The sequence below is a fragment of the Somniosus microcephalus genome, unplaced genomic scaffold, assembly GCF_052327205.1.
Source record: "Somniosus microcephalus isolate GS21.2 unplaced genomic scaffold, FLI_Smic_1.0 unresolved_chr1, whole genome shotgun sequence".
Classification (NCBI taxonomy): domain Eukaryota; kingdom Metazoa; phylum Chordata; class Chondrichthyes; order Squaliformes; family Somniosidae; genus Somniosus; species Somniosus microcephalus.
The window spans coordinates 89,633,266-89,705,354 of NW_028225179.1; the positions used below are offsets into that span (position 1 = coordinate 89,633,266).

At 47.1% G+C, this 72,089-nt stretch overlaps 1 pseudogene; it reads left to right on the forward strand.

Moving 5' to 3' along the window:
* The first annotated feature begins 4,279 nt into the window (after positions 1-4,279).
* On the forward strand, positions 4,280-39,444 carry LOC147095581 (class I histocompatibility antigen, F10 alpha chain-like; annotated as a pseudogene).
* Positions 39,445-72,089: the final 32,645 nt, after the last annotated feature.

Here is a 72,089-nt window from a genome sequence, read left to right on the forward strand (position 1 = left end):
GTTCATAGATGTGTGCATGCTTGTAGTAGCTTTAATCTGTGCTTATGACATGTATTTTATAATGCTGCAAACTGTTTAATAAAAGCATCCATTTCATGCTATTCAACCTGATCTATTGAGTTTTCTCTGTACTACAGTTCCCTGCACCTAAGTCCAAGGTCTAGAACCGTAGGGAAGAGTGGGTCGAACCACTCAAGGGTAATTATTGCAAGAAGCCTGGCAGGAGATCAGAGCAAGCAAGAGAAAGCCCCTACACTCAGGTTTGCTGCTTTTTCTGGCCAATTTATATGTCCTCTCCTTGGATCTTAAGCTATCCCTAATCTCCCTTGTTAGCCACGGTTGAGTCACCGTTTTTGTTTTATTTTTATGCCATACTGGGATGAATAACTTCTGTAGTCCATCCATGCATTCTTTGAATGCTTGCCATTGCCTATCCACCGTCAATCCTTTGAGTGACATTCCCCAATCAATCCTACCCAACTCGTGCCTCAGACCATCATAGTTTCCTTTATTTAAATTCATGTCCCTAGTCTCTGAGGCAACTACTTCATTCTCCATCTTAATTAAGAATTCTATCATATTATGATCGCTCCGACCCAAGGGGCCTCATACAACAAGATTGCTAATTAGTTATTTCTCATTACAAGATGGCCTGATCTCTGGTTGGTTCCTTGACATATTGGTCCAGGAAACCATTCCATAAACACTCCAGGAATTCCTCCTCCACAGTATTTTTACTAATTTGGTTAACCCAATCTATATGTAGATTAAAGTCACTCATGATGACTGCTGTGCCCTTATTGCACACTTCTCTAATTTCCTTTTTAATGCCATCCCCAACCTCTGCATTACTGTTTGGAGGTCTATATACCACTCCCACTAACTGCCCCTTGGTATTTCTCAGTTCTACCCATACAGATTCCACATAATCAGAGCTAATATCCTTCCTTACAATTGTGTTAATCCCTTCTTTAATCAGCAATGCTACCCCACCTCCCTTTCCTTTTTGCCTATCTTTCCTGAATATTGAATACCCCTGGATGTTGAGTTCCCAGCCTTGGCCACCCTGGAGCCATGTTTCAGTAATCCCAATCAAATCATATTCGTTTGACCTATTAGAATTATTATTTACTGTTGCCATGTTTGATTTAAACCGTTGATTTCTCTGACTGCCACTTTTGTTTTTCTCCTTCCTATCTTTTGCTTTTATCTTTGTTTCCCTTTCCTCTGTCCCCCTGTTAAGGTTCCCAACCCCCCTGCCATTTCAGTTTAAACCCTCCCTCACAGCACTAGTAAACACTCCACCTAGGACATCGGTCCCAGCCCCGCCCAGGTGCAAACCATCCGGTTTGAACTGGTCCCACCTCCCCCAGAACCGGTTCCAATGTCTCAGGAATTTGAATCCCTCCCCCCTGCTCCATTCCTCTAGGCACGTATTCATCTGAAATATCCTTCTATTTCTACTCTGACTAGCACGTGGCACTGGTAGCAATCCTGAGATTACTACCTTTGAGGTCCTATTTTGTAATTTACTTCCTAACTCCCTATATTCAGCTTTTAGGACCTCATCCCGTTTTTTACCTATATCGATAGTGCCTATATGCACCACGACAACTGGCTGTTCACCCTCCCCTTCCAAAATGTTCTGCAGCTGCTCTGAGACATCCTTGTCCCTTGCACCAGGGAGGCAACACATCATCCTGGAGTCTCATTTGCAGCCACAGAAACGCCTATCTATTCCCCTTACAATAGAATCCCCTATTACTATAGCTCTCCTGCTCTTTTTCCTCCCGTCCTGTGCAGCAGAGCCATCCCTGGTGCCAGGAAGTTGGCTTCTGCTGCCTTCCTCTGATAAGCCATCCCCCCATCAGTATCCAAAGCGGTATATCTGTTTGAGAGGGGGATGTCCACAGGGGTCCCCTGCGCTACCTGCCTGTGCCTACTACTCTGTCTGTTGGTCACCACTTCCCTTTCTGCCTGTCCAACCTTTGCCTGCAGTGTGACCAACTGCCCAAATGTGTTATCCACGAATTTCTCAGCATCGCGTATGGTCCAGTATGAATCCAATTGCAGCTCCAGCGCCGCAATGCGGTCTGCCAGTAGCTGCAGCTGGATACACTTCCCACACACATGGTTGTCAGGGACGCAGGAAGTGTCCCTGAGTTCCCACATAGCGCAGGAGGGGCATGCCACGATTTGATGATGTCCATTACTGTCCGGACAGCCTGACATTACCGCTCAGTTACTGTGACAGCTTCTATGTTCGCTCTAATAAGCAGGAGGGGGACGGGCAGTGTGTTCCCACTAAGCGGCTTGCGGGTACGGAAGTGTCAGTATAACTGTGAGCCCAGTCCCGGCCTGACCCCCGAGTGACCCAGAGCCCAGCGGCGAGACTCCTGCAGGAAAGCGGCTCAGTCGGTTCGGGTTCACACCTGTTTCAGTGTAACTCCAGCCGGCGGGAAGCTGCATTTTAAAAGCTTCATTCTACCTCCTGGGAACTTGGAAAACCTTTTAAACCTCCCAATAAATAGGACAAATCATTAAAAATACAGAGGGAAGGTTCACTTTTATCGCAGGGGGAAACGGGTTCCAGCGACCCGGGAACATCTTTTACACTTTCCGATTCGCTTTAGAATGAAGCTTTGAGGCGATCCATGCAGGTTCGGGTGAAGATTGAGCTCCCAGAGTTAACCTCTCCGTCTCTTTCACACTGACCTGCTGCATATTTGCAACATTTGCTGTTTGTAGCGGATTCCCACCATGTGCGTGTCCATTCGGGCTCATGTTGACTCTGTGCGATGGTGTAAAGAGGGCGAGAGCGAGTCGGCCGCCCGTTTCCCATCTTTCTCCCTGTTTCCCCCTTCTATTGAGTTCAATGGCAGTAAAAATCTGGAGAGCTGTAAAAGGGGCGGCCGACTGGCTATCGCCCGTTTTACTATCGCAGAAAGTCAGGATCGAGCCCACTGACTGCTGGAATTGATCGGCGCCTGCTGCTCACAGCCTGGAGCTGTTCGGGTGAACACCAGAGGCAGCTTCCGGCACCTGTTACAGCTGCTGTGGAAGAAAGAGAGAAAGAAAGACCCGCATTTCTACCGCGCCTTTCACCACCTCAGGACATCAGGTGGAAGCCGATTTAACAGTAACTTTGAAAATGGAATTGGACAAATAGTTAAAGGGAAAACAAAAATACAGGGCTATGGGGAAAGGACAGGTGGGACTAATTGATTCGTTCTACCAAAGAGCCGGCACAGGCACAATGGGCCGAATGGCCTCCTTCTGTGCTGTATCATTCCATGATTGGATGGAGTTAAAAAACAGATCAGCCATGGTCTAAATGAATGGCGGAAAAAGGCTCGAGGGGATGAATGACCTCCTCCTGTTCCTAAATTAATGTTGGAGATATTGGAGGTGAAATGCTGAATATGTTGGTATAACTTTTCAAATAAAGCTGTTGGACTATAACCTGGTGTTGTGTGACTTCTTACATTTGTCCACCCCAGTCCAACTCTGGCATCTCCACACCATAACTTTTCTTTGCCTCTTTTTTTAATGGTACAGCCTATTTAAAACAAGTGTTACAGCAGTGGACAATAACATGTCTCACTAATATTGCCAAAAGTAATTTTAGGGTGAAAATGTACAGTGGTATAGCGAGTAATAACAGTCAATGAACAAGGGTATTTGCAGCTTGGTCTGAAATTCCTCTTTTCTCTATTTTAGCAGAGCCTCAATCTGTTCACAGCAGATAGATTTACGCCGCCATTGAAAGGGAGGAGGGTTGAATTTTCAGATTGTGTAGCTTGTAAACTTTCTAGCACCCAGCAGAAACAGTGAAAGTGACCAGGCTGTGATTGGCCTTTCATTGACCTTAACAAGGCGAGGCTGTATTTGCCAGTGAGGTTTGCCCCTGTTCTGAGAAGGGGAAAACACAGGATTGGAGATTGCTGCTGCTTTTAACAGCCAGCTCTATAATCACTACCGATCAGGTTCAGTGGGAAATATTCTCGCCGGTGCTTTCAATTTGTGTCCCAGCCTTCTTCCAGTTTCAAGTCTTTGTCATTGACCAGTGTGTTCTCTTCTAATCCAATTCTGCCCGCAGTTCCTAATTCTGGGAATAGAGCCAGAGGTCCCCTCCCCAGTGACGGGAGGTGATTTATTTCCCAATGGATAGAATAGGTTTGACTGAACGAGATAAGCAGAATAATGTGGGAGGGGTTCGGATAACAACAAAACCTTCCCGTCTCGCTGTGCAGGGTTTAACTGAGCGACTCCCTGAAACATGTTCCTCTTTGCTTTACTGAGCCTTTACTTTTTTCAACGGGTGGTTCCTGGTAAGTCAAATGACTGGACTTGTGCGGCTATATTCATTATTGCACGACATGAATGCCATCGTGAGCAACGTATTTGACCCGGGTATCATCCGGGTTAAACTGGCTGCCCCCGTATTAGTCCGGGATACACCGACTGCCCCCGTATTAGTCCTGGAAACACCGACTGCCCTCTGCTTTAGACTGGGTTACACTGACAACTCTCTTGTTTAGTCCGGGTTTCACTGACTGCCCTCTTGTTTAGTCCAGTTTACTCTGAATGATTCCGTGTTTAGTCCGGGTTACACTGACTGCCTCGGACCTTGTGAATACCCTGGGGGAGCTCATGTGTTGGTTGAAGTGGCGAGGTGCCGATAGGGAACAAAGGTACCGGAGAGTTACTGCAGGACTGAAGTAATGTCCTTCAATTGTAGATGGGGACTTTTGCGGTGATTCAGAGCGACCTGTTGGCAACGTTGGTTGGACTCGTTCCAGGAGCTTTCATCACATGACCTCCAGCCCAGTCAACCCGCCTTTTGTCCCCAGCTCCAATACTGTTATAATTGTGATTGTTCTGTTGTTGTTACCTTTCTTGTAGTTTCTTGCAGCGGTGCCCAGGAGATTAATCTTTCATTCCTGGAGACTCCGGGATAGTTCTGAAGGGTTGGTAAACCTATGCTCCACCCGTCCGAGAGAAAAAGTTGGCGGGGACAGTATAAATTTCATGATCCGGCTTCATTTACATGAAATAAGTGCCATGGCTTTTTTATTAAAGGGCAGCCTACAGTCCCTGATGCATTAACAAGGGTGGTTAATGCAGAGCGACTTACTGGAGCATCAGGTTGCATGACATGGTCAGTTATACTCCGATTCTCTGGGCAGCGGTGGAAGCGCTTGTAGAGCAAGTAAGCACCGGTACTGTGGTCCTCGTCTCCACTAATAGGTAACGATAGGCCCATCAAATTGGCCAGCTGTAATGGCGATAGGTGGATGAGCAAGCCAATGCCAGCAACAATGGCTATAAAGTGGACAGTACCCAAAAGCGGCTGATTGCAATCGACAACTTGTTTTGGCCTATCGCCCAATTTTCTTTTCCAATGACTTCAATCAAATAGAATTTCAGGTGGCGGGCAAAGCTGACTGCTGATTGGCTATTGCCCATTCCGCGCTGCCGCCCAAGACAAATTTATATTCCATTTCCCCAAAGATCTGGCTGCATTGCAGGAAGAAATGTAATAACCTCACCAGGACTGCCAAGGTCAGACTCGGCATGACATCTCTCTTTCCAGGTGAAACAGCGATTTACTTGTACTTCTCGCAATTTAATATACTGTATTCGCTGCTCACGATGTGGTCTCCTCTACATTGGGGAGCCCAAACGCAGATTGGGTGTCCGCTTTGTGGAACACCTCCGTTCAGTCCATAAGGATGACCCCGAGCTTCCGGTCGCCTGTCACTTTAATTCACCACCCCATTCCCACTCGGACCTCACTGTACTCGTGCTCTTGCATTGTTCCACGGAAGCTCAGCGTAAGCTCGAGGAACAGCATCTCATCTTCCGATTAGGCATTTTACAGCCTTCCGGATTCAATATCGAGTTCAACAATTTCAGATCATAACCTCGGCCCCCATTACATTTTTAATTATTTTTTATCCACACCTTTGTTTTGGTCCTTCCCTCCCTTTTTTTCTCTCCCACATGGCAGCTGCCTCCCATTCTGCCAGCGCATTTCACACCTAATCTAGAGCTGTCTTTTGTCTCCACTAGTCCTATCACCATCTTGTCTCATTTTGAATACATCTTAATGTCTCTTCACTTCTCTTTTGTTCTCTCCCAGCCTGGCCTTTTAATCTATTTCTTTTCCTAAGCTTTTCCAGTCTTGACAAAGGGTTTGCCCCAAAACGTTGACTCTATTTTCTCTCCACGGATGTTGCCTGGCCTGCTGAGCTTTTCCAGCATTTTCTGTTGTTATTTATGACATCTCTCTTACTGTCTGCACAGCCTCACACTACTGGAAGTTAGCCGCTGCACTAATAATCCTGTCCTCCCCACTTCCCATGGCTCTCCTCCAATCACAGCAGACTCTTCACGACATTCCAGAGTGCAATTACCAGAAACCCATTAACAGTTCAAAATATTCAGCAGCCAGTACAAGCATTTTAAATGGATTAAGTAGTGAAATCCCACAACATAATAGAAGAAAAATGTCTCCCATATATTCCAGCATTTTATTTGAGACCTGTAAAGTATGTACCTTTAAGGGGGGAACTACTTTTTACAGCTCATGTATACTGTAGTACCGGCAGTGACCACACCTGTATATAACGCTGAGTAGTAATCTGTTGTTTCAGTTGCAGTTAGAAACACGTCGAGTAAACACCTGTTGTACCGTTCTCTGCAGTCCTTTTCTTATTATTACAAGGACGTAACAGTGGCGACGAACAAGTTCGAACCAACCTGCAACTCTGCATCACCTCCCAGGGATTCGCTCCTGGAGAACAGTGGAAGAAGGTCGAATCCAGAAGCACGGGCGTCGACCACGGGCAACCGCCCAGTCATCCAGCGGAGATTTGAGCATCGCAGGGGAGGCTGTTGAGAGCCAGGCTTGGCTTTCCAGTCATGGTGGTCCAGCGAAACGGGCTGGCAACAGGTACTGCACAGACCCTTCCCGGACAGCGAAGGGCTAGAGTCCGACCGAGCGGCACAGATAAAGGCCAAGCAGCATCAACGGGGGAGAGAGAGAGGGCAGAGTGCACAGGGCGCAGCCGGTGTTCAGGACTGAGCGGCGTCAATGGGGGAGAGAGGTGAGACAGAGCAGAGCACAGCCGGTGGTCAAGGGCCGAGCAGCGTCAACGGGGGAGAGAGGCGAGAGAGAGCAGAGTGCAGCCGGTAGCGTGGGAGACGCCATTTTAAGCCACAGCAGGGAAGAAAGGAAAGCGCGGGAGATGCCATTTTAAGCCAGTCTAACCACACACAAAAATGCCGAAGAGTGGCAGTATCACAGCGTTCGACAATGAAGTCGAAGATTGGACGACATATGTCGAATGCACAGAAGTATACTGCAAGGCGAATGAACTGCCAGATGAAAAGAAAGCTCTGGTATTGTTGAATTCAATGGGTGCAAAAACGTATGGCTTACTATGAAACCTAGTAACCCCAGAGAAGCCAGTAGAAAAGGATTTTGAAAACATAGTGTCAATCCTACAGGACCACTTAAACCCCACACCGCTGCTGATAGCAGAAAGATTTAAGTTTCACAAAAGGAACCAGCATAAAGATGAAAGTAATGCTGAGTATTTAACGGAACTGCGCAAGCTATCGAAACACTGCCAGTTTGGAACGGGACTAGCAGATACTTTAAGGGACAAGTTTGTGTGTGGGCTTCAAAGTGAAGGAACCCAGAAGCGGCTTCCATCAGAAAAGGAACTTACGCTGGACAAGGCTTTCAGCATTGCAGTATCACACGAAGCAGCAGCACGGGGCGCGGCAGAGGTACAACAGAGATCGCAAGAATATGGCACAAATGAAATGTCATACGGAACAGTGAAGTGCTATCGCTGCAGCAGAACAACACACGACCATAATGATTGCTGGTTCAAGGACAAAGTGTGCAGACAGTGTGGAAAAGTAGGACACATAGCAAGAGTCTGCAGGTCGGGAAAGAAAACCAGCAGCAAGAAATCTCCACAGGAGAAGTACAAGAAGGTACATAAGGTGACGGAGAGTAGTTCAGACGAACAGAAGAGTGATACAGACTCCGGAAGCAAGGAGCTGGGTTGTCTGAAGCTACATAATGTGGTCAAAATGGAGGATCACCAAACTATCTGGGTCACGCTCAAGATAGCAGGAGTCCAAGTGAAAATGGAATTGGACACAGGATCAGCCCTAACAGTCATAAACCGAAGGGACTACAAGCGGCTATTCTCACATATACCCTTAAGCGATACAAAGATTGTCATGAAGACGTACACGGGGCAAAAAAGTCTACCCCAAAGGAAAAATAAGGGTGAACGTTATATATAACGGCAAGGAAACACTAAAAATGGACCTATATGTATTGCCAGATGGAGGACCACCACTACTAGGATGTGAATGGATCTGGAAGATACAGCTAGATTGGCATTCCATACAAGCACTGACTGTAGATGCCAAAAAGGATGACGACGTCACACCTGGACGACTGTCAAAAATGCTAACTGACACACAAGAAGTGTTCCAGCAGGGGCTCGGAATACTAAAAGCCATAACAGCGACGATCAAAATAGAGGAAAATGCAAGCCCAAAGATTTTTAAGGCCAGACCGGTACCTTATGCGATCCGCCCAGCCGTCGAAGCAGAGCTGGAAGGTTTGGAGTGTTCAGGAGTACTGTCCAAAGTGGACTGGAGCGAGTGGGCTACACCCATCGTTCCTGTAATGAAGAGGTCGTTGAGTAAGATGCCTGGGGAACCAAAGAAGGTTCGCATCTGTGGGGACTTTAAGGTGACAGTGAACCCAGTCCTTCACACTGTACAGTATCCGCTTCCGCAGATTGAAGATATATTCTCCTCGCTATCTGGGGGGAAATGCTTCACTAAGGTTGATCTGGCCCAGGCGTACCTGCAAATGGAGGTAGAAGAAGCCTCGAAACAGTACCTCACGATCAACACTCATAAAGGTCTCTACCAATGCAACTGGCTGCTGTTCAGGGTAGCATCAGCTCCGGCTATTTGGAAAAGGGCAATGGAACAAGTCCTGCAAGGGATTCCAGGGACCCAGTGTTATTTGGACGACATCCTGCTCATGGGCGAAAATGACAGTGATCACCTCGCCAACCTGGAGCAGGTGCTCACTAGATTGAAGGAATATGGGCTCCGAGCTAATCACCACAAATGTGAGTTTTTCCAGAAGCAGATCTCGTATTGTGGCCACGTTATTGATAAAGAGGGGTTACATAAGTTCCCTGAAAAGATTGCTGCAGTAGTCAAGGCTCCAGCACCGGAAAATGTGTCACAACTGAGGTCGTTCCTCGGGCTGGCGAACTACTACAATAAGTTCTTGCCGAATTTGTCTACCATACTACACCCACTGAACACCCTACTGCAAACGGGGGTACCATGGAAGTGGAGTGACGAATGTAAACGAGCTTTCCAGAAGAGCAAAGCATTGATCACATCAAAAGAGGTGTTGGCTCATTTCAACCCAGCACAACCAATTCGGTTGGCGTGTGATGCATCACCCTATGGCATTGGAGCGGTGCTGTCACACAAATTCCCTGACGGCTCGGAGAGGCCAGTAGCCTTTGCGTCTCAGTCACTAACCTCAGCCGAGCGTAACTATGCCCAGATTGACAGGGAGGCCCTCAGCCTAGTGTGGGGAGTGAAAAAGTTCAATCACTATCTGCACGGGCAGTTCACCTTGCTGACTGACCACCAACCACTTGTCTCCAACTTTAATCCAAAGAAGAGCGTTCCGGTGATGATTGCGCAACGGCTACAAAGATGGTCCCTTTTTCGAGGGGCGCACCAATATGAAATCGAGTATAAGGGCACGAAACAGCATGGAAACGCTGATGGGCTATCACGCCTGCTACTGCCTACTGCGGAGGAAGCACCAGCAGTGGATCCTGTCGAAATATTTCATTCGACTATAATTGAATGCTTGCCAGTAACTAACGCTGGTATAGAGAAGGAGACCCGAAATGACCCGACACTGTCTCGGGTATATGATTTGACAGTGAAGGGATGGCCAGCACATGGTGACTCACTGTTGCCAGCATTCTCATCCAGAAGAGAACAGCTGTCAGTATGCCAGGGGACCTTGATGTGTGGATCCCGAGCGGTAATTCCACCCAAGTTAAGGGAGAGAGTGCTCAATGAGCTTCACGAAGGTCATCTGGGAGGGGTGAAAATGAAAAGCCTTGCTAGGGCTTATGTGTGGTGGCCAGGGATCGATCAGCAAATCGAGGACCTGACAAAGAGCTGCTCAGGATGCCAGAAGGTCCAAAATGCACCACCACATGCCCCTCTACACCCATGGGAGTAGCACTCATCTCCATGGCAACGGGTGCATATTGATTTTGCTGGTCCATTCATGGACTCAATGTTTTTAATAGCCATGGATGCGCACTCGAAATGGCCTGAGGTGATCAAAATGCCCTCCACCACCACGGGGAAAACTATTGCAGTCCTACGGACCATTTTTGCCAGGAACGGCTTGCCAGAGCAGATTTGCTCTGATAACGGACCACAGTTTGTGTCCGAAGAGTTTCGAAGATTTATGAAAAGGAATGGGGTAAGGCATTACACATCCGCCCCGTATCATCCAGCCACAAATGGATTGGCTGAAAGGTTCGTACAAATCTTTAAAAAAGCAGTAAAGGCCATGTGCGATGACGACATTCCACTGCAGCATAAGGTGGACAATTTCCTGTTAGCCTACAGAAATGCAACACATGCAGTCACCAACCAGGCCCCGGCCATGATGTTCTTTAACCGAAGGTTGAGATCTCGTCTGGATTTGCTCAGTCCAAATGTACAAAGAGATGTTGAGAGTAAGCAATTCCAGCACATCAATGAGAAGCCGACAAGGAGCTTCAATGTAGGGCAACCAGTCTTGGCCCGCGACTACCAAACAGAGAAATGGCAACCAGGAACGATATGCACACGGCAGGGGCCACTAATGTACACAGTGGACGTTGGGGAGAGCATCGTGAGATGCCATGCTGACCAGATCCTAGAGTCACAGGAACGAGTCAACCCCATGCCTCGCCCATATGTACCTGGTGATGAACCTGACGTACAGGTGGCATCTACCCCAGAAACTGTAGCATCGGAAGCTGATGAACCAACCGACGCTAGGGGGCCAGAATCGCCTCCGCAACAAGAGCAAGACACCGGGAAAGGCGCTATCCAGAAAGGATAAGGAAGCCTCCCCAAAGACTGAATTTATAAATAGACTATTTTCAGCTAATGTTGCATGTTAAAAGTGTTAATTGTAATTAGTTTGATATTTAATTGTTCAATGAATGTTATGGTACTGTTAATCTAAAAGGGGAGGAATTGTAATGTATGTACCTTTTAGGGGGAGAACTGCTTTTTACAGCTCCTGTATCCTGTAGTACCAGCAGTGACCACACCTGAATATAAACCCTGAGTAGTGATCTGTACAGTCAGTTGCAGTTTGAACCATGTTCAGTAAACACCTGTTGTACCGTCTCTGCAGTTCTTTTCTTATTAATACACAGACGTAACAGTGGCGACGAGCAGATTCGAACCTACCTGCAACTCTGCATCACCTCCCAGGGATTCGCTCCTGGAGAACAGTGGAAGAAGGTCGAGTCCAGAAGCACAGGCATCGACCACGGGCAACCGCCCAGTTATCCAGCAGAGATTTGAGCATCGCAGGGGAGGCTGTTGAGAGCCAGGCTTGGCTTTCCAGTCATGATGGTCCAGCAAAACGGGCTGGCAACAGGTACTGCGCAGACCCTTCCCGGACAGCGAAGGGCTAGAGCCCGACCGAGCGGCACAGAAAAAGGCCGAGCAGCGTCGACGGGGGACAGAGAGAGGGCAGAGCGCACAGGGTGCAGCCGGTGTTCAGGACCGAGCTGCGTCAACGGGGGAGAGAGGCGAGAGAGAGCAGAGCGCAGCCGGTGGTCAAGGGCCGAGCAGCGTCAACGGGGGAGAGAGTCGCGCAGGAATACGCGAGACACTGCCATTGTAACGAGGACCACCGAGAGCGGCGTTGGCAGCAGCGCGGGAGACGCCATTTTAAGCCACAGCGGGGAAGAAAGGAAAGCGCGGGAGACGCCATTTTAAGCCAGTCAAACCACACCAAAAAATGCCGAAGAGTGGCAGTATCACAGCGTTCGACAATGAAGTCGAAGTTTGGACGACATATGTCGAACGCACAGAAGTATACTGCAAGGCGAATGAAGTGCCAGATGACAAGAAAGCTCTGGTATTGTTGAATTCAATGGGTGCAAAAACGTATGGCTTACTACGAAACCTAGTAACCCCAGAGAAGCCAGTAGAAAAGGATTTTGAAAACATAGTGTCAATCCTACAGGACCACTTAAACCCCACACCGCTGCTGATAGCAGAAAGATTTAAGTTTCACAAAAGGAACCAGCATAAAGCTGAAAATGATGCTGAGTATTTAACGGAACTGCGCAAGCTATCGAAACACTGCCAGATTGGAACGGGACTAGCAGATACTTTAAGGGACATGTTTGTGTGTGGGCTTCGAAGTGAAGGAACCCAGAAATGGCTTCTATCAGAAAAGGATCTTACGCTGGACAAGGCTTTCAGCATTGCAGTATCACACGAAGCAGCAGCACGGGGCGTGGCAGAGATACAACGGAGACCGCAAGAATATGGCACAAATGAAATGTCATACGGAACAGTGAAGTGCTATCGCTGCGGCAGAACAACACACGACCATAATGATTGCTGGTTCAAGGACAAAGTGTGCAGACAGTGTGGAAAAGTAGGACACAAAGCAAGAGTCTGCAGGTCGGGAAAGAAAACCAGCAGCAAGAAATCTCCACAGGAGAAGTACAAGAAGGTACATAAGGTGACGGAGAGTAGTTCAGACGAACAGAAGAGTGATACAGACTCCGGAAGCAAGGAGCTGAGTTGTCTGAAACTACATAATGTGATCAAAATGGAGGATCACCAAACTATCTGGGTCACGCTCAAGATAGCAGGAGTCCAAGTGAAACTGGAATTGGACACAGAATCAGCCCTAACAGTCATAAACCGAAGGGACTACAAGCGGATATTCTCACATATGCCCTTGAGAGATACAAAGATTGTCTTGAAGACGTACACGGGCCAAAAATCTACCCCAAAGAAAAAATAAGGGTGAACGTTATATATAACGGCAAGGAACCACCAAAAATTGACTTATATGTATTGCCAGATGGAGGACCACCACTACTAGGATCTGAATGGATCCGGAAAATACAGCTAGATTGGCATTCCATACAAGCACTGACTCTAGATGCCAAAAAGGATGACGACATCACACCTGGACGACTGTCAAAAATGCTAACTGACGCACAAGAAGTGTTCCAGCAGGGACTCGGAACACTAAAAGGCATAACAGCGACGATCAAAATAGAGGAAAATGCAAGCCCAAAGTTTTTTAAGGCCAGACCGGTACCTAATGCGATCCGCCCAGTCGTCAAAGCAGAGCTGGAGGGTTTGGAACGCTCAGGAGTACTGTCCAAAGTGGACTGGAGCGAGTGGGCTACACCCATCGTTCCTGTAATGAAGAGGTCATTGAGTAATATGTCTGGGGAACCAAAGAATGTTCGCATCTGTGGGGACTTTAAGGTGACAGTGAACCCAGTCCTTCACACTGTACAATATCCACTTCCGCGGATTGAAGATATTTTCGCCTCGCTATCTGGAGGGAAATGCTTCACTAAGATTGATCTGGCCCAGGCGTACCTGCAAATGGAGGTAGAAGAAGCCTCGAAACAGTACCTCACGTTCAACACTTATAAAGGTCTCTACCAATACAACTGGCTGGTGTTCGGGGTAGCATCAGCTCCGGCTATTTGGCAAAGGGCAATGGAACTAGTCCTGCAAGGGATTCCAGGGACCCAGTGTTATTTGGACGACATCCTACTCACGGGCGAAAATGACAGTGATCACCTCGCCAACCTGGAGCAGGTGCTCACTAGATTGAAGGAATATGGGCTCCGAGCTAATCGCCACAAATGCGAGTTTTTCCAGAAGCAGATCTTGTATTGTGGCCTCGTTATTGATAAAGAGGGGTTACATAAGTCCCCTGAAAAGATTGAGGCAGTTGTCAAGGCTCCAGCACCGGAAAATGTGTCACAACTGAGGTCGTTCCTCGGGCTGGTGAACTACTACCATAAGCTCTTGCCGAATTTGTCTGCCGTACTACACCCACTGAACACCCTACTGCAAACGGGGGTACCATGGAAGTGCAGTGGCGAATGTAAATGAGCTTTCCAGAAGAGCAAAGCATTGATCACATCAAAAGAGGTGTTGGCTCATTTCATCCCAGCACTACCAATTCGGTTGGCATGTGATGCATCACCCTATGGCATTGGAGCGGTGCTGTCGCACAAATTCCCGGACGGCTCGGAGAGGCCAGTAGCCTTTGCGTCTCGGTCACTAACCTCAGCCGAGCGTAACTATGCCCAAATTGACAGGGAGGCCCTCAGCCTAGTGTGGGGAGTGAAAAAGTTCAATCACTATCTGCACGGGCAGAAGTTCACCTTGCTGACTGACCACCAACCACTTGCCTCCATCTTTAGTCCAAAGAAGGGCGTTCCGGTGATGACTGCGCAACGGCTACAAAGATGGTCCCTTTTTCTAGGGGCGCACCAATATGAAACCGAGTATAAGGGCACGAAACAGCATGGAAACGCTGATGGGCTATCACGCCTGCCACTGCCTACTGTGGAGGAAGCACCAGCAGTGGATCCTGTCAAAATATTTCATTCGACTATAATTGAATGCTTGCCAGTAACTAACGCTGGTATAGAGAAGGAGACCCGAAATGACCCGACACTGTCTCGGGTATATGATTTGACGGTGAAGGGATGGCCAGCACATGGCGACTCACTGTTGTCAGCATTCTCATCCAGAAGAGAACAGCTGTCAGTATGCCAGGGGACCTTGATGTGTGGATCCCGAGTGGTAATTCCACCCATGTTAAGGGAGGGAGTGCTCAATGAGCTTCATGAAGGTCATCTGGGAGGGGTGAAAATGAAAAGCCTTGCTAGGGCTTATGTGTGGTGGCCGGGGATCGATCAGCAAATCGAGGACCTGACAAAGAGCTGCTCAGGATGCCAGAAGGTCCAAAGTGCACCACCACATGCCCCTCTACACCCATGGGAGTGGCCCGCATCTCCATGGCAACGGGTGCATATTGATTTTGCTGGTCCATTCATGGACTCAATGTTTTTAATAGTCGTGGATGCGCACTCGAAATGGCCTGAGGTGATCAAAATGTCCTCCACCACCACGGAGAAAACTATTGCAGTCCTATGGACCATTTTTGCCAGGAGCGGCTTGCCAGAGCAGATTTGCTCTGATAACGGACCACAGTTTGTGTCCGAAGAGTTTCGAAGATTTATGAAAAGGAATGGGGTAAGGCATTACACATCCGCCCCGTATCATCCAGCCACAAATGGATTGGCTGAGAGGTTCGGACAAACCTTTAAAAAAGCAGTAAAGGCCATGTGCGATGACGACATTCCACTGCAGCATAAGGTGGACAATTTCCTGTTAGCCTACAGAAATGCGACACATGCAGTCACCAACCAGGCCCCGGCCATGATGTTCTTTAACCGAAGGTTGAGATCTCGTCTGGATTTGCTCAGACCAAATGTACGAAGAGATGTTGAGAGTAAGCAATTCCAGCACATCAATGAGAAGCCGACAAGGAGCTTCAATGTAGGGCAACCAGTCTTGGCCCACGACTACCGAACAGAGAAATGGCAACCAGGAACGATATGCACAAGCAGGGGCCACTAATGTACACAGTGGACGTTGGGGAGAGCATCGTGAGACGCCATGCTGACCAGATCCTAGAGTCACAGGAACGAGTCAACCCCATGCCTCGCCCATATGTACCTGGTGATGATCCCGACGTACAGGTAGCATCTACCCCAGAAACAGTAGCATCGGAAGCTGATGAACCAACCGACGATAGGGGGCCAGAATCGCCTCCGCACCAAGAGCAAGACACCGGGAAAGGCGTTATCCAGAAAGGATCAGGAAGCCTCCCCAAAGACTGAATTTATATATAGTCTATTTGCAGCTAATGTTGCATGTTAAAAGTGTTAATTGTAATTAGTTTGATATTTAATTGTGAAATGCGTGTTATGGTACTGTTAATCTAAAAGGGGAGGAATTGTAATGTATGTACCTTTAAGGGGGGAACTACGTTCTACAGCTCGTGTATACTGTAGTACCGGCAGTGACCACACCTGTATTTCACGCTGAGTAGTAATCTGTTGTTTCAGTTGCAGTTTGAACCACGTTGAGTAAACACCTGTTGTACCGTTCTCCTGCAGTCCTTTTCTTATTATTACACGGATGTAACAAGACCAACTGTGGAACCCTTTAATATCTGCCTCCCGAGTAGTCCCAATGTGTGGGCCGGATCAGGAACTAGTGGTAACAATGTGGGCAGAGAGGGAAATGTTGTTGAGGGCCTTGATAATGTCCTTTAACCCCAATTTGCATATATTCAAGATGCTTTTACCGCTCTTTGGCTCACCAAATCTGAGGCCAATTTTAATGTCGCTGCAAGCAGCAGGCTGGGAACAGATCACTGCGCACACACCGGGGATGGATTCTGCTCGGCTTAGTACCATAATTCTGGGTGCACTTCCTCACTAATTCACCAAAGAATACCCAGGTCAGACGTGGGACTAAAATCTTAAAGTTACGTTTTAAAAATGAGATGAGATGATGTAACTTATTCGAACCTTCACATTTTTCATTTATTTCGAAAATGAGAATATACTTGTAATGGATAATATTTAATATTAATGCTCATTTTGCCTTCTCTGCAATGGTTTAACACGTGACCAATGGCAAAATATCCAGTGATCTCGCATTTCTCTGAATAAATTATTTTTTCCCAAGTTGTTCAGCAAACTGACATTTCTAATATTTGATATTCCAATGATTTTTTTATTATGTCCTAGATTCTCACTCTCTGCTATATTACTACACCCTGAACCATGGGAGCGCTGATCTGCCGGAGTATAGTGTTATAGGGCTTTTGGATGGCTGCAAGATAGGCTATTACGACAAAAATATGAAAATAACTGCAATGGATAGCGGAAGCATTGAGCAAGAGTTGCTGGGACAAATACACAATCACTCACGCTGGTTTCCACGGACTCATCAAGGGACAGGTTGATAGATGGTTGCAGCAGCAAAACCAAACATCAAGTGAGTGTAATCATTTGAATCAATGCAGCGAACCACAGGGGTGATTTTCACTTGGGGGGTAGTGTAGCATCAGGGATATCGAACAGACTGCCCATTATACACCCTGCCTGGTTTCATAGAAACATAGAAACATAGAAGATAGGAGCAGGAGTAGGCCATTCGGCCCTTCAAGCCTGCTCCACCATTCAATGAGATCATGGCTGATCATCCAAATTCAGTACCCTGTCCTTGCCTTCTCCCCAGATCCCTTGATCCCTTTAGCCTTAAGAAATATATCCAACTCTATCTTGAATATATTTAATGAACTGGCCTCCACCGCCCTCTGTGACAGAGAATTCCACAGGTTCACCACTCTCTGGGTGAAGAAATTCCTCCTCATTTCAGTCCTAAATGGCTTACCCCTTATCCTTAGACTATAACCCCTGGTTCTGGACTCCCCAGCCATCAGAAACATCCTTCCTGCATCTAGTCTGTCCAGGCCTGACAGAATTTTATAGGTTTCGATGAGATCCCCTCTCAATCTTCTAAGCTCCAGTGAGTATAAGCCCAATCGACACAATCTCTCCTCATACGTCATTCCTGCCATCCCAGGTTTCAGCCTGGTGAATCTACGCTGCACTCCTTCCATGGCAAGAACATCCTTCCTCAGATAAGGTGACCAAAACTGCACACAATACTCAAGGTGCGGTCTCACCAAGGCCCTGTACAACTGTAGCAAGACATCCTTGTTCCTGTACTCGAACCCTCTTGCTACGAAGGCCAACATACCATTTGCCTTCTTAACCGCCTGCTGCACCTGCATGCTTACCTTCAGCGACTGGTGCAAAAGAACACCCAGGTCTCTTTGCACTTCCCCTTCTCCCTATCTATTGCCATTCAAATAATAATCTGCCTTCCTGCTTTGGCCACCAAAGTGGATAACCTCACATTTATCCACATTATAGTGCATTTGCCATGTTTCTGCCCAATCACCCAACCTGTCCAAATCGTACTGGAGTTTCACGACATCCTCCTCACAGCTTACCCTCCCACCCAGCTTTGTGTCGTCTGCAAATTTGGAGATATTACATCCAATTCCCTCGTCCAGATCATTAATATATATTGTGAACAGCTGGGGTCCTAGGACCGATCCTTGCGGTACCCCACTAGTCACTACCTGCCACTCGGAAAATGACCCGTTTATTCCAACTCTTTGCTTTCTGTCCGCCTTCCATTGCCTTCAGCAGAAGGGAACGTCAGGCGAGGTGTATAATGGGCATCACCCATTTTACACCATCTCTGGAAGGTAACATTAACCCCAATGAATGATATTGGTGGTACTGCGGGGGTGGGGGGGGGGTGAAATTCAATGTTGGTGGGTGTCAAATGGGCAGTAGCAGCAAGGCTGCCTGAAGTACCTTTCCATTCCTTTAACTGTAAAATGGGCCGGGGTGTATAACAGGCGGCTTTTCCGCTACCGCCTGTTTAGCAAACCCGCTGAAGTTGAATTTCACTCTCATCGCCAGGTAAAACACGGGCACCTGTGAATCAGCTGTTGTTTTACACCTCAATCGATTTTCTGAAAATGGGACATGGTGTAATGTGGGCGGCCGGTTCACCATTGGCCACATATCACCTGGTGATAAAAAAATTTAAAAATCCCCCACCCAAACCATCAGTGTTTATTGAATGACATTTGTAATATTACATTTAATTAATGATATTCACAATATTGTATTTATTGAATGATTTTGCTGGCTATTTTACATGTAACTAATCATGTATATTTATTGAAGTAATTTTTAACTCTTCAGGCAAAAATGTAAAACTGTCAATATCAGACCGGCCGCCCGTTCTACACCTCGCTTGGATTCCTTTTCCATTGGGCAAGGTTTATAACAGGAAACTGACCCGATATTGCCCGCTTTACACTATGGCCACAATTTAAAATTACCCACCCGCTTGATGGTAATATTACTTTTAGTGAATGATATTAGTAAAACATTTATTGAATGACATTGGAAATATCACATTTATTGAATCAACTTGGAAATATTGTGTTTATTCAATTATATTGTCAATATTCAATTTAAGGGTTTGTATTCATATCATTGCATTTGCTCAGTGATATTGGTGAGCACATATATAATATGTAATGTAGATGTTGACGTTTCAGGCTCCAATGCCGTCTTATATCCAGCAACTGGTTTATAAGAAAGGGTTACTAACCAGCCTGCAGTTTTCTATTGATTAGGATGTGGCAGAGCCACGAAGGGACTCGGATCAACTGTATATAATTCCCTTTAACAATGTGTTAGCTACAGCCTGAATCTGTATCTTTGTATAAATTGTTTGCATGTACAGAGCACGGTCCCTTTAAGAGCGCGGGCAAACGCGATGACGTCACGCCGTTCATCACGTGCTCCCCCAACGGCGGGAAAAACGTGATGACATCATGACGCTGGCCACGGGACTGCCCAAGCAGTCCTCGTGGAGCCTCCGAACTGACTAGACCTGTATTCGTAGTTCTCGTGCTTTTGTTTGTTAAACTCAGTTAGTTTTACATTAAACATCTTTTGATTGATCGCCTGAGTCGACCTCAGTCTTTTGATAGGAATTAGACATTCCTACATTGGTGACCCCGACTTTTGCGAATGGTTTTCGCAGAAGGAACAAAGCATGGAAACAAACGCCGTTACATTGTAGCTACCGCAATTCTGGGAGCAACAAGTGACCTCGTGGTTCATCCAGGTTGAAGCCCATTTTGCACTCCGAAACATCATTGCGGATCAGACCCGTTACTTCTACGTGGTCTCCGCACTCGGCAGCTCCACCGCCTCGCAGATCATCAGCCTGCTTGAGAAACCCCCGGACGACCGCAAGTATGAAACACTCAAGGCGCGATTGTTACAGGTCTTCGGGCTCATGAAGTCGGAGCGCGCCCGCCGACTGCTCGCTATGCCCGGCCTCAGGGATTCCAAGCCGTCTGAGCTAATGAGCCAAATGCTGATGCTCCTTGGCTCTGAACCGGAATGCTTCCTCTTTAGGGAGCTATTCCTCAGTCAGTTACCGGAGCAAGTACAAGCTGCCCTGGCCAGGTCCGAAGTCACAGACTGCGCAGCGCTTGCTGCCGAAGCGGACAAGATTATCGCGGTGATGCAACAGTACTGCACTGCCACGAGGCGCCCATCCCCCACAGACGCTGCCCCGGCTCCTCAACCCGCGGGGCTGTGCTTCTACCACGCCCGTTTTGATGCAAAAGCAAGATGCTGCCACCCTCCCTGCAGCTCCTCGCCCAAAACAAAATAACAACAACAGCAACTCTGCCAAAAGAGGAACGGGTCTAACGGGTGCCCCGCGGCTACGATGGCAATCGGAAATTCAGGCAAGCTCCTGTTTATCACCGACTCCCTCTCCGGTCGGCGATTCCTATGTGACTCCGGGGCGTAGTGTAGCATCCTACCCGCGTCAGCTCTGGATGTACAGGATGGGAGGCACGGCCTCTCCCTCGAGGCAGCTAATGGAGGGCTATTCGGACCTTCGGCAAACGGCGGGTCCAGGTGTGCTTCGGCGGCCAGCGATTTGTTTGGGAATTTGTTATGGCCAAGTTTTCACAAGCCATTCTCGGTGCAGATTTCCTGTGCACCAGCGGCCTCCTGGTCGATGTGCGGAACCGACGGTTAATCAATGTGGCCACATTTCACTCTATCCCTTGCCACTGCAGTAATGCCATATCGCGCACCGTCTTGTGTGCTTTCCCGACTCCGGATGAGTTCACTCGCCTGCTAGTCGAATTCCCAGACCTGACCAGACCCACCTTCCCCTCCACGGCCACGAAACATGGAGTCGAACACCACATCACCACTACTGGCCCCCCGGTCTACGCACGGGCCCGGCGCCTCGCACCTTGCAAGCTCGCAGCTGCGAAAGCAGAGTTTGCCACAATGGAACGCTTAGGGATTATTCGCCGGCCGAATAGTCCCTGGTCTTCACCTCTCCAAATTGTCCCGAAGCCTGGCGGTGGATGGCGGCCATGCGGCGGCTACCGACGCCTAAATGATGCCACTACTCCTGATCGGTACCCAAGCCCTCATATCCAGGATTTCTCTGCCCATTTGGCAGGAAATACCATTTTTTCCAAAGTTGACCTTGTCCGTGGCTACCACCAGGTCCCGGTGCACCCACAAGACATCCCGAAAACTGCAGTCATCACCCCGTTCGGAATTTTTGAATTTCTGCGGATGCCGTTTGGACTGAAGAATGCTGCACAGGCTTTCCAGCGCCTGATGGACTCCGTACTTCGGGACCTTCAGTTCATATTCATCTACTTGGACAATATTCTCATTGCCAGCCCTAACAAGGAGCAGCACATCTATCATTTACGCACCCTTTTCCGGTGCCTCAGCCAACACGGCCTGATCATCAACCCGGCCAAGTGCCAGTTCGGCCTGCAACGAATTGATTTCCTGGGGCATCGCATCACCTCGGAAGGAACAGTTCCTTTGCAAACGAAGGTGGAGGCAGTAACATCTTTTCCACGCCCACAGAATATTAAGGCCCTGCAAGAATTCCTCAGAATGGTAAACTTTTACCACCGTTTTGTGCCTAAGGCAGCACTGCTCATGCAACCCCTATACGAGGCCCTCAAGGGCAAGTCTGGCAAGGATCCGGTAAGCTGGATGGTCGACATGGACCGTGCTTTCGCTGACACCAAAAGTGCCTTGGCCAATGCGACCATGCTGGCGCGCACACTGCCAGGAGCCACCATTGCCCTCACCACCGACGCGTCAGACTACGCCATCGGTGCAGTACAGGAACAGTGGGTGAACGGAACGTGGCAATCGCTGGTGTTTTTCAGCCATCAACTATGGCAGAACGAGCGAGCGTACAGTCCCTTCGACAGGGAGTTGCTAGCGCTTTTTCTGGCCATCCGCCATATCCGGTTTTTGTTGGAAGGACGTCCTTTCACTGCTTTTGTGGACCATAAGCCACTAACTTTCGCTATGGCCAAGACCGCCGAACCGTGGTCAGCCCGACAACAATGTCAGCTAACGTTTATCTCTGAATTCACTACAGATATTCAGCACGTGGCCGGTAAAGACAACCTGGTGGCAGATTGCCTCTCCCGCACGACCGTTCATGTGGTCCAGCTTGGCATCGACTATGCCCTCATGGCCGCAGATCAAGCCTCGTATCCGGAGGTGCAGACATACCATACCAGCCCCTCTAGCCTCCAAGGGGCCGACATCAAATTCCATGCCGCAGGCACCACGCTACTTTGTGACGTCTCCGTAGGAGATCCTTGCCCTATCGTGCCGGTCGCCTGGAGCCGCAAAGTGTTTGACGCCATACATGGGTTGTCACACCCTGGAATGAAGGCCTCGCAAAGGCTGATGTCGTCCATGTTCGTTTGGCGGGGCATGCATATGGATGTCCACGACTGGGCCAACACCTGCGTGGTCTGCCAAAAGGCCAAGGTGCAGTGCCACGTCAAAGCTCCATTGGCCAACTTTGCAGTTCCAGAACGATGGTTCGACCACATGCATGTGGACCTGGTGGGGCCACTTCCACCTTCCCATGGGTTTACACATATCCTAACGATGGTAGACCGCACCCCTAGATGGCCAGAGGCAGTTCCCTTGTCATCCACCACTTCGGCAGACGTAGCCAGGGCGTTCATCTCCTCTTGGGTCACCCATTTCGGGGTACCCGTGGACATCTCTTCTGACCATGGACCGCAGTTTACCTCTGAGCTCTGGAATGCAGTGGCTCAGGGGCTCGGCATCAAGCTACATCGCACCACAGCCTACCATCCACAGGCGAATGGCCTGTGTGAACGATTTCACAGGTCGCTAAAAGCCGCACTGAGGGCCCACCTCCAAGGCGCTGGATGGGCAGACAAGCTACCATGGGTCCTGTTGGGTCTTCGCACGGCACCCAAGGAAGATCTTCGCTCGTCCTCTGCAGAGCTAGTCTATGGTCAGCCGCTGCGAGTGCCAGGGGACTTTCTTCCAACACCAACAGAACCATGGTCCGCATCCGACCAACTCCTCAGCCACCAGGAGTCAGCCGGGTGTTTTGCACCAGTACCAACATCGCATCACGGCATTCAGAGCTCCCACGTCCCAGCAGAGCTGAAAAACACCAAATATGTGTTCATCCGCCACGACGCTCATCGGGATCCGCTCAAGGCCCTTTACACTGGTCATTTCCGCGTGCTAGAGCCGGGAGACAAAATTTTCTCGGTGGATATCGGAGGTAAACTGGACCACATTTCGGTTGACCGGTTGAAGCCGACACACTTGGACCTTAACCGCCCTGTCGAGACCGCACAGCCGCCAAAATGTGGTCAACCACCCACAGTCGCCGTGCCAGATCAAGCGCAACCACCCGCCAGCCCGCCCGCCATCCAGCAGCTTCCACTTCAGGTGTACAGAAGTAGCTCTGACAAGCTTGTCAGGCCTCCTCGCCGTTTGACTTTTTCTGTTAAAGACAATTCTGGGGGGGCACATGTGGCAGAGCCACTAAGGGACTCGGATCAACTGTATATAATTCCCTTTAACAATGTGTTAGCTACAGCCTGAATCTGTATCTTGTATATACTGTTTGCATGTACAGAGCGTGGTCCCTTTAAGAGCGTGGGCAAACGCGATGATGTCACGCCGTTCATCACGTGATCCCCCAACGGTGGGAAAAACGTGATGACGTCATGACGCCGGCCACGGGACCGCCCAAGCAGTCCTCGTGGAACCTCCGAACTGACTAGACCTGTATTCGTAGTTCTCGTGCTTTTGTTTGTTTAACTCAGTTAGTTTACATTAAACATCTTTTGATTGATCGCCTGAGTTGACCTCAGTCTTTTGATAGGAATTAGACATTCCTACAAGGAGTAAATTTGATCCTTGGGCAATAGTGAAAAATGAGCGATATCAAATTGACTGCCCAATATAGACCTTGCCGGATATTCCCTTCCATTGACCTCAATGGACATGAAAATCAGGCTGGGTGTGTAATGGGCGGCCGGCCCAAAATCGCCCATTTTACACTCTCACCCAGAGTCAAAATTACCCGCATGGAGTCAAATGCATTGTAACAAGGGTGGAGGACAGTGAATTTGAGCCCACACCATGGCAACATTTTTCAGGCCCCAATTTATACTAAAATAAAAACAGAAAATGCTGGAAATACTCAGCAGCTCAGGCAGCATCTGTGGAGAGAGAAACAGAGTTAACGTTTCAGGTCGATGACCCATCGTCAGAACCAGAGTCGTTTTATATATCGGAGTTTTCCAGAAATACAGGCTGAAGATTTGGGCAATTTAAACTGAGGCATTACAGCACCACCACCGGAGGGAGGATGCAATTACAGGTCATCGACCTGAAACGTTAACTCTGTTTCTCTCTCCACAGATGCTGCCTGACCTGCTGAGTATTTCCAGCATTTTCTGTTTTTATTTCAGATTTCCAGCGCTCACAGTATTTTGCTTTTGCCCCAGTTTATACTTTCTGGCATGGTATGTTATTTATAGCTAAGTAGCAAAGTTGATAGAAAAATTGTGGAGATGCAAAGTAGAGTTCTTTTACACATCGTTGTTTTCAAGATGGACAGGCTGAGGAGTTGGGCAATTTAAGCTGAGGCATTACAGCGCCGCCACTGGTGGGAGGGTGCAATTACAGCCTGCTAACTTTACATCGGCAACTGCCATTTTAAATGTTGGCAAATAGAATCATAAAATTATACAGCACAGAAAGAGGCCATTCGGCACATCGTGCCTGTGCCAGGTCTTTCAAAGAGCTATCCAATTAGACCCACTCCCCACTCCCCTGCCCTTTCCTCACAGCCCTACACATTTTCCCCAATTTATCCAATTCCTTTTTGAAATTTATTGTTGAATCTGCTTCCAGCGCCCTTTCAGGCAGCGCATTCCAGATCACAACAACTTGTTGCATAAAAAAAAATCTCCTCATATCTACTCTGGTTTATTTTTCAAATTGCTTTAACTCTTTGTCCTCTGGTTACCGACCTCTCTTCCACTGGAAACAATTGCTCCTTATTCACTCTATCCAAGCCCTTCGTAATTTTGAATATAAATTCACGTAGGATTACAGATGATATACAGAAAGAAACAGGTCATTCGGCCCAACCAGTCCATGCCAGCATTTATGCTCCACTCGAGCCTCCTCCAGTCTTTCCTCATCTAAATCTACCAGTGGAACCCTCTATTCCTTTCTCCCTCATATGTTTGTCCAGCCTCCCCTTAATGCATCTATACTATTCGCTTCAACCACTCCCTGTGGCAGGGAGTTCCACATTCTCACCACTCTTTGGGTAAAGAGGTTTCTTCTGTATTCACTATAGGATTTCTTGATGACTATCTTATATTAATGGCCAATAGCTGTGCTTTTCCCCACAAGTGGAAACATTGTCTCTGTATCCACTCAATCAAAATCTTTCATAAATTTAAAGAATTCTGTTAGGTCACCCCTCAGCCTTCTTTTTTCAAGAGAAAAGAGACCCAGCCTGTTCATCCTCTCCTGATATGTATACCCTCGCATTTCTGGTATCATCCTTGTAAATCGTCTCTCACCCTCTCCAGTGCCTCCATATCCTTTTTATAACATGGCGACCAGAACTGCACGCAGTACTGTAAGTTTGGTCTAACCAGGGTTCGATACAGGTTTAGCATAACTTCACTACTTTTCAATTCTATCCCTCGAGAAATAACCCCCAATGCTTAGAAGGGCCTAGAAAGTAACTGAAATTCTCAGACATTGTGTGAATAGATGCGATAACTATGTTGCTATTGATCGATTGAATTACAGTTCTAGGTACTCACTACATTCAAGGACTGTTTGGCTGTGAGCTGAATGATGCCAATCCTAGTGTAGGGGTTTTGAAGTTGGCTCATGATGGAATATGCGCGATTAGTTTTGATAAAGACAAATTGGTTTGGACTGTCCATGATCCAGTAGTTCAGACCTTCAAAGTGAAATGGGATAAGGAAACAAAGATGTGTGGCGGAGCCACCAAAGGACTCAGATCGTTTGTAAATAATTCCTTTAACAACATGTTAGCTGCAGTCTGAGTCTGTATCTTTATTTATGCTGTTTAACTGTACAGAGTGTGGTTGCTTTAACAGCGCGGCTAAAATGTGATGATGTCACACCGTTCATCACGTGATCCCCCACTGGCGGGAAAATGTGATGCAGGGGCAGTCCTCGTGGAGCCTCCAGAGAGAGCAGACCTACATTCGATGTTATCCTGCAGTTTCTTGTTGAAGCCTGTTTGTTTCATTAAAGTTCGGTTTGTTTCATCGCCTGAGTAGAACTCAGTCTTTTAGGTAGGAACCCACGTTCCTACATTGGTGACCCTGACTTTCGTGAACAGTTTTCACGGAAGATCTTCAGCATGGACACAAACGCCGGGACTCTGAAACTGCCACAGTTCTGGGAGCATCAACCAGCCGCGTGGTTTATCCAGGCTGAAGCCCAGTTCGCCATCAGGAACATCGTCGCGGATCAGACCCCTTATTACTACGTGGTCTCAGCCCTCGATAGTGCAACTACCTCGCGGATCGTCAGCCTCCTCAGTAGTCCTCCTACTGACAGCAAGTATGATGCGTTAAAGGCGCGGTTGCTACAGGTCTTCGGGCTCTCGAAGTCAGAACGTGCTCACCGGTTCCTCGCTATGCCTGGCCTCGGGGACTCCAAACCGTCTGAGCTCATGAGTCAAATGCTCATGCTCTTGGGTGCCGAACCGGAATGCTTCCTCTTCCGGGAGCTATTCCTTTGCCAACTGCCGGAGCAGGTGCAGGCTGCCCTAGCCAGGTCCGAGATTACAGACTGCGCCGAGCTTGCTGCCGAAGTAGATAAGATTTTCACAGTAACCCAGCAGTGCTGCGCGGCCACGAGGTGCCCATCCCCCACAGACGCGGCTCCAGCTCCTCCTGCAGCGGGCTGGTGCTCCTACCACGTCCGTTTTGGCGCGAAAGCACGACGCTGCCGCTCTCCCTGCAGTTTTTCACCCAAAAAGAAAACAAAGCTCCTGCGGCGTTCCTGGCGAAGGAGGACCAGGTCTAACGGGCGCTCCGCGGTTGCGATGGCCGTCGGATCTACGGGGAAACTTCTTTACATCACCGATTCTCTATCGGGTCGACGTTTCCTTTGTGACACCGGGGCGCAGTGTAGCATCCTACCTGCGTCGAATCTCGATATGCAAGCTGGGAACCACAGCTTTTCCCTCGTGGCGCCTAATAGCGCAGCAATTCGAACTTTCCAAAAGCAGCGGGCCCAAGTCTGTTTCGGTGGTCAGCGCTTCCATTGGGAATTCGTCATGGCCACAGTCTCGCAGGCCATCCTAGGGGCAGATTTTCTGTGTGCCAACGGCCTCTTCGTCGATGTCCGGCACCGCCGGTTGATCAACGCGGCCACCTTCCACTCAATTCCGTGCCACCACGGTACCACCATGGCGCGCTGTATCACCTGCACTTTCCCTTCTTCGGATGACTTCACTCGGCTCCTCGGAGAGTTCCCGGAGCTGACAAGGCCCACTTTCTCCTCCTCGACCACGAAGCATGGTGTTGAACATCATATCACCACTACTGGCGCCCCGGTTTATGCACGGGCTAGAAGGCTCGAACCCAGCAAGCTCACAGCTGCGAAAGTGGAGTTCAACACGATGGAGCGGCTGGGGATTATTCGCCGGTCGAATAGTCCCTGGTCTTCGCCTCTCCACATTGTTCCGAAACCGGGTGGCGGCTGGCGGCCATGTGGTGACTACTGACACCTGAATGATGCCACTACTCTTGATTGGTACCTGATCCCGCATATTCAGGATTTCTCGGCATATTTGGTGGGAAATTCTATCTTTTCTAAAGTCGACCTCGTCCGGGGGTATCACCAGGTTCCCGTGCACCCGCAAGATGTCCCGAAAACTGCAGTCATCACCCCTTTTGGCCTCTTTGAGTTCCTGTGGATGCTGTTTGGCTTGAAGAACGCAGCACAGGCTTTCCAGTGCTTAATGGACTCCGTGCTCCGAGACCTAAACTTCATCTTTGTCTACCTTGACGACATTCTCATCGCCAGCGCTAGCAAGGAAGAGCACATCTCCCATTTGCGTACCCCCTTTACACGCCTCAGCCAGCACAGTTTAATCATCAACCCGGCCAAGTGCCAGTTCAGCCTGCAGCGGATCGATTTCTTGGGACACCGCATAACATCAGACGGCGCTGTCCCCTTACTGACGAAGGTGGAAGATGTTACCTCTTTCCCGCATCCGTCAACCGTCAAGGCCCTGCAAGGGTTCCTGGGGATGGTCAACTTCTATCACCGATTTGTCCCTAAGGCGGCTCAGCTAATGCAGCCTTTGTACGAGGCCCTCAAGGGCAAGTCTGGTAAGGATCCAATCAGCTGGACGGCTGAGATAGACCAGGCATTCGCCAACACCAAGAGAACTTTGGCCAATGCAACCATGCTGGTGCACCCACTTCCAGGTGCCACCTTTGCCCTTACCACAGATGCGTCAGACTACGCCACCGGTGCAGTGCAGGAGCAGTGGGTGAATGGCACGTGGCAGCCGCTGGCGTTTTTCAGCCGTCAACTACGGAAAAATGAAAAAAAACACAGCACCTTCGATCGGGAGTTACTGGCCCTTTTCCTAGCCATTCGCCATTTCCGGTTCTTATTTGAAGGACGTCCCTTCACGGCTTTTGTCGACCACAAGCCTCTAACGTTCGCCATGGCCAAGACCGCCAAACCGTGGTCCGCTCGTCAACAATGTCACCTGACATTTATTTCTGAATTTACCACGGACATTCAACATGTGTCTGGTAAGGACAACCTGGTGGCGGATTGCCTCTCCCGTGCGACGGTCCATGCGGTTCACCTGGGGATTGACTACACCCTGATGGCTGCGGATCAGGACTCGGACCCAGAGGTCCAATCATACAGAACCGTCCCCTCTAGTTTCCAAGCGACCAATGTCAGTTTCCAGGCCACAGGCGCCACGCTCCTTTGCGACGTCTCCATGGGCGTTCCCCGACCTATCGTGCCAGTCGCATGGAGCCAGAAGGTTTTTGATGCCATACACGGGTTGTCGCACCCTGGTATGAAGGCTTCACAATGGCTAATGTTGGCGAAGTTCGTCTGGAAGGGTATGCACCTCGATGTCCGTGACTGGGCCAACACCTGCATGGTCTGCCAGAAGGCCAAGGTCCAGCATCATGTTAAAGCTCCAGTGGCTACGTTCGCTGTTCCGGAGTGTCGTTTCGACCACGTTCATGTGTACCTTGTGGGGCCACTTCCGCCTTCTCATGGATATACGCATCTCCTCACTATGGTGGACCGCACCACTAGGTGGCCAGAGGCAATTCCTTTGGTTTCCACTACTTCGGCAGACGTCGCTAGAGCTTTCATCTCCTGTTGGGCTGCCCGTTTCGGGGTACCGGCGGACATCTCTTCCGACTGTGGGCCACAATATTCCTTGGAGCTCTGGAACGCTGTAGCTCAGGGGCTCGGCACCAAACTTCATCGCACCACTGCCTATCATCCACAGGCAAATGGCCTTTGCGAGCGATTCCACAGGTCGCTTAAAGCCGCTCTACGGGTCAGTCTTCAAGGTGCAGGATGGGTGGACAGGCTCCCATGGGTCCCTTTGGGTCTTCGTACGGCACCCAAAGAAGACCTGCAATCGTCCTCAGCTGAAGTCGTTTATGGCCAGCCTCTCCGAGTACATGGGGATTTCCTCCCTTCTCCCACAGAGCCATGGTCTTCCTCCCAGCAACTCGTCAGCCACCAGGAAGCGGCCAGATGCTTCGCTCCGGTGCCTACATCAAATCACGACTTACAGAGCTCCCACGTGCCAGCGGAGCTGAAGAATGCCGAGTACGTATTTATCTGCCACGACGCTCACCGGGATCCGCTCAAGCCCCCTTACACTGGTCCTTTCTGTGTCATCAAATCAGGAGACAAATCCTTTTTGGTCGACATCGGAGGAAAGCCGGTTCACATTTTGGTGGACCGGTTGTAGCCGGCTCACTTGGACTTGGACCGCCCAGTCGTCGTCGCTCAACCGCCGAAACGTGGCCGACCACCCGCTGCCGCCGTGCCAGATCAACCACAGCCGCCCGCCAACTCGACCACACTCGCCACGCCAGCTCAACCACAACCGCCCGCCAGCTCGACCACCGTCCATCAGCTTCCTCTGCAAGGTTATCGAAGTCGCTCGGACAGACTTGTCAGGCCTCCTCGACGTCTCACTTTTGCTGTTAAAGACAATTCTGGGGGGGCGCATGTGGCGGAGCCACGAAAGGACTCAGATCGTTTGTACATAATTCCTTTAATAACATGTTAGCTACAGTCTGAGTCTGTATCTTTATTTATGCTGTTTAACTGTACAGAGTGTGGTTGCTTTAACAGCACGGCTAAAACATGATGACGTCACGCCGTTCATCACGTGATCCCCCACTGGTGGGAAAACGTGATGACGTCATGACGTCAGCCACAGGACTGCAGGGGCAGTCCTCGTGGAGCCTCCAGAGAGAGCAGACCTACATTCGATGTTATCCTGCAGTTTCTTGTTAAAGCCTGTTTGTTTCATTAAAGTTCATTTTGTTTGATCACCTGAGTAGAACTCAGTCTTTTAGTTAGGAACCCACGTTCCTACAGATGAACCTTTATTTCAAGAGCATGTTAGAGAAGGACTGTGTGAATTTATGGAGGACATACTATTGAATTGGAAACGCATCATTAACCAGAAAAGGTAAGTTCAGAACAACCTGGGGGTAATTTTAAAGTTTGGCGACAGTGTAGATCTGGTGATATTGGATCAGCTTCCGTTATACACTCTCCCCATTCGCCTTTAACAGGCGGCTGATCCGATATCACCTGTTTTACACTAGTGGCAAAAGTTAAAATGACTTCATTCATTCTATTGTGAAATGTGTGATTTTTATTGAAGTTGAGAATAACTGTCGTTCTATCATGTAGTTTCCCCTGAGGTCTCAGTTATTGCCAGGGCTGCTGATCGTTGGTTTCTCCACTGCATTGTGACTGGATTTTATGCGCAGTCCATCAGCGTGACCTGTTTGAAGAATGGAGAACATGCCCCCGAGACCAAATCTACTGGGTTATTACCCAATGAAGATGGGACGTATCAACTGGCGACAACCCTTGAATTTGATCCGTATGATGGGAAACAATACTCCTGTCATATTGAGCACAGCAGCTTGCCGGGTGGGAAGACTGTTTCCTGGGGTAAGAACATAAGCAGCGATACTGAACAATCCATCAATAATAGCAGCACTCACCCATACAGAGATAGAGAGCAGAAAGAGGTCAATGAATGAATGACTGAACCAAATTGTACATTACCACCCTGCTTTTCTATTCTATTCCTCTATAACTGAACTGGATATTCTGTCTCCCAGTGATGTTTATTTGTTACTATTGGGCCTTCTGTGTTGTTACTGCCGGACAAGAACAGGAACATTGAAATTTTCCACTCCCAGTAACTGTCTATTCTTGTCCATCACTTTTCTCTGTCTTGCTCTTTCTCTCTGTTACTTTATACATCAGACAACACTTTTGTTATCTCTGTACTTCAGACTGTCTGTGACTGTTCCTCATTCTTTCTCTCACTTTTAGTCCATTTCTATTATCTTCTGACTCTTCCATATTCTTCACCCCCAGCCCTTGTGCGCTTCTCACACACTTGCTTTCTCTAAATATCTTTCCCATTGCTTCTTGCTGTCTATTTCCACTCTGTACCCACACCCCCCACACACCGCATGGTCTCAGAGTTAGATAACAAATTAATCTCTGTTCACAGTCTATCTGGGTTAGAGGCTGTATTAATCTACATTCACCACCCACTCTCAGACATCAGACTCTTTATTTGCCCGACTTGCTGTTGCTTCACACTTTGTTTCTGATTTCTCATTCTTGTTCCCTTTCACTGTGGTGATGGAGCTGCTCGGTTTCTGAGCTTGAACTTTTGCTCTGTGCTGAGCTATTTCCCTCTCAGCTTCAGTGTGGTTTTGCTTCTCTTGTCTCTTTGCTCTGGTGGGGAGTGAGGGGACGGGTCATTTTGGGATATTAGAGGAGGAGAGGGGAAGTGTTGTGAGGAAAGGTCATTAAAATGTAGGGCAGTGGGGGGAGGGGGGATAAAATAATGCGGCCCGGCGGTAAGGGTGAGTCCGAGGCTGGGCTTCTGAGGCGGAGATTGGCCGAAGGGCACTGGGAGCTGCAGGCAGGGAAGGTGGGGGTGGTGGGCTTTGCCCAGAAAGCAAGAATCTGCAGCATGAATGGAGGTTGGGACAGCTGGAGGCGAACCCCAGGAAATCAGCCTAGAAATTGCTGTTGGTGATTAACAGGGTCACCAAACGTGTTCAGGGGAACCTCCTGCTATTGGTTTAGACACAGCGGGGTAGATTTCCAACCTGCCGCCCGGGTGTAAAACCGGAGTTGCCTCCAATGGGAATGAAAGCGGGCAGTTTCTGTGACAGGCGGCTGATCCACAGTGGCAATTTCACACCAGAGCGGCACGGTGAAAATCTACCACAAATTGTTTAATAGATAACGTTGCTGCTAATTCAGGTCTCTCTATGTAAAGGTGCCTCCCTCAGGGGAACAGGTCAGATGATCCTTATGATCTGGAAATGTATTTTTGGTCAGTTGCTGCGCTGATCCTCTGCTGAGGGCAATTTCCAGATGCTGTGGCCCAGCCTGTGCAGGCCTCAGTTGTTTAATACAATCCCTTCAATTAGACCATCGGTCCATTAAAGGTCAGTTTTATAAGCTGCATATACACAGCTTCATATAATCATCACTCTCTCTCTCTCTCTGTCTCTCTGTCTGTCTTTCTCTCTGTCTGTCGCTCTGTCTGTCTCTCTGTCTGTCTGTCTCTCTGCTTGTCTCTCTGTCTCTATCTCTCTCTGTCTCGCCCTCTCTCTGTCTCTCTCGCTCTCTGTTTCTCTGTCTCTCTCTCTCTGTCTCTCCCTCTGTCTCTCTGTCTCTCTCCGTCTCTCTCCCTGTCCCTCCTCTCTGTCTGTCTCTCTCCTTGTCTGTCTGTCTATCTCTCTGTCTGTCTGTCTCTCTGTCTCTCTGTGTGTCTGTCTCTATCTCTGTCTCTCTGTCTGACTGTCTCTCTCTGTCTGTCTCTCTGTCTGTCTGTCTGTCTCTCTGTCTGTCTGTCTAGCTCTGTCTCTTTCTGTCTCTCTCTCTGTCTCTCTCTCTAACTCTATCTCTGACTCTCTCTCTCACTCTCTCTCTCTGTCTCTGTCTCTGTCTCTCTCTAACTCTATCTCTGACTCTCTCTCTCTCTCTGGCTCTCTCTCTCTTTCTCTCTTTCTCTCTGTCTCTCCCTATCTCTCTCTCTCTGTCTCTCTATCTGCCTCTCTCACTGTCACTCTCTCTTTCTCTGTCTCTTTGTCTCTCTCTGTCTCTCTATCTGGATTTCTATCTCTCTGTCTGGATTTCTATCTGTCTATTTTGAAAATGGTGAGTGTGGTCAGGATTCCAAAGCTACTGCCGCAATTTAACATTACATTAGGTGACAGATTGAAATTGATATGGTGCCGCCTATTGCTAAACGATACTACAAAGCTGAGCTTGCAGTATACTGAGAATTCACATTGAAAATGGAGTCTGTATGCAGTTACAGACTCTGACCACTGAGTGTCACTGTGGAGCAGTCTGGGTTTTGGAGACAGCAGCCATGTTGCTGTAGATAAGTAAAAGAAGGTAAACATTTAACTTTTGTGAATTAAATGCAAACCTTGCACCTTGAGCCTGCTCCCATCAGACGGAGCTGTGGGGATGGTCAGAAGCTCGATCCCACAGCCCTGGGAGCTGGCATACTGACATCATCTATTCAACTGCCATTCCTTACCCCTCATTGCCCCTTTCTCCAGGCCCGCAGGCACAGGCCTCTGCCACTTTCCTACCTGGCTCCCCTCACCCAGTGATCCTTGGGGGATTGTGGGGGAGGGGAGAGCTAGCTTTCCGCCTGCCTCGCTGGGCACCACGACCACAACCCTTTTCCATTGTCCTTCCAGCAGCACATTCTGATCGCTGGCCCAGCCCAGATCAGTCTAGAAACCGTGCTTCACTCTTCACAGCCATTGCTTCTTCCCCCCACCACCCCCCAGTCACCTTTACAGCCTGACCACCTCTCGTTGACCAGAAACTGTGCTTATTCACAAGAAGTGAACATTGTGGTTTTAAAGAAACCTGGCTCCACCTTAGTGAAATAATACATGGTGCACGATATGGTGTGGGGACACTGTCCATATAAAACAGCGCATCATCCTACTTACCATAGGTTTCCACTGATTATATATAAAACTGTCAATCCGCACATATAATTATACAACCCTTGCTAAACTTTTTCAGAAGGAAACGTAGACAAAGACAAGCATGTGGGGCTGATTGTCGTGTGTGAACTGGTATCGCTGGCTATCGTTTTAGTGTTAATCTATATGTGGAGTAGAAAATGGAGAGGTAAGGCGAGGGGAAAATGTTACACTCTTGTTTGTAAAAGTATTACACAGCGGCTTTGCAGAACATCCTTTGTCCTGCAGCAGGTTTATATTTGAATTTTAAATATCTGTTATAAAGAAAGAAAAATAAATACTTGCGCTTATATCGCGCCTTTCACGATCTCAGGACATCCCAAAGTGCTTTACTGCCAATGAAGTACTTTCTTTTTAAGTGTAGTCACTGTTGTAATGTAGGAAACGCGGCAGCCAATTTGCACACAGCAAGTTCCCACAAAGGATGGTGTGATAATGATTAGATAATCTGTTTCTAATGATGTTCAATGAGCGATAAATATTGGCCAGGAAACCGGAGAGATCTCCCCTGCTCTTCTTGGAGACAGTGCCATGGGATATTTTACATCCACTTGAGAGGGCAGATGGGGCCTAGATTTAATGTCTCCTCTGAAAGACGCCACCTTCGACAGTGTGGCACTCCTTAGTACTGCACTGGAGTGTTAGTCTAGATTTGTGTGCTCAAGTCTCTGGAGTGGGATTAAATTGGTTAATTTATTAACTTGTGTAAGAACAATTGGAATTTTATTGAGGGAAAGTTTAGTAATGGTATGCGAGGTTTAGAACCTAACAGCCAATTAGTAACGATGAGCCTCTATAAAACCTTAATAAGACCTGGGTTAGAGCATTGTGTGCAGTATTGAATTTATTGCAATATGGGGGATCTTTAGCTTTCGGGAAGCTACAAGGTGGATTAATTGGATGCTGCCCGAAAGGGAAACACAAATGCAAGGAAAGACTTGGAAAATTCTCATTCTTATTGACATAGAAACATAGAAGATAGGAGCAGGAGTAGGCCATTCGGCCCTTCGAGCCTGCTCCGCCATTCAATGAGATCATGGCTGACCATCCAAATTCAGTACCTTCTCCCCATATCCCTTGATCCCTTTAGCCTTAAGAAATATATCCAACTCTTTCTTGAATATATTTAATGAACTGGCCTCCAGCGCCTCCTGTGGCAGAGAATTCCACAGGTTCACCACTCTCTGGGTGAAGAAATTCCTCCTCATTTCAGTCCTAAATGTCCTACCCCTTATCCTTAGACTATGACCCCTGGTTCTGGACTCCCCGGCCATCAGGAACATACTTCCTGCATCTAGTCTGTCCAGGCCTGACAGAATTTTATAGGTTTCGATGAGATCCTCTCTCAATCTTCTAAACTCCAGTGAATATAAGCCCAATCGATACAATCTCTCCTCATACGTCATTCCTGCCATCCCAGGTATCAGCCTGGTGAATTTTCGCTGCACTCCCTCCATGGCAAGAACATCCTTCCTCAGGTAAGGCGACCAAAACTGCACACAATACTCAAGGTGCGGTCTCACCAAGGCCCTGTACAACTGTAGCAAGACATCCTTGTTCCTGTACTCGAACCCTCTTGCTACGAAGGCCAACATACCATTTGCCTTCTTAACCGCCTGCTGCACCTGCATGCTTACCTTCAGCGACTGGTGAACAAGAACGCCCAGGTCTCTTTGCACTTCCCCTTCTCCCAATCTATTGCCATTCAAATAATAATCTGCCTTCCTGTTTTTGCCACCAAAGTGGATAACCTCACATTTATCCACATTATAGTGCATTTGCCATGTTTCTGCCCAATCACCCAACCTGTCCAAATCGTACTGGAGTTTCACGACATCCTCCTCACAGCTTACCCTCCCACCCAGCTTTGTGTCGTCTGCAAATTTGGAGATATTACATCCAATTCCCTTGTCCAGATCATTAATATATATTGTGAACAGCTGGGGTCCTAGGACCGATCCTTGCGGTACCCCACTAGTCACTGCCTGCCACTCGGAAAACGACCCGTTTATTCCAACTCTTTGCTTTCTGTCCGCCAACCAGTTCTCAATCCAAGTCAATACCTTGCCCCCAATCCCATGTGCCTTAATTTTGCACACTAATCTCTTATGTGGGACCTTATCGAAAGCCTTCTGAAAGTCCAAATACACCACATCCACTGGTTTTCCCTTATCTATTTCACCAGTTACATCTTCAAAAAATTCCAGTAGATTAGTCAAGCATGATTTACCTTTTGTAAATCCATGTTGACTTTGTCCGATCCTGTCACTGCTTTACAAGTGCTCTGCTATTACATCTTTTGTAATGGACTCTAGCATTTTCCCCACTACTGATGTCAGGCTTACCGGTCTATAATTCCCCGCTTTTTCTCTACCACCTTTTTTGAATAGTGGGGTAACATTAGCTACCCTCCAATCCATGGGTACTGTTCCAGAGTCTATCGAGTTCTGGAAGATGACCAGCAATGTATCTACTATTTCTAGGGCCACTTCCTGAAGTACCCTGGGATGTAGATTATCAGGCCCTGGGGATTTATCGGCCTTCAGTCTCATCAATTTTCCTAACAGCATTTCCCTACAGATACTGATTTCTTTCAGTTCCACCCTTTCATCAGACCCTATGTTCCCCAACATCTCTGGGAGGTTATTTGTGTCCTCCTTTGTGAAGACAGAACCAAAGTATGAATTTAGTTGGTCTGCCATTTCTCTGTTTCCCATTATATATTCCCCTGATTCTGACTGCAAGGGACCTACGCTTGACTTCACCAATCTTTTTCTCTTCACATATCTATAAAAGCTTTTACAGTCAGTTTTTATGTTCCGTACTAGCTTACTCCCATATTCTATTTTCCCTTTCTTAATTAATCCCTTTGTCCTCCTTTGTTGAATCGTAAACTGCTCCCAATCCTCAGGATTATTGCTTTTTCTGGCCAAAGAAACACAATTGGCAGACACAAAAGTCGATCATCATGTCTAAGAGTCTCCAAGCCAACTTATTAAAATATCTGTGCTGCAGAACATCTGGCTGCTGACAGAACCTACACAATGTTTGCCCACTGGAACACACCCGGCTTATCCATTTTCAGAAAAGTTAGGCACAGATTGAGCACAGCCATGGTCTACGGGCCTTTCTGAGGTACTTCTGGATTTTAACAAGTAAATCCGGGCATTTCTCCAGTGCACCAAGGCAGCAATATTATTCTGCCTGTCAGAGTGTGACATCCTCCCCTGTTAGGACTTTACAATACCAGGTGATCTGAAGCCAAGTGGGGAACAATCGTGACTCTCAACAACACATCGACCCACCAGGGGTCCACCAGTGATCCATACTGGCTGACAAATCGTCAACAGAGTACCAGAGCAATGCACAATTGCCTGGTCCAGGTACCATTTTACTGAATTGATCACAAAGCAATAACGTGATACTGAACATCTACTCAGGCATGTCATCCTGGAATTACATCCTACCTCCCTTCCCCTTAAGGAAAGTCGAACCTAATTGCTCATTGGAAAACCGATCGCTCGTTTGATCCCTGAGTTGATGAAGAGCGGGTATCAGAAGAGACATGGAAGTCAATTGGTGGACAGTGCAGTTCACTATCGCGCCACCATCCTCTTGACCACACAAAGGACACACGGGGCTTCCCTTTGAATGGAGGTTCCACCAGTTGCGGCCGTGGGGCGGCAGCAATAACTGCTCGCTCCGCTGCACTGGAATCAGGTAGGCCATGAATTTGGAGACATGGCCGAGAGCTTTAATACCCGAACTCCAGATACTGTCTTCAGCTGCAGCCGCCCTGAAAGAAACCAATCAGTAAATAAATTACAACTGGGAGTGTGGCAGTGTTGTACTGTCACTGGCCGTTTCATCTGATGGCGATCCCTTGCCAAATGCGTGGAGAGGGATTATTTAAGTAAAATGGAGACAACAGTGTGTGGGTCCCACAGAGGCTGCATAATGTTGGAGTGGGATTGGTATTGGCCACTCGAGCCATTGATGGCAGAGATTCGAATTATATATTTTATTTCTGGGCCTGTGCTATCTGCCTCCTGTCCACACGAGGACTGGTTGCTATTGATCTTTTGAAATGTGGCGCCTTTGCTCTATTTGTTATCTTACACGAAAATATGCATAGAAAGAGAAAGATGATCTATGTTGGCTAATTTCGAGCTGAGGTTTGATGACATTGAGTTTCACTTTTTTTAAAGCCACTAACTTAACAATTAGAGTCAAAGGATATTTAAGGATATTCTTCAGTTCCTCTCTGAACTTAGCCTGAGCCACTGTATAGATAAATGTTTTTGTGCATGAACTCAAACACTGAAGCATGTATCCAGTCTGCTCCATGATGGCAAATGGATCATTGTAATCTGTGAGCATAAAGTGAATGCCTACAAATTGTGTACATATGAAATGTACAAAAGTTGCCATCCATAACAGTATAAAACAGCTCGAGATGGCGAGCAGTAATACGATCGATCTCCTTCGGTTCTCCATCTCTGGATCATTGTGATCCTCACTATTGTTGTTTCACGGACTCCCCTCCTCACTCTGCTGGCCCGGACAATGTGCCTGATGGTCAGGGCATTGAGCAGCACAATCAACACAAATCATGTAAATGGAGTTACGATGATATCAAAGAAGAAATATGCTACCCATATAGGTAAAGTAGAGAGGCTTGCTTTTATACTGCAGGACCACGCTATATTGTCAATAATTTCCAGGTGTTCATTTTCAAAGTAAATCGGAATGTTTTCTACAAAGCTCAGTCCAAACACAGTCACTGTTACTATGGCCGCAGCTCTTTCAGTGCAATATTTTCCTCTCAACTTCTGGCAACAAATGGCAATGAATTGATCAAAGATGAAGGCGACAGTTAACCAGACGGAGCTATCAATGGCTCCAAAAGCCAGGGCGATATTGAGACTGCAAACGGGAGTGTAGTTCCAGAAAGAATTTGGGAAACAAATGTCATTAATCTCATACAATATTACATCAAATATGATCACCAGTAGATCTGCCGCTGCCATGGCCACCAGGTAACGAGTGATACATATAGAAAGACCGCACTTCCCATGGGAGAGAATCACAATTGCCACCAGATTACCTACAAGAAACAGACATTACAAGGGAAACATACTAATTACAGTCAATTCACATTAATAATCAGTTGGAAATTAGCTCCGGATATTTTGTGCAGCCGCTTAACTCAGTAATGGGGTGAAATTGGTCTCGGGCTGTAAGGGTTTGGGGGCTTCTTTAAACTGGTTTAAAGTAATTTTCCTGGTCTTGCAGGACCAATTCCAATAAAACCAATTTTATTACAGCGGTAACGAATCGCTACCCCTCCTTTAGTTCTGAGTGGAGGAACTTATAATTAATGATATTAAAATGGTACAAGTGGTTTGGATGAGAGAAAAAAATCAAGTTTTATTACCTATATAAACTACAATCAAAAGAATAAACTATACCACACAAACACAGTGATTACAGTAAAACTATATAACAGGGGGTTGCACACGGCGAAAACGAGGGATACAATGGCTACAATGTTATTTAAACAATATTAGCAATACCCTTAAATCACCACCCGTTAACTCCTGCTATGTTGCCTTGTTGAGGAGTCAGAACACCCTGCTCACCTTTGGTCCAGCGAAGTAAAAGAGAGAGCTAGCTTCTCAGCTGCTATCTTTATACCTGGTGAGCCCCTGCCGTTCTGCCTTGCAAGGGCTGTGTGCAAAATTCCCCACCCAAAAGGGTCCAATACACAAAAGAAAGCTGTGATTGGCTAACTCAAAGTGGTTAGACTGGGTTAATGTGTCTTTCGGAGCTCCCTGGGCTGAAACAAAAGGGAGATACAACTGCTCTATTGTCCAATGCTGGGTGATTGAAAACCCATTCAAATGTTAAATGTTTCCCATTCAAGGTACAAAAGTATCTTCTGCAGTTTAGATGTATCCACTCAATATACAAACAAATGCTAATAGCATTCAATTGCTTTGTAAACAAAGCATTGTCCTTTGTCTTCGGCCATGTGGTGACAGCCATTTTTTATCCCTGGAAATTTAAAAGCACATCGCCCAGGGATTCTTTAATCAAAAAAATTGATCTTCAGAACTGTAAATTATTGCGAATTCTTACAGTCCGCCCTTGGATACTTCCAGCTTGCTTGTAGTATCCTCTTGAAGAAATGAGCAATAATTTCAGACCCCCCACAAACAACCATCCCCTGTATTTACCTAATAGCTATCTGCCACTAATCCCCGTCCCATCTATTCCCCTTACATTCAGGAAAAAAACCATGGTATGGTAGGCATCTTACAGATACTTCAGTTTTCAATAATGGGTCTCATACCCCTACACGCTTGTAAAATTATACAGTGTAAACCAAATTTACAATCACCTTTTTACATCATAAGTTATTACAAAATGTTGCAATCTTAGTTACACAATGTAATCAAAACGATCCCAAGCACGGAGAGGGTCCTACGCCTCTGCTCAACTTGGGGCTGTAACACAAAATACAAAAAAATTAAACATTTGAAATCACATGCTTAAATAAACCCCGATCATCACGTGCCGATGATGGGTCGTGAAATTCGAGTGGGTATTGCTCCTCCCACCCGGGCAGTAAAAGTACCTTCCACCCCCCCTTTGATCGTCTTAAACTTTAAAACAGGCTGAATGGATTTACTGACCAGCCTGTTCAACCAGCCCTGAATCATTCCCTTGTCCCTTTGTGGAGGCAGGGTACCCCACACATTTAAAATTTACCTTGGCACAGACCGAGACCGGGGAGTATGGGATCTCATGACTCCCAGTCCCTCCCCCTCCCGTCTTCCCTCGACTGGCTGCAGAAAATGATGGGTGCCTGTGTGGTGGCTCTCCCTGGCCCCACACTGATCCGGCCACCCACTCATCCTTCCCAGCCACACTTATCCTCTTTACCGTGGGCCCCCGGGTGAGTTCCTCCCTCCCCCGACCACACCCACGCAACTCTTGGGTCTCCCCCTCCTCTATACAATCTTTCCCGGGCCATCACCACCCACCCCCGGGGAATGCATCCCTATCACAAGGCGCCCGCGCTTCCCCATTGTGACTCCTCAACCGCGAGGTCTCCCGCAAGTGAACTTCGGTCAGGATAGTGCTGGGTTGGGGGCCGTGCCCCACCCAGCTGGGGCCATCTCCTCCCCGTAGGAGGAGTAGGCAAATTCCTCCGGACTCTGTCCGGTTTTTCCCGACGACCGCTGCAGGGTCTCCTGGATTCGTCCAGTGGTGAGGTGATCCCCAACATTCCGTATCTTCATTCGATGTCCAGCTCGGGCTGGGCGAACATGGCTGCTTCATTTTCCAATCTCCTGCAAAAACTTAAAAGGACATGCAGCCAGGTCTCACTGACCTGCTGCCTTAGGTGGAGACATGGTCGGGTCCCTTGACCTCGGACCAAAATACAAACATTCGGCACACATGTAAACTGAAACTCTTTGCACTTTAACTTGAAACTAGTTAAATCAACAAAACTTAAAATACACCTTAAACCAAGCTATATACACACACATAGCTATGCTATAAATGCTGCCCGTCTTCGGACGGCCAGTCTAATCTCTGGCATGGTCAGAGATTGCTGCTGGCTGCAGCGAAGCTGGATGCCTCCTGTCTCTGGTCCCCCGCAGCTTATGACTGTTGACTGGGGACCTCTGTTCTCTGGCTTCTCCCTGGCTCGGGAGACCGCCCTACTCCACTGTAAAGTGGGTGACCATGCTTTCTTAGGCTGGGGCACCTGCTGAGACCTTCTGAGGGGTGTCTCTATGGGGGAAACTTTGGCTGGCGGACCCTGTGCTTGGGTCACAGCCCCAGCTGGCTGGGAACCTTCTCCCCCATGTCCAAATAGCCCGCACTGTATAATGTACCTGGCAGCCTGCCGGTGCAAATCTCTCTCTGGGTTTGTCTGCTTTTCCCTGGAAACAAGTCACAGTTCCTGTTTTTGTAGGCTGTGAACTTGAACTTGCATGGACAGCAAACTCATGTTCCCTCACCCAGGTGGCTTTAACTGGGGAATTTTGGACCTGCCTTTCATCTGGGGCCAAAACTATCCCCTGTGTGCCTCCCTTGTCTCGGATATCTGCTACTGGATCTGCTCTACAGGGGTCCCAGAACTCTCCTTTCCTGTTCCCTGGCTTAAACAGCTTACTCTGAATATGAATGGCTCCTCCCCCCACACAAGCCACAGAGCTTGCCTGTGAACTTGAACATGCTGTGGGCTGAGGATTCCTATTCTCAGGCTCACTCCTCATGGGCGGACCGTACCTCCGTTGTTGGAGGGGGTACACTGGTCCTGGTCCCCGCCTGCCTAGCGGGACCTGCTGGTGTTCTCCTACCACCCCATTATCCACCCCTCCTCGCTGCCAGAGCTCCTCAAGATTCGGAGCTGTGGGCTGCGGTCTTGGGGTCTCTAATTCCCAATCCAGCAGCATTCTGGGTGTTGCCTGTGGGATGGTTCTACTTGGGCTGCCAGTAAAGTCCGGCTGACCTGCCTTCAGGCTGATCATGCAAATCATCCCCTTTGATACATTTAAAGCCGTGTTAAGGCTTTCTATCTCTGCCCTACAGGGGCCATGATCTGCTTCCTCAAACCTTAGGGCGCAGGCCAGCTTATAAGCTGCCTTTGCTTCCCTAAACCTTTCCTCCTGCTCTCTCTTCACACCCTTCCTAACCCAGCCACCTATACCCCAATAGGTCAGCCTACACGCTGCTGCTAACATCCGCAGGGCTACCCACATACTGAAAACAACGAGAGAAACAAGAGCTGATGCTTTCTCCAGATCCAGACCACTTATTAAATAAAAAACTGCCTCCACTCCTACCTGGCTCGCCATTGTAAGGGTTTGGGGGCTTCTTTAAACTGGTTTAAAGTAATTTTCCTGGTCTTGCAGGACCAATTCCAATAAAACCAATTTTATTACAGCGGTAACGAATCGCTACCCCTCCTTTAGTTCTGAGTGGAGGAACTTATAATTAATGATATTAAAACGGAACAAGTGGTTTGGATGAGAGAAAAAAATCAAGTTTTATTACCTATATAAACTACAAACAAAAGAATAAACTATACCACACAAACACAGTAATTACAGTAAAACTATATAACAGGGGGTTACAGACAGCGAAAACGAGGGATACAATGGCTACAATGTTATTTAAACAATCTTAGCAATACCCTTAAATCACCACCCCTTAACTCCTGTTAGGTTGCCTTGTTGAGGAGTCAGAACACCCTGCTCACCTTTGGTCCAGCGAAGTAAGAGAGAGAGCTAGCTTCTCAGCCACTATCTTTATACCTGGTGAGCCCCTGCCGTTCTGCCTTGCAAGGGCTGTGTGCAAAATTCCCCACCCAAAAGGGTCCAATACACAAGAGAAAGCTGTGATTGGCTAACTCAAAGTGGTTAGACTGGGTTAATGTGTCTTTCGGAGCTCCCTGGGCTGAAACAAAAGGGAGATACAACTGCTCTATTATCCAATGCTGGGTGATTGAAAACCCATTCAAATGTTAAACGTTTCCCATTCAAGGTACAAAAGTCTCTTCTGCAGTTTAGATGTATCCACTCGATATACAAACAAATGCTAATAGCATTCAATTGCTTTGTAAAAAAAGCATTGTCCTTTGTCTTCGGCCATGTGGTGACAGCCATTTTTTATCCCTGGAAATTTAAAAGCACATCGCCCAGGGATTCTTTAATCAAAAAAATTGATCTTCAGAAGTGTAAATTATTGCGAATTCTTACAGGCGGTAGCGAACCAGCAGCCGGTTTCACACCGCACCCAGTTTATGTTACCTCAAAAATCAATAACTGCTGCAGAATGGAGTGACATTGCCCAGGTGACACGGCGTTTCACAGACAATGCGGTGATCAGACACATTAGTGCACCATCCATACAATTACTGAGAACACACAAGAGGCAGCTGAGATGACCAGGGGGTAGATCTTGATATTGTGCATTAGTGTAAAGGAATGATAGCGAGTGGGCCGCCCATTTTACACATCTCCCGATTCCCGTTTCCAAATGGAAATAATAATCGGCGCTAGCGTAAAACAGGCGATATTGGATCAGCTGCCCATGATAATTCTCTCTCAATATTCATTTCCATTGAAGTCAAAGGAAGAGATGTATAACAGGCGGTAGATCCGAAATCGCTTGCTTTACACTATCGCCCAAAGTGAAAACGACCCAAATTAATCAATGAATCTGTAAATCCGGAATCAAAAAAACAAGAATCAATGATCAATGAATGAATGAATCAATAAATCATTGAATCGTACAATGAATGTTCAGAACATTGCAAAATGCTAATACAAGTGCTGAATATGCCTTGTGTGCATGTTGAATCAACTATCTGAAATTCCCACAGTCTAAATACATTACGGGACTTTCACTAAACGTTTTGTTTTCCCTCGCATCCTATATATGGCCTACGTCGAATTTGTACCATAGATGATTATTTTTTATTAGTTTCCCAATTTATCTCGTCATTGAACCGTCTTGAATATTCAGTCCATTTGTTAACAGTCGCTTTTTACTGCGATGTTTTGCACTGGAGTCTGTCCGTCACTCAGTCCTGTGCTCTGTATGGGGCGGATTACATCTCTTTTTCAAATTGTACAGCTCGGGCCACCATTCTCAATTGAGGTTATTTACAAGGTGCATAATTTTAGAGAAACAATAAAGTATATCTGAGAACATAAATTCAAATTGTTGATGTACACACTACATTAAACTGCTTTAAATAGCATGAAATGCCCCAGATCTTAGAGTGTTTCCAGATAATTTAATTAGCTGTTTGAGGAATGTAACTGGAGCGCATCTTCCCTGAAGGAGTCTCACGGCACTGCCCTGGTTCATAAATTAAACAGAAGTACAAACTGATCAAACAGGGGAAACAGTCCTAATATATCGGGCTTCCTACTGGGCGGGCTTATAATCGCCGTGGCACAAGGATGAGTGAGGGTTTGTTGAGTGATTATTGAGAGTGAGCTCCTCTATCTCGGTTCCTTGGATGGAACTGGCTGTTACAGAATTAGGCTGTTCCCAGAAGTGTGGTTTGAGAGGCCGCTCTCCTATCCCCACTTCTTAGATGAAAGAACCGCCTCCATCAAATGTTAGGAATGTGTGAAAACATTTCACTTTACAAAAAGCCAAGATTACAAACACACTGGGTCATTTACATGAAAGAGAAATGTGAAACGACGGAAAATCATTCTATTCGCAACTTTGGAAAAGGAATTCCCGAAGATGTACCAGATATACCAGATATTTCAAAGTCTGTATTGGGAACATGGATGTTGTGAGCGCTGTGGATGTTTATCTACGTTAAAGGCTTTATATAATTGCAAACTGTTGACATTGTAATAACATAGCTTAACAAAATATAACTACAGATTGAAATGAAGTTGAGTTCTAATGCTGAATAACTAATACAACAATAGGATTTTGGGACGACCATTGGCTCCTATGTTACAGGTTTACTGAACTCAGTAAATTCCCCCACACTGAGTGGCTCCGGCTTCACATTAATCAAACTGCTGTTTACATATATATCAGGCCGTAGCGATTACTTTGTATTAAACTATTTCACTTACAGTCATTAGAACTGTACATCTGAACAGATGACATTATTAGACCAGCAGCAAGAGCAGTAATACATTCACACTCTGGAAAACAAGGAATAACTGATTATAGTAACTTACCAGGAACACCAACCAGTGCAAGAATCGGATAGTAAATTTCTTCTATCTGTGGAATTATAGGTCGTTCCGTTTTCTTAGAGGCGAAGTTAGCTGTTGGTGTGATTCTTACACCGATGGGATGTATTTAAATAAAACCGAAATATACTTTTGAGAAATCTCAAGTGGACAATTAGGTCAGGTAATAATTGATATTAGTCACAGTCACGTAAAACAATGATTAAACAGTTGATTTTACTCCACTGCTCAGCTGGAATAGAACCTGGTTTTCACATATCCCAGTGGTAATGAGGAACACAAACAGGAAAACATCTTTTAAATTATTTTAGATTTTTTCAGTTGTTTTGAAAGATGCAGTTACTTAGTCATATCAATCTAAGCCGAGACTTTCATTCATATGTTTTCACATTATCAATTACACATATGTGATATTGATGATATAAGTGTTTGATTGGCACTAGCAATGTTTGTAAACACATAGGCCCTGAATTTTCACCAGGCCAGTTGTACCCCCATGGCGTAAGTCATCCCAGCCTACAGTACGGCCGTAGGAAAATTAGATGTAATTTCGTAGACGGCCCAATTGGGGCAGAAACTCCGTCTGCCTCAAATAGGATGGGATGCGCTGATGGAGGTGCGCTGGAGGGAGGCAATTCTCATGATGGGAGTCTCCTCGCTCCTGACCTCTCTACCACTCAGACACCTGGACGCTGAGTGAGCCTGGTTCACTGATCTGCTCAGCAGTGCAACTGGGGTCCAGTTAGAGAAAGAAACCTGTGGGCTTGACCCCCAGTTAGTGCCAAAACTGTTATAGGCGACTTACTGAAATTCCTCACAACAGCAGGTCCAGCATTTGGTTTATCCCCAAGAGAAACTTTCAAGATGTGACTATTGTGATGCAGGTTACCACTGGCGATATTTAAATGAGATGACACCACCATCCATTAATACATCCTCGGATCATAAGGAAGATAATCTGTGGAGCAGAATCCACAAATTAGAACTAGACCATTCACCAGTGAAATCAGGATGTACATTTCACACAAACTGTAGTGGAACTCTGGAACTCTCTCACTCAAATATCTCTGGATACTGCGGGTCAATTAACAATTGTAAGACTGAGATCGATAGATTTTTGTTGGATGGGGTATCGAGGGATATGGAGCAACGACAGATACATGGAGTTGATGTACAGATCAGCCACGATCTAACTGAATTTAAATAAAGGAAACTATGATGGTCTGAGGAGCGAGTTGGGTAGGATTGAGTGGGGAATGGTGCTCAAAGGGTTGATGGTGGATAGGCAATGGCAAACATTCAAAGACCAAATGGATGAGCTACAGAATTTGTTCATCCCAGTTTGACGTAAAAATAAAACAAAAAAGGTGACTCAACCATGGCTAACAAGGGAAATTAGGGATAGCATAAGATCCAAGGAGAGGACATATAAATTGGCTAGAAAAAGCAATAATCCTGAGGATTGGGAGCAGTTTAGGATTCAACAAAGGAGGACAAAGGGATTAATTAAGAAAGGGAAAATAGAATATGAGAGTAAGCTTGCAGGGAACATAAAAACTGACTGTAAAAGCTTTTATAGATATGTGAAGAGAAAAAGATTAGTGAAGTCAAGCGTAGGTCCCTTACAGTCAGAATCAGGGGAATTTATAATGGGAAACAAGGAAATGGCAGACCAACTAAATGCATACTTTGGTTCTGTCTTCACAAAGGAGGACACAAATAACCTCCCAGAGATGCCGGGGAACATAGGGTCTGATGAAAGCGAGGAACTGAAAGAAATCAGTATTTGTAGGAAAATGGTGTTAGGAAAATTGATGGGACTGAAGGCCGATAAATCCCCAGGGCCTGATGGTCTACATCCCAGGGTACTTAAGGAAGTGGCCCTAGAGATAGCAGATGCATTACTGATCATCTTCCAGAACTCGATAGACTCTGGAATGGTACCCATGGATTGGAGGGTAGCTAATGTTACCCCACTATTCAAAAAAGGTGGTAGAGAAAAAGTGGGGAATTATAGACCGGTAAGCCTGACATCGGTCGTGGGGAAAATACTAGATTCTATTATAAAAGATGTAATAGCAGAGCACTTGGAAAGCAGTGACAGGATCGGACAAAGCCAACATGGATTTACAAAAGGTAAATCATGCTTGACTAATCTACTGGAATTTTTTGAGGATGTAACTGGTAAAATAGATAAGGGAGAACCAGTGGATGTGGTGTATTTGGACTTTCAGAAGGCTTTCGATAAGGTCCCACACAAGAGATTAGCATGCAAAATTAAGGCACATGGGATTGGGGGCAAGGTATTGACTTGGATAGAGAACTGGTTGGCAGACAGAAAGCAAAGAGTTGGAATAAACGGGTCGTTTGCCGAGTGGCAGGGAGTGACTAGTGGGGTACCGCAAGGATCGGTCCTAGAACCCCAGCTGTTCACAATATATATTAATGATCTGGGCGAGGGAATTGGATGTAATATCTCCAAATTTGCAGACGACACAAAGCTGGGCGGGAGGGTAAGCTGCGAGGAGGATGTCGGGAAACTCCAGTACGATTTGGACAGGTTGGGTGATTGGGCAGAAACATGGCAAATGCACGATAATGTGGATAAATGTGAGGTTATCCACTTTGGTGGCAAAAACAGGAAGGCAGATTATTATTTGAATGTCAATAGATTGGCAGAAGGGGAAGTGCAAAGAGACCTGGGGGTCCTTGTGCACCAGTCGCTGAAGGCAAGCATGCAGGTGCAGCAGGCGGTTAAGAAGGCAAATGGTATGTTGGCCTTCGTAGCAAGAGGGTTCGAGTATAGGAACAAGGATGTCTTGCTACAGTTGTACAGGGCCTTGGTGAGACTGCACCTTGAGTATTGTGTGCAGTTTTGGTCACCTTACCTGAGGAAGGACGTTCTTGCCATGGAGGGAGTGCAGCGAAGATTCACCAGGCTGATACCTGGGATGGCAGGAATGACGTATGAGGAGAGATTGTGTTGATTGGGCTTATACTCACTGGAGTTTAGAAGATTGAGAGGGGATCTCATCGAAACCTATAAAATTCTGTCAGGTCTGGACAGACTAGATGCAGGAAGGATGTTTCTGATGGCCGGGGAGTCCAGAACCAGGTGTCATAGTCTAAGGATAAGGGGTAAGCCATTTAGAAATGAGGAGGAATTTCTTCACCCAGAGAGTGGTGAACCTGTGGAATTCTCTGCCACAGAGGGCGGTGGAGGCCAGTTCATTAAATATATTCAAGAAAGAGTTGGATATATTTCTTGAGTCTAAAGGGATCAAGAGATATGGGGAGAAGGCAGGGACAGGGTACTGAATTTGGATGATCAGCCATGATCACATTGAATGGCGGAGCAGGCTCGAAGGACCGAATGGCCTACTCTTGCTCCTATCTTCTATGTTTCGATGTTTCTATGAATGGCGGATCAGGGTCAAGGAGCTGAATGGCCGACTCCTGTTCCTGTGCCCCTATGTTCTTTTGTTCCAATGAGATGACGGAGGATATTGCAGAGGTCCTAGACATTATACATCATGGCAGCTTTGAGTGTGGATTTGGGTTCGATGACTGTAGAGTCATAAATGTAGCACCCAATTTTTTTTTAAAGGACATAGAGGTAATCCTTGCAATTACAAACCAGTTAGATGAACATCTGTGGTAGGGAGATTTTAGAATTTTTCCCTAATGATGATATTGTCACGTATATCTAGATAAAGAAACATAATTAGAAGTGCCACGCAGGAGATTACTGGAAAAAATTATCAAACGGCATTAAAATTCATTTTTTTATTCATTCTCGTGATGTGGCATCTCTAGACAGGCCAGCAGTTATTGCCGATCTCTAGTTGCCCTTGAGAAGGTGGTGATCGGCCTCCTTAAAGCACTGCAGTCCATGTGGTGCAGGTAATCCCACAATGTTGTTAGATAAGTAGTTTCAGGATTTTGAAACAGCGACGATGTAAGAGTTTCGATATGTTTCTAAGCCGTGATGGTGTGTGATTTGGAGGGGATCTTGGAGGTGATGATTTTCCTATACAACAAAACCCTTGTTGTTTGAAGTAGTAGAAGGTTTGGGGCGTGCTGTCAAAGAAGGCTTGGTGAGTTGCTCAAGTGCATCCTGTAGTTAGTACACACAGCAACCATGGTGAGCTGGTGGTGGAGGGGTTGATGTTTAAGGTGGTTGATGGGCTGTCAGTCAAGTGGACTGCTTTGTCCTGGATGGTGTCGATCTTCTTATGTGTTCTGGCAGCTGCACACATCCAGACAAGTGGAGAGTAGGTCATCAAAGTCCTGACTTCTTCCTTTCAGTTGGTGGAGGGGCTTTGGGGGTAAGGATGTTACCCATTCGCTGCAGAATAACGAGCCTCTGAGCTGCTGCAGTAGCCAGTAAATCTATATGGCTGTCCAGCTGAGTTTCTGGACAATGGCGGCCCCCCAGAATGCTGCTGGTGGGGGATGCGGCGATGGTAATGCCAGTGAATGTCATGGGGATTTGGTTACACTCTCTTGTTGCAGATGGTCGCTGACTGGCACTTTTTTAGTGCGAAGGTTACTTGCAACTAACCAGACTAAACCTTGAGTTCTGCAAGGACCACGCTGCTCTAGACCTCATTACAGCGTTCTTCCAAACATGGATAAAACGGCTGAATTCAGATGGAGTTTAAATGGCAGCAATATAAACTGGTGGGGTGGGAATGTAAAAGGAAGGGCTGTACTATCCCAGTCAGGAGTGAAGCGTACCTTTTACCCAATTTTACCATGCACAGGAGCTGATAATGAGACACATGTGTACCAGCCACTGTATTCAGTCTCCTTTATCAATCTCCCTTTGTCGGTGTCTCTCTGTATCACTTTACTCAGTCTCACCTTTAACAATCTCCCTCTGCTGGTGTCTCTCTGTATCACTTTACTCAGTCTCACCTTTATCAATCTCCCTCTGCTGGTGTCTCTCTGTATCACTTTACTCAGTCTCACCTTTATCAATCTCCCTCTGCTGGTGTCTCTCTGTATCACTTTACTCAGTCTCACCTTTATCAATCTCCCTCTGCTGGTGTCTCTCTGTATCACTTTACTCAGTCTCACCTTTAACAATCTCCCTCTGCTGGTGCCACTCTGTATCACTTTACTCAGTCTCACCTTTATCAATCTCCCTTTATTGGTGAATCATTGTGTCACTATGCTCATCTCACCTTTATAATAATCACTCTGTTGGTGACCCTCTGTATCACTGTATTTAATCTCACATTTATCATTCTCACTCTGTTTGTGGCTCTCAGTATTAATGTTCAAAGCGACCAGCCATTGTTTTTTAATTCAAAGCACATTTTAACTCCCTTGATCAATCTTTGCGCAAGATCAGTCTGCTGCAATACAAAGATTTCCTATTCTATTTACAGATCTCTACTAAGATGGGAAAATGAGAGAGGTGGATGTTTGTGCTAAAGGTGAAAGGTGAAGATGAAATTTATAACTTGCTGTGAAATTGAATCAATTCTAGAGTGTAATTCAATCATTCGGCATTCAATTGTACAAGCAACTTTATACACCAATCAGGCAATGCACAGATATTATAGAACCACACGTACAAATTCGAGGTCTTGATTAAAAATGGCATCAATGATCATATAAACAGGATATACAGGCGTTTCGGTGCCTTTTCTGCAAATAACCATCATGATTTAACATTGGAACGTGTAATATTGTAGTAATATTAACCGCCTGTTAATATTGAATCCTATTTTTAAGCAAACACATTCAAGCAGGGTGGTATTCTGGTGTTTGACCCATATACATAGGATTACATAAGATATACAGCACAGAAGCAGGCCATTCAGCCCAACCAGTCCAGCCCGGCATTTATAGAATCATAAAATCATAGAATGGTTACAGCACAGAAGGAGGCCAGTCGGCCCATCGAGCCCGTGTCGGCTCTATGCAGGAACACTTCAGCTAGTCCCACTCCCACAATCTTTCCCCATAGCCCTGCATTTTTCCCTTCAGGTATTCATCCAATTCCCTGTTGAAAGCCACGATTGAAGCTGTCTCCACCATCACATCAGGCAGTGCATTCCAGATCCTAAACACTCGCTGAGTAAAAAGTTTTTCCTCATGTCGCCTTTGGTCCTTCTGCCAACCACCTTATATCTGTGTCCTCTGGTTCCCAACCCTCCCATCAATTGGAACAGTTTCTCTCTATCTACTCTGTCTAGACCCATCATGATTTTGAACAACTCTATCAAATCTCCTCTCAACCTTCTCAGCTCCAAGGAGAACAAACCCAGCTGTTCCAGTCTATCCACGTTACTGAAGTCCCTCATCACTGGAACTATTCTTGTAAATCTATTCTGCCCAGAACTGGACACAATACTTCAGTTGAGGCCGAACCAATGTTTTATAAATGTACAACATAACTTCCTCACTTTTGTACTCTATGCCACTATTTATATAGTCCAGCATCCCGTATGCTTTTTTAACTACTATATCAACCGGCCCTGCCACCTGCAACGATTTGTGCACATATACCCCCAGGTTTCTCTGTTCATGCATCCCCTTTAGAATTGTACCCTTTAGTTTATATAGTCTCTCCTCGCTCTTTCTACCAAAATGTATCACTTCGCACTTTTCTGCATTAAATTGCATCTGCCACTTGTCCGCCCAATTCCACCAAACATAGAAACATAGAAGATAGCAGCAGCAGTAGGCCATTCGGCCCCTTGAAGCTGTTCCGCCATTGAATGAGATCATGACTGATCATCCAAATTCGGTACCCTGTCCCTGCTTTCTCTCCATATCCCTTGATCCCTTTAGCCTTAAGAAATGTATCTAACTCCTTCTTGAATATATTTAATAAGTTGGCCTCAACTGCCTTCTGCAGTAGAGAATTCCACAGTGTCAACACTCTCTGGGTGAAGAAATTCCTCCTCATCTCAATCCTAAATGACTTACTCCTTATCCTTAGACTGTGACCCCTGGTTCTAGACTCCCCACCATCGGGAACATCCTTCCTGCTTCTAGTTTAATTGTCCTGTTAGAATTTTATAGGTTTCAAAGAGATCCCCTCTCATTCTTCTAAACTCGAGCGAATATAAGTCTAATCGACCCACTCTCTCTTCATATGTCATTCCTGTCATCCCAGGTATTAGTCTGGTGAATCTTCGCTGCACTCCCTCCATGGCAAGAACATCCGTCCTCAGATAAGGTGACCAAAACTTCACACAATACTCAAGGTGTGGTCTCACCAAGGCCCTGCAGAACTGCAGTAAGACATCATTGCTCCTGTACTTGAATCCTCTCGCTATGATGGCCAACATACCATTTGCCTTCTTAAACGCCTGCTGAACCTGCATGCTTACCTTCAGCGACTGATGCACAAGGACACTGAGGTCTCATTGCACTTCCCCTTTTCCCAATCTATTGCTGTTCAGATAATAATCTGCCTTCCTGTTTTTGCCTCCAAAGTGGATAACCTCGCATTTATCCACATTATACTGCATCTGCCCAATCACCCAACCTGTCCAAATCATACTGGAGTTTCTCTGCATCCTCACACACACCCACCCAGCTTTGTGTTGTCTGCAAACTTGGAGATATTACATCTAGTTACATCGTCTAGATCATTAATATATATTGTGAATAGCTGGGGTCCTAGCACTGATCCCTGCCGTACCCCACTAGTCACTGCCTGCCACTCGGAAAAATACCCGTTTATTCCAAATCTTTGCTTCCTGTCTACCAACCAGTTCTCTATCCAAGTTAGTAGCTTTCACCCAATCCCATGTGCTTTAACTTTGCACGCCAATCTCTTAAGCGGGACCTTATCGAAATCGTTCTGAAAGTCCAAATACACCACATCCACTGGTTCTCCCTTATCTATTCTATCAGTTACATGCTCAAAAAGTTCCAGTAGGTTAGTCAAGCATGATTTACCTTTTGTATATCCATGTTGACTTTGTCCAATACTGTCACTGTTTTCCAAGTGCTCTGCTATTACATCTTTTATAATGGACTCTAGAATTTTCCCCACTACCGATGTCAGGCATACCGGTCTATAATTCCCCATTTTCTCTCTACCACCTTTTTTAAAAGGTAGTGTTACATTAGCTACCTGCCAATCCATGGGAACTATTCCAGAATTAATAGAATTTTGGAAGATGACCAGCAATGCATCTACTATTTCTAGGGCCACTTCCTTAAGTACCCTAGGATGTAGATTATCAGGCCCTGGGGATTTATCGGCCTTCAATCCCGTCAATTTCCCTAACACCATTTCTCTACAAATACTGATTTCATTCAGTTCCTCCCTCTCATTAGACCCTATGTTCCCCGACATCTCTGGAAGGTTATTTGAGTCCTCCTTATGTGAAGACAGAACCAAAGTATTTATTTAATTGGTCTGTCATTTCTTTGTTCTCCATTATAAATTCCCCTGATTCTGACTGCAAGGGACCTATGCTTGACTTCACCAATCTTTTTCTTTTCACATATCTATAGAAGCTTTTACAGTCAGTTTTTATGTTCCCTGCAAACTTACCCACATATTCTATTTCCCCCTCTTAATTAATCCCTTTGTCCTCCTTTGCTGGATCCTAAACTGCTCCCAATCCTCAGGTTTGCTGCTTTTACTGGCCAATTTATATATCCTCACCTTGGATCTTATACTATCCCTAATTTCCCTTGTTAGCCATGGTTAATTCACCTTTTTTGTTTTATTTTTATGCAAAACAGGGATGATCACATTCTGTAGTTCATCCATGCGATCTTTAAATGTTTGCCATTGCCTATCCACCATCAACCCTTTGAGTGACTTTCCCCAATCCATCCTACCCAACTCACGCCTCATACCATCGTGCTTTCCTTTATTTAAATTCAGGACCCTAGTCTCTGAGTGAACTAATTCACTCTCCATCTTAATGAAGAATTCTTCATATTATGACCGCTCCTCCCCAAGTGGCCTTGCACAACAACATTGCTAATTAATCTTTCCCATTATATAATACCCAGCCTAAGATGGTCTGATCTCTAGTTGTTTCCTCGACATATTGGTCCAGGAAATCATCCCATATACACTCTAGGAATTCCTCCTCCACAGTACTGTTACTGATTTGTTTAGCTTAATCTATATGTAGATTAAAGTCACCCTTGATAACTGCTGTGCCCTTATTGCACGCGTCTCTAATTTCCCGTTTAATTCCATCCCCAACCTCAGCATTACTGTTTGGGGATGTGTATACAACTCCCATTAACGTTTTCTGCCCCGTGATATTTCTCAGCTCTAACCATACAGATTCCACATCATCAGAGCTAATATCCTTCCTTACTATTGTCTTAATCTCCTCTTTAACCAAGAATGCTACCCCACCTCCTTTTCCTTTTTGCCTGTCCTTCCTGAATATTGAGTACCCCTGGATGTTGAATTCCCAGCCTTGGTCACCCTGGAGCCATGTCTCTGTAATTCCAATTAAATCATATCCATTTACATCTATTTGCACAGCTAATTCATCCACCTTATTACGAATGCTCCTCACATTAAGACAAAAAATTTCCAGGCTTGTTTTTTTACACTCTCAGTCATTTTAGAATTATTATTTACTGTAGCCCTATTTGATTTACACCCTTGATTTCTCTGCCTTCCACTTTTGCTTTTCTCCTTCCTGTCTTTTGTTTCTATCCTTGCTTTCATTTCCTCTGTCTCCCTGCACAGGTTCCCAACCACCTGCCATTTTAGTTTAAACCCTCCCCAACAGCACTAGCAAACTCTCCCTCTAGGACATCGGTCCCAGTCCCGCCTAGGTACAAACCATCCAGTTTGTACTCGTCCCACCTCCCCCAGAACCGGTTCCAATGTCCCAGGAATTTGAATCCCTACCCCATGCATCACTCCTCTAGCCACGTATTCATCTGAAATATCCTTCTATTTCTACTCTGACTAGCACCTGGCACTGGTAACAATCCTGGGATTACTACCTTTGAGGTCCTATTTTTTAATTTAGCTCCTAACTTCCTATATTCAGCTTTAAGGACCTTATCCCGTTTTTTGCCTATATCGTTGGTACCTATATGCACCATGACAACTGGTTGTTCATCCTCCCCCTCCAGAATGCCCTGCAGCCGCCCCGAGACATCCTTGACCCTTGCACCAGGGAGGCAACATACCATCCTGGAGTCTCGTTTGCGGCCGCAGAAACACCTATCTATTCCCCTTACAATAGAATCCCCTGTCACTATAGCTCTCCCACTCCTTTTCCTCCTGTCCTGTACAGCAGAACCACCCATGGTGCCAGGAAGTTGGCTGCTGCTGCCTTCCCCTGATAAGCCCTCTCCCTCAACAATATCTAAAGTGGTGTATCTGTTTGAGAGGGGGATGGCCACAGGGGACCCCTGCACTACCTGCCTGCGCCTACTACTCTGCCTGGTGGTCACCCATTCCCTTCCTGCCTGTGCAGCCTTTACCTGCGGTGTGACCAACTCCCTAAACGTGCTAACAACAATGTCCTTAGTATCGCGAATGCTCCAGTATGTATCCATTCACAGCTCCAGTGCTGCAATGTGGTTTGTCAGTGCTGCAGCTGGAAACACTTCCCGCACACATGGTCATCAGGGACACAGGAACTGTGCCTGATTTCCCACATAGTGCAGTAGGAGCATGCCACGGGGCCGAGCTGTCCTGCCATGACTTACCCTTTACTTAACTTAAATAAAATTAAATCAAAACTATACCACTAATTACACTACAATTAAATGATATATTCAAGGGCCCTTGGTTACTAGCACTCCACGATACACAACAGAGACCTTAGAAACTATAACCACAAAAATTAAGATCTAAATTTTATAAACTATTAACCTTAACTGTCAAACTATAGAGTAATATAAATACTCACCTGGCCCTACTCACCCAATCAGCTGCTTCATCTTGCCCATGTCACTTTTGAATCCTGATGTGGCTCCGGAATGCTGCCAATAGTCTGTGAGATTGGTAAGCCTCTGTAAAAAAGCCCGCGAAAGTGAGTTTAAGTACTCACTGTACCGCCGCTTTCTGCTCCTCCCAACACTGGCCTCTGTAAAAAAGCCCGCGAAAGTGAGTTTAAGTATTCACTGTACCGCCACCCTCTGCTCCTCCCTGATGTGCCTCAATAAATCCGAGACTCGATGTTAGCGAAACAAAACAAGGCTTTTATTGACTTAGAAGGTAACACACAGAGGAGAATGTATCTTCCATCCAGAGGTCTGCCGTACTGGATGTGCTGCAGGCTGGGCCATCTTACATAGGAGCCAGGTATGGGCGGAGCCCTACACACAGTACAATACAATGGAAATGAAACTGAAACCAACCACAGTCACAGGCAGAGAAATACTGATGAGTGATGAATGGAATATTTCATCACATTCACCCCTTCTATAGATTTAGTCTGTTCGGGGGTTTGATAGTCCTCTGCGACCGACGTGGCTGCTGTGGTGCCGCGGGTGTCGGCTGGGTGTCCCCGGTGGCCTCCTGGGTCTCTGCCGGGGGTGCCGCCCGGGTTGTTGAAGGGGTAGTTGGTGGGGGTACCGTTGGTCGATGTTCTTCCGGGGGTGATGAAAGAGTAGTGGGTGGGTAAGAGTTGCTGTGGTCGTTGTTGCTGCTGTTGTCATGGTTGTTGTCGTTACCGGCTGGGGCGACGTCTTTCATGGACACGGTGTCCTCCCTTCCGTCGGCGTGCCGGACATACGCGTATTGGGGGTTGGCGTGGAGTAGGTGCACTGACTCCACGAGAGGGTCCGTCTTGTGGCCCCTCACATGCCTTCACATGAATATCGGACCTGGGGTGGAGAGCCATGATGGCATGGATACGCCTGAGGTGGATTTCCGGGGAAAGACAAACATTCACTCGTGAGGCGTGGCATTAGTGGCAGTACACAATAGTGACCGTATCGAATGGAGCACATCTGGGAGGACTTCCTGCCAGCGGGAAATAGGGAGGCCTTTGCTCCTTAGAGCTAGAGAGACTGCTTTCCATACTGCCCCGTTCTCTCGCTCCACTTGACCGTTACCCCGGGGGTTGTAGCTGGTGGTACGGCTCGTGGCGATCCCCCTGGACAGCATGGACTGGCGTAGCTCTTCACTCATGAAGAACGCCCCCCTATCCGTATGGATGTAGCTCGGCATACCGAACAGGCAGAACAGGCTGTTGAGGCATTTAATGACCGTGGCGCTGGTCATGTCTGGGCAGGGGAAGGTGAATGGGAAACGAGAGTATTCGTCCACAATGTTCAGGAAGTAAACATTGCGGTCGACGGACGGGAGGGGGCCCTTGAAAACTAAGCTGAGCCGCTCAAAGGGCCGTGTAGCTTTGATTAAGTGGGCTCTATCTGGGCGGTAGAACCGAGGCTTGCACTCAGCGCAAGTGCAACAGTTCCTGGTCAGGGACCGAACTTCCTCAATCGAGTAGGGTAAGTTGCGGAACTTTATGAAATGGAACAGCCGCGTGACGCCTGGGTGGCAGAGGTCATTGTGGAGGGTCTGTTGCCGATCCCTGGTGGCGCTGGCACACATCCCTCGTGAGAGGGCGTCGGGGGATTCGTTAAGGGCCCCTGGCCGGTAAATGATGTCATAATCGAAGGTGGAGAGCTCGATCCGCCACCTAAGAATCTTATCATTTTTAATCTTCCCCCTCTGTTTATTATTGAACATAAACGCTACCGACCGCTGGTCGGTAAGTAGGGCGAAGCGTTTGCCAGCTAGGTAGTGGCGCCAGTGGCGCACTGCCTCCACGATGGCTTGGGCCTCCTTTTCTACGGAGGAGTGTCTGATCTCGGGCCCTTGGAGGGTCCTCGAGAAGAAAGCTACGGGCTGCCCCGCCTGGTTGAGGGTGGCCGCCAAGGCAAAGTCAGACGCATCACTTTCCACTTGAAAGGGAGTGTTCTCGTCCACTGCCTGTAACGTGGCCCACTCAATATCCTGCTTAATGCTTTTGAAGGCGGCATGGGCCTCAGCAGAGAGCAGAAAAGAGGATGCTTTCAAGAGGGGGCGGGCTTTGTCGGAGTAGTTGGGGACCCATTGGGAATAATAAGAAAATAACCCCAGGCACCTTTTCAGGGCTTTGGGAGTGTTGGGCAGGGGCAGCTCCCGTAGGGGGCGCAATCGGTCGGGGTCTGGTCCGATTTCCCCATTCTCCACCACGCTGCCTAGTATGCAGAGGCGCGTGGTGTTGTAAACGCACTTGTCCTCGTTGTAGGTGAGGTTGAGTTTTTGTGCGGTTTTCAGGAACCTCTCGAGGTTCGAGTCGTGATCCTGCTGGTTGTGACCGCAGATGGTGACGTTGTCGAGGTAGGGGAAGGTTGCCTGCAAGTGGTGGTCATCGACCATGCGGTCCATCTCCCTCTGGAAGACCGAGACACCATTTGTCACCCCAAAGGGGACTCTGAGGAATTGGTAGAGGCGTCCGTTCACCTCGAAGGCGGTGTACGGGCGGTCCTCTGGTCTGATAGGGAGCTGGTGGTACGCTGACTTGAGGTCGATGGTGGAGAACACCTGGTATTGGGCGATTTGGTTCACCATTTCTGATATGCGGGGTAGCGGGTAGGCGTCTAGTTGGGTGTACCTGTTGATCGTTTGGCTATAGTCGATCACCATCCGTTTCTTCTCGCTACCCCTTACCACCACCACTTGGGCGCGCCACGGGCTATTGCTGCGTTCAATAATGCGCTCTTTCAGGAGCCTGTCTACCTCAGTCGCGATAAACCGCCTGTCCTCCCAGCTGTACCTCCTGCTTTTGGTCGCTATTGGCCGGCAGTTAGGGGTAAGGTTCGCGAATAGTGAAGGCGGCTTTACCTTCAGGGTAGCCAGACCGCACACTGTGAGGGGCAGCTGGGACCCACCATAATTGAGCGTGATGCTTTGGTGGTAGCACTGGAAATCCAGGCCCAAGATCACGCTCGCACATAGATTCTTCATGATTAATACTTTAAAATTATCGTATACAGTTCCGTTAACGGACAATTGTACCGTACAGCAACCCATAATGGTCGATGTCTGGGTTTTATCAGCCATAGAGATGGTACCCCGAGTAGGGACCACCTTTAGGGAGAGTTGTTGTACCAGTTCAGGGTGGATAAAACTCTCCGTGCTTCCACTGTCAATTAAACATTTAACCCTGCACCCGTTTACCTCGATGTCCACCATTGATTTGGATAGCGGGTGCGGCCTGGTCTGGTCCACTGTGACCGATGCCACTGTAGGGCCCTGATCGAGACAAGATGGCGTCCACGCTGTCTGCTCACAAGATGGCGGACCCCACGAGGTCGGGCAAGATGGCGTCCAAGATGGCCGCTCCCACGGCGCACACGCGGCGGTGGCGGGTTTTCCGGCGGGGTTCCCTCTGCACACCTTCCCAAAGTGCCCCTTCTTACCGCACTTAAAGCAGGTGGTGCCTTTCGCCGGGCACAGGTTTCTGGTGTGCTTCGGCTGCCCGCAGAAGTAGCAGCTGGGTCCCCGACACGTCGCGGCTGTCGTAGGGCTTCTGGGGGGAGAGCAGGGCCCCGACGATGTCGGGCTGCCGGGCGGGGAAGATGCCTTCCAAGATGGCGGTGCCCTTGGTGCACACGTGGCGGCATGGACGGTGCGGGCTGAAGAGTAGCCGTCCGAGTTTCTCTGGGCCACATCCAGGGATCGTGCTGTGTCCGCAGCCTGTTTCAGGTCCAATCCCGTTTTTTCCAGCAGTCTCTGCCGGATGTAAGTGGAGCTGAGGCCTGTGATAAAGGCATCGCGAACAAGCTCATCAGTGTACACTGCGGCTTTTACATCTTGGCACTTGCAGTCTTTGCCAAGCGTTTTCAGGGTGCCTAGGAACTCCTCCACCGATTCCCCAGGTCGCTGTGCGCGAGTCGCGAGCAGATGCCTAGCATACACCTCATTCGTAGGCTGCTGGTAATGCACCTTTAAGATGTCGCAGGCGGCCGGGTACGTGTCGGCGTCTTGGATGAGGGGGTAAACCCGGTGGCTTACCTAATTCCGCAGAATTCCGAGTTTCACACTCGTAGCAACCGTAGCGTCTTTGACGGCTGCGGAATTGTCCAGGAAGAATTCCATACACATAAACCAGTGTCCGAAGCGTGCCGATGCGTCCGAAGCATGCTGGTCCAAATCCAAACATTTGGGTTTCAAGAGTTGATCCATTGTGTTGAAAATTAAGTCAATAAAATTGATGTGCCTCAATAAATCCGAGACTCGATGTTAGCGAAACAAAACAAGGCTTTTATTGACTTAGAAGGTAACACACAGAGGAGAATGTATCTTCCATCCAGAGGTCTGCCGTACTGGATGTGCTGCAGGCTGGGCCAGCTTACATAGGAGCCAGGTATGGGCGGAGCCCTACACACAGTACAATACAATGGAAATGAAACTGAAACCAACCAGTCACAGGCAGAGAAATACTGATGAGTGATGAATGGAATATTTCATCACACTCCCGACACTGTCCTGTGTAAAAAAGCCCTTCGATGTCCTCTTGAAGTCTATCACTATCCTACTCACTGTTCACTATATTACAAGTTTTGTGTTATCTGCAATTTTGAAATTGTACCCTGTACACCCAAGTCTAACTCATTAATATATATCTAGAAAAGCAGTGCTCCAATTACGACCCCTGGGGAACACCACTTCATACCTACCTCCAGTCCGCAAAGCAACCATTCACCACTACTCTCTGTTTCCTGTCACTTAGCCACTTCCTTATCCATGTTGCCACTGTCCGTTTTATTCCATGGGCTTCAACTTTGCTGGCAAGCCGATTATGTGGCAGTTTCTCAAACGCCTTTTGGAAGTCCATGTACACAACATCAACTGCGATGCCCTCAACAACCCTCTTTTGTTGCCTCATCCAAAAATTCAATCAAGTTAGTTAACAAATCCATGCTGCTTTTCCTAAATTAATCCACACTTGTCCAAGTGACTGTCAATTTTGTCCCGGATTATCGTTTCTAGAAGCTCCCCCAGTACGGAGGTTAAGCTGACTGGCCAGTAGTTGCAGGTTTAATCTTACATCCTTTTATGAACAAGGGTGTAACATTTGCAAGTCACCAGTCCTCTGGCACCACACCATATCTAATTAGTATTGTAAGTATATGGTCAGTACCTCCGCAATTTCCACTTTAATTTCACTCAGCATCCTAGGATGCATCTTATCGGGCGCTGGTGACATATATTTAAGTTTATGCTCCACTCGAGCCGCCTTCTGTCTTTCCTCACCTAAATCTATCAGCATACCCCTATATTCCTTTCTCCCTCATATGCTTGTCTAGCCTCCCCTTAAATGCATCTGTATTATTCGCTTCAACCACTGCCTGTGGTAGTGAGTTCCACATTTTCACCATTCTCTGGGTAAAGAAATGTCTTCTGAATTCCCTATTGGATTTCTTTGTGACTAGCTTATATTGATGACCTCTAGTTATGCTCTTCCTCACAAGTGGAAACATCTCTCTGTATCTATTCTATCAAAATCTTTCATAATTTAAAAGAACTCTATTAGGTCACCCCTCAGCCTTCCTTTTTCCAAGAGAAGGTAGACCAACCCTGTTCATCCTTTCCTGATAGGCTTACCGTCGCATCTGTGGTATAATCGTTGTCAATCTTCTCTGCTGCCTCTCCAGTGCCTCTATATTATTTTCTATAACATGACGACCAGAATTTTATGCTGCGCTCCAAGTGTGGTCTAACCAAGTTTCGATATAAGTTCAGCATAACTTCACTACTTTTCAATTCTACTACTCTATAAATAAACCTTAGTGCTTGGTTTATTTTCTTGTGGCCTTATTAACTTTTGTCGCTACTGTTAGTGATTTGTGTAGTTGCACTCCCAGATCCCTCTGTTTCTATACCCCACCCAACCTCGCACCATCCAGTGACCTCCTTATTCTCCCTACCAAAATGTAATACCTCACATTTATCCGTGTTGAAATTCAGTTGCCAACTATATGCCCATTCTCCAAATGCATTAATGTCTTCCTGTAATTTGTTACAGTCTCAAAATTGACTAACCCGACTCGCCCACTCACCCCGCCAATGTGGTGTCATCCGCAAATTTAGAAATTGTGTTTTTGATTCCAAATCCTAAACCATTAATATAAATTGTGAACAGCACTGGTCCCATCGCTGATCCTTGTGGAACACTACTACATACCTTCTACCACTGTGAATAGATACCCTTTACCCCTACTCCCTGCTTTCTGTTTTGAAGCCAGCTAGCTATCCATTCTGCTACTATATACCCTGACTCCACATTCTCTGACCTTGTTCATCAGTCAATTATGTGGTACCTTATTGAAGGCCTCTGAAAACCGAGATAAATTACATCTACTGCATTACCGCTCTCGGCTCTCTCTGTGGCCGCTTCAAAAAATTCACTGAAGTTGGTCAAGCAAGACTTTCCCTTTTGAAATCGATGCAGACTATTCATTATTATATTTTTGGTTTCTAGATGTTCTTCTATTTTCTCCTTTAGTAGGGAATCCAATATTTTCCCTACCACTGACGTTAAGCTGATTGGTCTATAGTTCCCTGGACATGTTCTATCTCCCTTCTTAAATATAGGTATTACGTTCGGAAGTCCTCTGGAACTGCACATTTTTCTGCTGAATTATTAAATATGTGTATAATGTCTCTGCTATCTCTTCATTAGAATCTTTTAGAATACGCAGATGTAATCCTTCCAGACCAGTGCTATTATCATCTTTGAGTTTGATTAGATAATTTAATATATACCCTCTTTTTATTTTCAGTGCAGTTATCTCATTCCTAACCTCATCAGCCGATGTCATGTCCACCTGCTCTAGCTCCCTGGTAAATACTGAAGCAAAGTAATCATTTCATATTTCTTCCATCTGCCCATCATTGCCTGTGGTATTAGGCTGTCCATCCCTTAGGGCCCAATTCCCATCACGACCTTCCATTCTTGTTGATGTGCCTGTAAAATATTTAACTATTTTGTTTTCTGTTACTCGATAATTTAATTTCATAGTTCTTCTCATTAGTTATTAAAATTAATGTGATATGTGTGATAAGTTTATAGATACATTTATTAATTGTTTTTGGAATATTTTGTGGTGTCTCTCATTTCACCTTTGTGCCAAGGAAGATGCTGTGATATGGCGTTTGACAAGGGTTGTATGATAAGGATGTGTTTAGCTACGGGGATCTGGGGTTTCATTCAAGTGAATCGAAGCCTGATGAGCCTGTCATGGACAGCCCGTCTGGAAGGCCGATCGTCTCTCTGCCTCCATCCTCCCTCCTGTTCCTCCTCCTCCTCGTCATCTTCCTCCTCATCCTCATCCTCCTCTGTCACCCACTCTGGCGATGCTGGAGGGCTCCTCCCGAGTGCATAGGGCAGCAAGAATGTTGCTTCAGTTGTCCGATGGTCTGCTCGATGATTTTCCTGCTGGCAGCATGGCTCTCACTATATGAGTGCTGGGCACGAGCATTGGGTTTATGGAGGGTAGACGTGAGCCAGGTGCAAAGCAGATAGTCCTTGTCACTGAGCAGCCAGCCCCGAGCTTGACCTGATGGCTGAAAGAGTGCTGGCACAGGATGAAGGCATCGTGGCTGGTGGAGGGATAGCGGGCATTGACATTGAGGATTCGCTGTGTGTGGTCGCACACCAACTGCACCTTAAGTGAGTGGTAGCCTTTGTGGTTACAGATGATTTCAGGATTATGCGTTGCTCACAAAGCCACATTGGTGCAGTAACGGTGTTCTGTACCCTCGGGAAGTCTGCTATCCTGGCACGGTCGTCCTGCTTCGGTCTGGTAATCGGGAAGCCAATGTAGTCGCTTCTCCCGCTGCAGACTGGAAGGATCCACTGGTGAAGACATTGAGTGCCACCATGACCTTGACCATTGGGAGAGCCGTGTTCGCCCTGACCTGAGGCTCGAGGTCAGGTTGCAGGAGGTGGCAGAGTTCTGTGACCAGCTCCTTGGTAAGCAGAGCCTTCTAATACACGTTCCTTAATTGAAGGTAGGAGTAGAGCTGTCGGAAGACACTAGGATGGTAAGGCCTCCTGTTGAGAGCCCCGATGGTCCTCCTCCTCCCACTGTGCACAAGATTCCAACTTTCTCACTGCTTTTGCTCACTCTGCTGTTGATCCTGGAAGCGAGGTCGACTGCCAGTACAGCCCCCATGACTTTTTGCAAGTGTTGTAGTTTGAAGCGGTTCAAAAATAATGAGGGAGTTTTGCACTTGCCAGCAGACTCCCTGACACCAAATAACCTTTAAATAACTAATTAAAGCTCTTGCAGTAACAGGAATTAGCACACAGCCACTCAGACTGCAAAACCCTGTCAGGTGCGAGTGAGTGGTGATCATCCCTTAAATAGCGTCACTGGAGCCGGCTCCCTGCTGCTGCACACCACGTCAACCTGTCATTAATTTCTCCAGTCGTAAGTTCAATGCCCGAAACGAAGTTGGGAGATCGGGCATCAAGTGATCATTGCACACTCACAGACTTCATAATCTCTGTGATTGTGATGTCCCTGGCGATCGAGTTTACCGGCAGTGCTACCGGCAAGACAGATATGGCGTGCGGCACTGGTACTGCCATCAGCAGGTGGTAGAGCTTTGAATGGCAATTTAGCACCATCTTGTGGCGCTAACATGTGGTGCTAAACACATGAATTTCTGCCCTCTATGTCTTCCTGAAGTCTGTTACTAGCCTCCTCATTGTTGACGATAGCCCTGAAATAGCGATCAGAGGCTTCCTGCAGACGAAAGCTTCCAACCAGCAAAAAAGATCTGAACCTACCTGCAGTCTCTGCGCCCATGGAGAGTTGCACTTTCATCTTGAGGAAGCCTGGGCAGCGTATGACGTCACGCCGCCTAGGAGCGCAGCGTGCACGGAGCATCCATGCGTACTCACGCGTTGCGACCCGAATTTCTGGACCACAAGCTGCCTTTAAACCCAGAACTCATTTGAGAAATTAATTCCAATTTATCATTTGCATGTTCAGTGTTTGATATGCGATGCCGAATGTTTCCTGCATTCAGTTTCCCAGAATAAGATTAATTTTAAAAAATCTGCCCCCAAGCTGAGTAAAGTCTAATGGCCCAGAAATTCGGGTCACAACACGTGAGCATGCACGGGGTTCTCATGCATAGGCCAAATGGAAGTGCCGGTTTCCTGCATGCACTGCGCATGTGTGGGAAACCAGCACTTCCAGTCCCCTGAAAGAAGGGGTTCAGTGGTCGAACACGTGCGCAGGAGAGGCAGCGCATGCGCATTAAACTTACGTTTTTTTTCCAGGTTTTTCCAGGAGGGTAAGTCTCCAGCAATTACACTTTTAAAAAGCAGGTGCAAGGCCTGCTTTTAACAAGGTAAGTGGTGATTTAATTAAAATTAAAACATTTTTTCCACAGGTTTATTATTTTTAAATACTTTAAAGAAAGGTAAGTTTATTTTTAGTCCCGTTAGAAAATGTAATTAATCTTTTCAAAAATTTAAATTATTGTTTTTAATAGTTATTTCATGTAATTTATAGTTTATTTTAAAAATGTGATTTTTTTTTACATTTATTTGAGGTTTTAGTGATGTTTTGGGGCTTATAGGCCTCGAAATTCACTGGCCTTAGCGCCGCTTTTGAGGCGCTAGAGGGCCTAGCGCCGAAGTTATGGCCAGTTTAGAAATTGACAGAGGCCCTAAATCGGCGTTAGGCCGGTAGCGCTGCGCCGGCACCGATGACGTCATCGGTGTGCACAGCGTCCCGGTTGCCATGGTAACCTGCCCGAACTCGTAAATTGAGTTGCGGCCGCCTCGCCCGTGGCAGCCGCAAGCAACGTTCTGGCAGAGGTGCCTTACAGAACTTTGCGCCGGCGCATTAAAGGCCCCGCGGCGGCCGGCTGCTTTCCCGCCGGCCGCCTGGCCGCAGCTCCCTCCCCGGACTTCCCCCCCACCCCCCCCCCGGAACAGAAGCAAGCCCGGCACTTGTCCGAGGTGCCGGGCTCATTTTTAAAAAGATTATCGCGGGCCGCGGCCGGGTGCAGGCAGCTCCTCCTTAACGGAAGGAGGAGGCCTGCACTTCCCGAGCCTGCCGCACCGCAGCGGGCGCCGCAGCGCCGGAATAGCGCCGCAATGCGGCGTGTGGCGCCAGTTTTGAGGCGCTGAGACCCCTCAGTAGCACCGGCAGCCGTTTGGGCGCGGCGCTACTGAATTTTTGGCGCGCGCAGGGGGACTTAGCGCCAGCACTAACTTCCGGCGCTAAAGCCCTCGCTGCGCCAAAACCGAATTTCTAGGCCATAGTATTTATAGGTTTGACAGCTCTTCCTGTCAAACTTATGAATGAAGCATTCCCTTTGCCCCTGGGATACGCAAGCACTGCGCGCCGACAGTTGGAGCAAGCCCAAAATCGGAATTCCACGCGGGCCCACAGCTCAACAGCTGGTGCGCAAGGTAAGTGCAGGTCGGGGGCTTGCACCCGCGGGAAGCCCCCGACCCGAATTTCTGGGCCAATATTGGGCCAGAAATTCGGGTCTCCACGGGTGAGTAGGTACGGGGTACTCACCCGTAGGCCCAACGGAAGTGCCAGTTTCCTGCATGCACTGCACATGCGCGGGAAACAGGCACTTCCATTCCCTTGAAAGAAGGGTTAAGAGGTGGAACGCGTGCGCGGGAGAGGCTGCGCGTGCGCATTGAACTTTGTTTTTTTTGCAGGTTTTCCCGGGAAGGTAAGTCTCCAGAAGATAGACATTTAAAAAGAAGTCATAAGGCCTGCTTTTTTACAAGGTAAGTGGTGAATTAATTAAAATTAAAACATTTTTTCCACAGGCTTATTATTTTTAAATACTTTAAAGAAAGGTAAGTTTATTTTTAGCCCAGTTAGAAAATATTTTTTTTCATAAATTTAAATTATTGTTTAAAATAGTTATTTCATGTAATTTATAGTTTATTTTAATAATATGATTAAAAAAAAATTATTTGAAGATTTAGTGATGTTTTGAGGCTCGTAGTATTTATAAGTTTGACAGCTCTTCCTGTCAAACTTATGAATGAAGCATTCCCTGCTCCGATTGGCTCCCCATGGCCCACATGACCCCAGGGGACGCTTCGAACTAACTGTGCCCCTGGGATACGCAAGCACTGCGCGCCGGCAGCTGGAGCAGGCCCCGGATCGGAATTCCACGGGGGCCCACAGCTCAATGGCCGGCGTGCAAGGTAAGTGCAGGTCGGAGGCTTACACCCGCAGGAAGCCCCCGACCTGAATTTTTGGGCCAATGTATTTAAAGTTTTACTATGTTTTTGGGGTGATCCCAATTCATATATTTGACAGGTCTTCCTGTCAAGTGTATGAAGGGAGATTCCCTTCTGTGATTGGCTCCCCACGGCCCACGTGATCCCAGGGATGCTGCGAACTGCCTGTGCCTCTGGGATACGTGGCCCTGCACACTTGGAGTTTGGAGAAGCCCAGGAGCGGAAGTGTGTGCGTCCCGGGAGCCCTCAGGTAAGTTCGTAGATTTTTCCAGATCGCAGGCCTCCGCGTGCGGGAGGCCTGCAATCGGAAAATATGGGCCACTAAATGCTGAGACCTGATGTGTTCAATTAATCCATTCTGTAAGAGCCATAAAAGCTTAAGAAAATACTTTAAAATAGTGGCTAAATGGCATAATACAGTTAATTTACCTGAACGGCTTATTGTATTAAGAAACTGTTAAGTCTGTGAGTTGTTCAAGTAATTAATACTCAGACTTAATCAGTAACAATAAAACAGGTCTTTACTGGTTGGAGGTAGGGACTATACTGAATACAAGATTACTGCACAGTGCTTATATACCGGTGTGTTCACCCCCGGTATTACGTCTACAGCAGCCTGAGAAAGTAGTACATCTCTTAAGGTGGAACAGGCTTAAGCTCTCTTAAGGTGGAACAGGTTACATACACAACACTCCTCCCTTCTTAGCTTTATAGTCACCCTCCCATTTAACATAACGTAATAACATATATACATATATAACTTCATGTTTAACGTAACATATCACAGATTCAGTCTCTGCGGAAAACAGTTCACAGATTCAATCTCTGTGGTGTAGTCGGTTCACGTTACTCATTCAATAGTCCTTTCATGGATTTAACAGCTTGAACTTCCGAACTGATTTGGCTCCGTTCGGAGGGACCACGTGTGTGATCTGGTAGAGGTGATAATGGTTCAGATGGGTCATCTTCTGTTTTTACTTTTCCTTTTCTGCTTCTTGGAGACTCTCTGGGCTCCATTGTCAGCTGCCACAGCTGCCAGCTGCATGCGCAGTTCCTCCTTCTCTTCCTCCTTTTTTTGGTAGTAGAGCCACCTTCTCCCGATGTTCCGTAGACTTTCGGTGCTCCTCCATGATTTCTGTATGGTGGGAGTCGAAGTTACAAGTTGGGCAGGACAGGACATAGTAATATTCGGAGTCGTCCGACAGGTCAGCGAGAGGGTCGTCTATTTCCTCCATACCCAGCTGGACGTTAGCCAGCTCTTGTTCCAAATCCAGACATCTTTCCTGAAGAGACTTCTTCATGTGTACCTCTGCATCCAGCTTTTTCTGGGCTTTCAGCAAGTCGTTTACTAGTGACCTCATTTGTGATTTTAATACTTCAACTTCCTTTGGAGATTGATTGATCGGACTATGCAATCCCTCTACCGGAGCAGCTGTTTCAGCGGTCTGTTGTTCTACATTGACATGAGTCAGCGTACTTTTGGCATCCAATGGCTGCTCTGTTGCAGTCGTTTCAGTCTGTGTCGTCACATCAGCCATCTCAATGACTTTTGAGAGCTCCAAACCCTTTTCCTTTGAAGATCGCAGCTCGTGTTCAAGTTTTTCCCATTTCAGAGTCTTGTCCCTCAGCATATGAAGGAGTTGGCTGACCGTTAACTCTTCTGACACCAGATTATGGCACACACTTTCAGAACCTGAATCAGCTTTGATTCGTTCGGCCTCCTCGCGCAGATGGTTGGTGTGCTCCTGCTCCATTTTCTCCATCAGTTGCTTCTGTTGCCTTTCCAGGTTCTCCCACTCTGTAACAAAGAACTTTTTTATTTCATTCATCTCTTGCTCAAAACGGCGAATCATTTGTTCTAATTGCTGTTGTAGTTTGAAATGGAGTTGAGTTCGAGCCCAGTGTCCCTCAAGAATGTGCATATCAGTAGACTTGACAGACTCAGAATTCTCTGTTAAACTATGTTGTTGTTGCTCAGTGGAATTCTGTGCTGAAACTTTGTCTTTTGCACATGGGTTGGTCTTACCATCATCAGTTCTAGAGTCTGGGCTGATTATCTGCACCGAGTTCTCACTCTTTATGGCTTTTAGCGAATGCCAGTCCATATTTATGTTTCTAAACCACTCCCGGCCTAGTAGTGGTGGACCTCCCTCCAGTAGCACATATAAGTCCATTATTTGACTTCCTTCGCCCTTGTTGGCCACTGCAACCTTTATTGTCCCGATGGGGTACACTCTCTGCCCCGTGTAGGTTGTCAATATAATCTCCGTATCCTGTAGGGGAATATGTTGGAATAACCTTCTGTAATCTTTCTTATTCATGACCGACAATGCCGATCCAGTGTCCAATTCCATTTTTACTTGGACTCCTTCTATCTGAAGAGTAACCCAAATTGTCTGGAGGTCTGCACCCTTACCAACGTTGAGTACCCTTAAGCTAGCCAGTTCAATACTGCTTAAGCCAGCCAGTTCATTACTGCTAGCGTCTGAATCGGACTCCTGTTCGGCCACCTTGTGTACTTTTGCGTATTTTCCTTGCGGTGACTTCTTGTTGCTGGTCTTCTTCCCTGACCTGCATACTCTAGCTATATGTCCAAGCCTACCACAAGTTCTACATTCTTGGTTTTTAAACCAACACTGGTTCTGATCATGCGTTGTCTTTCCACAATGATAACATTTGCCAGAACTCACACCCAATTTGTGTGCACTGAGCTCCGGTGACCGTAGCTGCATTACTGCCGTGCCTCTCGCTGCGGCTTCGTGTGCTGCTGCCATAGTGACCGCCTTCTCAAGCGTCAGCTCATTCTCCTCGAGCAGTCGCTTTTGTGTATCCTGTTTAAATAAACCACACACAAATTTGTCTCGTAGTGCATCTGTCAGTCCTGTTCGAAACTGGCAATATTTCGCTAATTTACGCAATTCCAGCAAATATTCAGCATTGCTTTCATGCTGTAGCTGCCTTCTGTCGTAAAATTTAAATCGTTCCGCTAGCATCAGCGGCGTGGGGTTTAGATGATCTTTCAGGACAGTAACAATCTCATCGAACATCTTATCCGCCGGTTCATCTGGTGATAACAGGTGTTTCAATTGCCCGTATGTCTTCGCACCCATTAAATTTAATAATGTTAGTGCTTTATCAGCCTCACGAATTTTATTGGCCTTACAATAATTTTTAACTCGTTCAACATATATGGCCCAATCTTCGATGTCACTATCAAAGTTGCTAATATTCCCGTGTTTAGGCATTGTAGTACTTTATCAGATTTGCAATTTCTCAGATTTTTTTTTTTTTACTGCTATCCAAGATGGCGGCTTCCCGCTCTTGCCGTCGTCCTCCGCCCACAAAATGGCAGTTTTCCCGCACTTGGCGGTCTTCACCCGTCCCCCGACGCCGTCTCCCTTCAGCCCCCGAGTGCGGCCCTTATCTTCGCCGCGATCGATGGCCCGCGCTTTTCACCGCGGCTCTCGCGCCTTCAGTGTCTGCCGACGCTGCGCCTTTCAGCCCGAGTGCGGCCCTTATCAGGGATTTTGATCGATGGCCCTTATACCTCCGACTTCCCCC